Below are 72,089 nucleotides of genomic sequence, written 5' to 3' on the forward strand. Positions count from 1 at the left end.
CCCTGAGACACATTAAGTTACTGTATCGATTGTTTGAAATGTCACACAAAGTGTTGTATGAGAACACAAGAGGGTCAGCACGCACATTTAACTGCTGAACTTAGCTGAAATTGTATTAGGCTGGAGGAAAAGGTCAAAATTTATGGCCAGTAAATTTTATTTTACAAAAATTAAATGCAGACTTCTGAAAATCTCAAAGCGTAGCCCCAGTGCAATAAACTAAAACAGAATCACTTATTTCATATATTGTAGGGACCCAGTATCATCAAGGAATATATAATATGCAGAATACTCTCAGTGGCAGGATTTAAGCAGATAATTGCTCTCTATGGACAAACACTTTATAAGAAATGACACAATTTATGCACAGAAGCACAGATGTTCTCATATTGTGACTTGTGTTTTTAGACATTTAATATGCAATTGTGTCATTGATGTAACACTCTAAAACTGGTTGTCATGACACAATCTACTAATTGTATCCAGTCAGTAACCCAGATTATTTAGCTGTGTTTGGATTCCTACACACAATCCAGAATCATTTAAGCAGAAATGCAGTGAAGGTCTGATTAAAGTCAAAATGTGTGATTTTTTTTAAAGAAAATAACTGAACTTTACATTTCTTCAAAAGTGTTCAGCATCCATGTTTTATGTGTGTGTAGTGTAAGAGTCTGTACTTTAAGGGACTGTAAAGGTGCTATATCTGACACTGGTGAGTCCTTACAAATTTCTCAAGAGCTGCTGATTAGGAGAAGGTTTATATTTCACACAAGCATATGCACCAATCTTACATGCATATTGTGTATTTCATAGACCAGCAATTCTAGAAAGTAGCACTAAATACTGGTATTAATGCATTTGACAACAACAGAGGGAAGTCTACCATAATCATGCTATCTTCAGCATATCCTCTGTATTACAGGTTGAATAACAGACAAACACCTCCGTTATTTGTGGATGACGACCTTTAATTTGACTTTTTGCCCTTTTTATTGTGTGCTCAGTGGAGCGCTGGGTACGCTCATTTTTGCCTGCTCACACCAGTGAACCGTGTGAACGACACACAGAAAGATTCAGCTGATGCTACAGTAACTGTTCAGCATCAAAAACCCCCCACTGAACCCTGGCGTCAGTAACAATTGCTCCTGGATAACCAGGAAGAGCCCCTGATGTCCGTGGGAAGTTCACATCATAAACTCAACAACTTCCTCTTCCACAAGAAACTCAAGTGAACTTGATGAGTTTGCGTCTAAACTTAGAGTTTGACATTAGCATCTGCCTGGATGATTCATCATGGGGAAAGAAAAGTACAGATGCTGTAAGGAGCTTTGATGCCTTGTGCAACATCTTTTCCTGTGGTAGTTGAAGGTCCTAATAATGTGGTTATAAAAAGCATGATTGCATTATTCTCTTATAGTGTAGTCAAGATGATTAGTGTCCACTTTGTTGAATAAATCTAGCTAAATCTAGCAACTGCTGATCCAAGGATAAACGTCCAGGCAAAGTGGTTTTGTAACAATCTGGACATGCATCTCTAAATCTCAGGTAAGAGTGTAGTTTAGAGCAGTGGTTTCCAATCTAGGGTTCAGGAGCTCTCACAGGATTTCAAGATAAATCTCTGATACTCAAAATTACAAAAAATTGGTTTTTGTAAATTACTGGTTAATTTTACCTTCTTGAGCTTCTAAATACAAATTAAGAAAAAGTGCTCTTAGAGCACAGTGAAATAATCACTGTTTGATTAAACTGCTCTCAGTTGTATACACAGTGCAGCTGTGGTGAAGAGTTGTAAGTGTACATAGTCCCATTTTAAAGTTGTCGCTTGCCAAAAACCGTGGGGTCAACAGAGGGCCATCGATATTCAGAGGTCTATAGTACATGTCTGGAATAAACATAGTCAATTTAGGCTAAAATTTGGATGAGGAAAAAATAAACAAAAAGATTCAGATATCGGACTCTTCAGCTGCTAAATGCTAAATTGTTCACTTTGTCTGTCTGCCGCTTGGTGCTGAGTAGGCAGTATACAGTGTGTTTTTAGAGCTGACAACAGATGCAGAGCAGTGAGAGTGAACCAAAACACTAAAGGCGCGGGGCCAGAAAACCAAAACAGTCAGCTGAAAGATGCTACTAAAGCTCCATAGAGCTCAGAGGAACTGTAGAGTCAGATGATCATTATCTGTGGGTTTAACACAAAGCTAAAGCTTTTATGTACACGTTGTCATGTTTTCTACTTGCTAATGTAAAAATGTTGGTTATAGCAGTTTTAAATGCTTGACAACTGACGGTCTGACCTGAATTTGGCTCTTTAACTGGGGAAGCTTGAGCAGAAGAACATATTCATGCTTATAGCAGTAAGTGCATTACCTTCCTGGAGGGCATCAGTAACTTTACACAGACCAAAATGCCATGGTCTATACTTATTGAATTTGGGGCTGCTTCAGTTTCCTCCTTTGTTTGTACGTCACCCAGAAAGAGCGAAATGGCTCCTGGCATTTCACCCAGTCCTGCTTTATGAGAACAGCTCTTGACATTCTCACACTGCAATATTACTTGACGGGAGGAAGGAAAAAAAAAATCATACTTTAATGCGAAAAGGAACGTTTATTTTTTACCTTTTCATAGACATATCTCAGACGACAGTGAAGCAAGCACTCATATCCTGTTTTCCATAAAAATGTCCACAGAGACAAAACGTATAACACCATGGTAAAGTTCAAATGGAGACATTAAATTAAGCACTATATATTTGTATCCGATACAATGAAACATACAGTTCAATTTATTGCCAAGGAAACACAGAATTAAAGAATAGATTGTTATTTGCTCTCCATATTTTAAGTGTGCTGGATATTGAAACAAAGCAACATTGAGAAATACAACCAATCATTGTATTTACACTGAGGAGATCCATTTTGTCACTTACATATAGAACAAAACATGATGTAGAATTGAAAATATGCTTCAGGCGGTTATGCTGTAATGGTTTTGACCTATGAGTATCAGTGGCTGTAGATCATTTAGGCCTTTTTGTCCATTTTAAATAATTCAGTTCAGCCAATAAGATTCAGCCAGTGACTGAAGACTAAAGATGACTAAGTGACATGATGAAAGAGTGAGGGAACCTTACTGATATAACCATTATGCAGTAAGTCCAATGACATCCCCATGTGTATTGCTGTGTTATCTTAATAAAAAAAAAGAAAGAGTAACTGAACTTTTATTTTTTCAAACAATCAGCTGCATCTGGATTTAATGAAATAAGACCTCAGTGTGAAAATTACATACAAAATTGAATATTTTTATGAGATAAAATGGGAAGACACTTTTTATGAGAAGCTAATTCATGGAGTATTGGCACACCAGAACAAATATCTCTCAGTAAATAGCTTGTTTCAGAGAAAAGTGACAAAAATTACACCCAATTCTGCATTTTACAGCCTAGCTCAAATAATAACCTGTGGCTACAACTGTAGCACAACTCACATATTGTGTAACGCATAAAATCATAATGGCAGGACTTGTCTGGCTGCCAAATCAAGAAAATTAACACAATAAGTCAAACAAAACACAACACTGCCAATATGAATGCATGTTAATTGCACCAAAATGAATGAGACTTTGAAGCTACAAAACCATGAATAAAGTATGAACAATGTGCAAAAACAAGGTCTACATTTAAAGGAATCCTTTGCTTTTAATATTAGCATAATGCTATTTCCTCTCTATGTCACTTTTTAAAAATAATTCAGCATTTATTAAGAGTAAAATTTTATGCAAAGACAAGTGAACAGACAGCAATGGCTACTTTGGTTCCTTTTTAATGAACGAGGGAAAGATAAGGGGGGATGACTATGAATTTACAAAATATACACCTGCTCTTTCAGCAACTGTGATCGATTAAAGTAGGGGTTGCCTGTGTGTATGCACTCATGTTTTTGTGTGTGTGTGTGTGTATGCAGTGTGTGTATGCAATGTGTAAGGGATTTTCAAAGTGCCATATCTGATAAAATGGTGTTAAACAAATGAAACAAAAAAACTGATTTGTGGCTTGTTTCCTAGTTGCCGTGGTACAAATATGCCCATCGTAGCCCAAAGTGCCTTAGAGAAGGAATTTCTGGTCCAACAAGGTCCATTTGTCCTGGTTTCCTCTGAACTGACTCCAGCTTATTGCCCTCCATCTAGAATAGGTTTTCACTAAGTCTTTTTGAGTCAAGTACAACATGAACCAGCATCATATTTGCTTTTATAAATCATAATAACCAATTGGAAATCACTTATGAGAAGACCTCAGGAATTTCTCCTTTTTGTCTTAATTAAAGCTGCACTAGGCAACTTTGCACTAATAGTAGCAAGTGTGAATTATTTTGATTGAGAAAGTTATGCTATTAGCTTACTCAAATGCTCATTTTTACCAAAAAATAGCTGGTCTATAGTGGTATGTACCAAAGAAAACCAAATGGGAAATGAAGAAATAATCAAGCAATTGTGAATTCAGCTTTTTGGACAAAGTGCTTGTTAGCTTCTGGTTAGGAGGCAGTTTATATTTCACTCACTGTTTTGTAACTGCATCTGTGTGTGTAAATGTTCACATTAGCAGAATTTAATCACTATAATCTTAGTGAATTTAAGAGGATGGAACACTTTTCTGTTCTCTATGCAAGCATGAGTATTATCACAAATTTTGCCCAGTGCAGCTTTAAGATAATGAGGCCAGTTTATGCTGATTTATTCATGTCTGTCTGTAGCTTTCAGGTTACGGGTTCCAGTCCCTCTAGATGGTCTGGGATGGGTAGACCAGTGAGAACCGTCAAACACTTATTCCACACGTTAAACACAGGACACACGGGCTGGATAAAGGAGACGTGAAATGTGTGCAGGTGCTGGGAGCCCACAGCATCGTAGAAGGTCAGGTATCCGGCGTCGTAGTCCAACAGGATCCCAACGCGTCGCAGGTGGGGTGAGGGCTCAATAGCCAGCTCCTTGCTGTTGTGGCGAACTACCCAAGAGTTGTTGCAGCGGCAAAGCACCCAGGAGGCCGAGTTCTTGCCAATCCACTCATGCTTGGGGGCTGATTTGTAGGCTATACCCACAGCGTACCTGAGGTGGATTGGAAGTTTCTGTTATCCACAAGTAAAAACCTCAAACTTTGAACTTTAAGCAGATTCCCGAAATTATGATACTCACCATGTGCTACCTCCAATCAGAGCCTCCCAATAGTGACGCCCACTGTCAATATAGACATTTCCCACCACGCCATAGCTGCTCTGGCTGGAGAACCGATCCTGGCTATGGCCTTTCTTGGATGTGGTTTCATCCCGCTCCACTGTTAGGTTATCATGAGACACTTTCAGCTTCTTGTGAGCTGATTTTGGGTCCAGCTTGAATGGCTGGCCTGAGAGAGGAGAGGGAAGAAAATGAAAAATTGATTTTGAAGTGGCAGTACAAAGAGACTCATACTCTGCAACATTCCTTACAGAACAGCTAATTTATTTTCAGTTAATTAAATTTGATATGTCCCGACAGAAGTCTTTCAAGCTCAGCAAGTGGAGCAAGTGACATAAGAAACCCAATAAGCTACCTCTGCGTGAATGTTTACTCATGAATTTTCCTGTAAAGGTCAATTCTATGTGGAGTGCTCAGTTTCAGTCATCAGTCGCTTACTGTTGGTCTTCAAAGTTCCTGGTTCACTGCTCCTGCTTCCCGCTTGGTTAATGGCCTTGACAACAAAGATATACTTGGTGCCGCTCTGCAGGCCGTGCACCGTGTAGTGGTTCTGCTTGATGTTGGGAACAATCATCCAGCTCTCCAATGAGTTACAGAGACCTGGGAGGAGAGGGAGAGGAGGGTGAGATAAGGAGAAAGAAGCACAGCAGAGAGAGAAGGGAGATACAGTGTGAAGTCAAATAATTCAAGGAGATGACATTCAAATTTTAGTTGTTTAAGGGTCCTAAAAAGGATGCATTTTAGCAGTTTATAAAGCAGATACTGTGCTGTTTTCAAGGGAGAAGAAAAATTTAATTTTGACATCAGACACTTTCACCAAGCAAGAGAAAAACTATTTACTTAAAAGTCTCAGAGAGAGGAGTGATGTACAGCTGTGTGAAAGGATAGTGTACTAAATGGCTGGTTGTGTGCAAGCCTGTGGCAGTGGGAACAGGTGAGAGGGTGTGAAAAGGCACATGAGGAAAGCATTCACACCTAGTTGGCTTCATAGCTGCACCGTGCTCTCTCTGCTGTGTGTGCGTGTGTCTTTGGTGTGTGTTTTATTCAGTGGCACTTAAGCACTGCTGCACCACCTCCTAAGTTGGGTATGTGTGGGTACATTTTCCTCCTATGTCATGTCTTTGTTCGCCTGAGGAATTTACGCAGGAAGTTACTGCTATAGTGCTGCTCTTGTTGGCCACCCAGAAGTGAAAACCAGTAAAACAATATTCTACAATGAGCATCTTAAATTCTCAGCAAAATATTATAATGTCACATAACGATATTGTGTTAACACCATATAACCTTCTCCTGAAGTCCTGCCTTTTGACCAAAAAATATGCATGTGAATAAACTGAAATACCTGATTCAACATTTTAATGTTAAAGTTACTAAGGTAAATACAAAACAGAACTAAAAGCACTTTTTTGCATCAGATAAACATCAAACTGCGCAGCTAAAACAAGAGTGCTATATCAAGTAAAAGTTAACTAGTGAGTTAGCTAACATTAGCTAAAGCTAAAACTAAATATACCTATTGATTTTTCCTTAGCTGTTATCTGTATTTGAAAACATATAATCAATTGATGAACTGACATCTTGGTAATTAGTTTAGTTTGTTATTACACATAAGCTAAATCCACTCATTATGGAGGAAAGAAAAAACAGATAAACTCCTGCTAAAGGTAGCTAGCTTTACAGAGCAGCAGTAGGCTATCAACATTTAACTCTGGTGGAATTGATGCCATTATAGTTTCCATTCAGAGATCTTTAAATAATATTTTTAAATGTATTCAAACTTAATTTATTATATAAATGAATATCAAGAGTAGACACCTAGCAAAACGGAGATACATTTAATTTATCTTATTTGAACTGTAAATAATTTTCAACAAGTTAGATTCAACAAGATAAGCTAAAACAATGAATTTTGTTGATAGATGCAGCTTTTATTTTCAACTTAACTGCAATTACCACTCTCTGCCTGTCTGTCAAGGACACATTCAAATACATTAAATATCTAGCCTATTTTTGGTCCACCCAACCCCAACAATGACCAAATTTAGGATTGACACAAATCCCATTGAGGACATTATGATTAGAACAATGTTAATTGTTAAAACGTAGCCTTCGAAGTGCTACTATTCCTGTCAGTACACTCTCAGACTTAAAGTAAATACATTTGTTAAAATTAAACACATTGCAACTTTATTTGATCAAGCTTGTAGTTCCAGACATATCAGACTGAAATGGCAGATAAGAATGTGAGTCACTATCATCTTGACACACATTTCCCCCAGGAAATCCAATCCAGAAGGCTGCACAGAACAATTACGCACAGGAGTTAAGTATGTTATTTTTGTGCTGTTATTACATTAACATTATGGGACTGTTTCCCTTCTTGCAGTGATTCGTCTGAATTGGGCCTGGGGGAATTTTCTGGCATGTGATTTGGACGTCAACAGCAACACCTCTGACATTATTGGATGTGAAAACAGGAGGAGAGAAAAATCACACCATCCTTAGTGCACAGAGGGAGGCAGGGATGTGAAAACAAGAGGGGGACATAAAGAGGGAAATAAACTGTCAAATTAGTTTAATGGGCCAAGCTGTCAATTCTAAACATGCTTTAAACTGTAAAGTAATAGAGGCAAAGACAAAGGTGTAACCATGGGAAGTAGGAAATAGAAGAGGGAAAGGAATCCCTTCCCAGATTGAGTTGAAAAAGGAGGAAGAACATGAAGTAGAAAAGGAAGGAGAAAAGAAAGAAAAGGAAGGCAGGAGACTTTTGTTGTGAGGTAGATCTATTTGAATCTATAAAAAAGAATAATTGAAAGACAGAGAACATGCAGTTTGATTGAAAGGAAGCAGGGGAGCTTGTCTTTAGATGCCCTGACCCCATTTTCTTCCTTGTAGTTTTTGCTCACTTGAGTGCGCTCATGATTTTCTGGGTCTTGTGTGTATGCGATTTAAGTGTGTGTGGATGTCAGCCTGTACAGTATGTCTGTTGCTGTTAAACAAGACATTGTGTCACTAAGTGTGTGTCTGGGATGCTGATTCATCCTCAGCTGTCATTTCTCCTGATAGAACATCTCCCTCCTTCAGTGCCACTTAAACCTAAACGTGTTGCTTGTGTAGACACTGAAATATCTCTGTACATCCACTGAAGTCTCATCTGCTGAGTGCTCTGCACACAGTGTGGATTTTTTGCTGAACTATTGTTAAATCTTACTCACATCTTTCATTCTTCACAAGCTACAGTCATTTAATGTGCGACAACATCTGATAGTGATAGTAGCATAAAGGCTAGAGGGTTCTCTTCAGGAGATTCCACTTCCACTTCACCACCATATAAGCTTTTAGAAAAGCACTTCAACTCCCTGCTGCCTTAGGCGAGCCAGAGGCCACCAGTGAAGCAGCGTGATTGTATAGAGCAGCTCTGAGGTCTGTAAATAGTCTGTAAAGATTAAACAAAATGTGCATCTGCACAACAAATGCAATGGAAATGTTTACATGCGGGATGTGAGACAAAAGCCCAAGTCCACAACAGTGGTTATAAGCTCCCCCTAAATTCACAAATATTATACTGTATGTGTATAGTGTTATATTAACAGATCTGACCACTTGATGTACTAATTAGATGACTGTGAATTCAATGTGTCATGCTGTGGGCTGCAACTTGAGTCCAATTCTTTTAGCCTATGTTTACATTTTGACAAATAGGCACAGTTCAAAGTATGCTGAATAGCTACTAGGAGTTCCTCCTTGCAGTACACCCTTGGATGACTGATTACTTTGATACTAAAGAAAACTCAAAAAGGTGATGATTCTCTGGTACGTTCTGGATTCTTAAGGAGCGTTTCTTTTTTTTCTTCTACGACTTTTAAGGAGGTTTATTCATGTTTATTCACAATGGACGTCAGAGATAATGCTGTCCTCTAAAAGTTAAAGTCCACTGAATGTAAAAATATCAGTATCATGTCTTTGTGTTCAGATTTGACATATTCAGTCAACTCTACTACACCCTCCACCATAGGGAGGTGCACTTCATTGTCTGGAAAACCCCTGGCTTATAAAATACGCACTGTTTGTAAGTATACTGTAATTGTAAATTACCCCCAGGATGATAAAACCCATGAGTCCCATGAGTAGATTGGACTTGTGATGGACTATGTTCTGTAGTTTGTATTTACTGTCAGTCCAATATACTGTACTTACTGGCAATGTTGGACTGTCCAGTGAAGATGGCATACTGGAGCTCATAGGACACCACTGTGAATTCATCATCAGATGTCCAGTGGACTGTGATAGTGTCGTAGGAAGCAGTGCACAACTCTTCCCTTATGGACGGAGCACTTGGAGCTGTGTGTAAGAAAAAAAAGAAACATCATCCAACAACATCTTAGGCTCCAATGTTTTCTTCTGTTTGAGTATTATTGCAAATTACATTAGTAATATTCTTAACTGATAACACTCTCAAAGGTTGTCAGTTTTTATAAAAAACAGTTGCCCAAAGTAATATTGTATGCATTCATTGGGTTGAATTTATGTGTAAAGGCTTCATTACACAGAGGAGTGAAGATGTTCTTTCCACTAGAGTGGTAGGTTGAGCATTTAAAGTAATGCAGTAGAGAACTTCTAAAATAATCAGATAAAAAGCAGCTCAGATTAAAACATTGAATATCCTTTAGTAGTAACAAATGTGACTTGTTACATAACCAGAGATCCTGAATTGGCTCTCTTACACGCATGTACTGATTCATGGGTAAACTTTATTATGTTATACCTGCTTTTGTTCTTTGGAAAAGTAAATTAAATAAAACCCCTTTGTAATCAAGCCATGAAGCCTCTAGTAGAAATATGGACTGAGGTAAAGAAACAAAGATACAAAGGCACAGCTTGAATTGATTTTAAGGCCACTTCCTCTCTCTTTCTGTGTCACTCTCTCCTTCTCCTAAGCCTTCTGTCATGAGTGGATGCACATAGTGGAGTGATTCAGACTGATTCACTTAGTGAAAAGGCCCTCAAGCGAAGCCCTCATGCATCGCGGAGAATAAATTTGAGCCAGCCATTTTCACAGACCTTCAAATCCACTACACATGATGCCTTGTTTTTTGTCCCCAGTGTACTCATAATTCATAGGGTGACATTTTGATGGGTCCTCACAAATGGGACATCAGAAATTAATGTTGAAAACTAATTTTGGAGTTAAAACGCAAGGGGGCCTGTTCCTTAAAATGCAGTGCCTGAAGACAGAGACTTCAAAAGAAGTAAAAAAAATTTCAAAATCACAATTTGAAAGTGGAGTAAAACTGTAATTACAGGAGATTTTAGGGGTTGTATGGTCAGCGAGGAAGTGAATTAAAGGGCTAGATTCTAGATCCACCAAAAAGAGACATTTGATTTGCAATTGCAACCTTGAAGAAAGTAAACATCAAGTGATTATGGTGCACATGAATTGAAATTCCTGTTGATTTTAATTATATACTTGTCCTAAAGATTTAAAAAATGAGCCTGGGACACTTCAATGAATGTATAGCTTTTAGTTGAATCAATAAAGTCCTTCAGAATGCAAAGACCTTGATGAAAACACAAATGTTTACCAGTGAGGTAATCCAGAGTCTCCAGCAGCTTCTTCTCTCTGGTGAAGTCCAGGGCGAAGGTGTCGAAGGTGTCCGTTAGGTGTATCTCAGGGATCAGCACTTGGGTTGATGCGGTTGCCATGGACACCCTAGATAATTACCAATCAAAATTGAGCAGGTTTTTCATCCTCCATTTCTGCACTACCAGCGATTTTGATTAAAAGAACAACTAATAAAAATGGATTTGCCAGTTCAAAGGGACAAACAATTCCATGTGTGGGTTGTATTGTACTTTTTGAGGGATGAATCATTTCAAATAGGCTGCAAATGTACTTTAAAAGTACAAGTATGAGTTATGTGCATATCAGCAGCATAAGGCTTTGTTATTATCTCTAAAGAACTGAGGAGCATAAATGAGTGTTTAGAAGTTTCACTTCAAGATGTAGAAACATCAGCATTTTCATCAGATGAGATTAGCTGAAGGGGTACCACAGATATAAATTATTAACAAACTTGCTCAACAACTGCTAAATTAAAAAATATTGAGTTTCAAATCTGAATAGAATCAGCCCCCTAATTAGAGAAGCTCTAAAGATTAGATTCTGATTGAAACACTTGTTTTGTTTGAAGGACTAAAGGATAATGGTTCTCTTTTATATCACTCTTTGTTTCTCCTGAGGATGCACATATTGGACATCGGGTTTTGTTCTCAATTGCCATATCAATTAGTCAGACAGCTTAAGCAGGGAGTAGAATAAGACTGGGCTGAATAAAAGTTCCCTTTCTACTTTTTTTCATCTTTGCTGTTGGGGAAGTCAAGGACATAAAGTTATCACATTGTTTCCCAACATCTATGTGTGCAGTCTTTAACCTCTCCCTTGACTTAGACATTATATGGCCAAGCATGTGTGGTCAGTGTGTGGGCTGTCTGACCTCTCGTTGATGCTCTTGGCGGTCTGCAGGAAGCGAGCATGATCGGTTTCTTTGAGCGTCTGATCGGCCTGTGTGATGAGGGCCGAGGACCTCTCGATGCACTGCTTGCAGTTGGAGATCTGTTGGGCGAGCTTCCGAAGCCTTTGTGTCTGAGAAAAACAGCAAATGCAGAGGTCTGAGAACAGTATTGTTAGGATGGATAAACTAATCAAATCAAGAGCATGTTAAATGTCCTCATCCAGGTTAAGGTGTTGCAGATCATTAGAGATAAGAACATAATCAGAGCTGACGACAGGAAATGACCCAAAAACACAGTTTTGTGTGTACAAGGAGATAGATGTTAACTTTTCGAAGTCACTCATACACGAAAAGGTCAAATCCAAAGTTGATTGATGTAGGCAGTCATCAATTTGTTCATGTTTTCTTAATTGGTATGAACATCACAGAAGATAAATTTTAACAAAGGGCATGAACACATCCATCATGCTCAGCTAAAGTTACAGGGACTCAAAGCTGATTTGTTTTGGCCTCCTTACTTGTTTTTTGTTCTATGAGGTTTTGTTTGAAAGTAAATGAACTGGAAACTTCAAGGTTAACTTTTTCTCCATGTTGTAGACCAAATAAAACAGTATTGGGTGTGTATGGAAGGGATTTTACGACTAAGCCTCAAAAGAAAGTGATTTCTAAATAACAGGAGAGAGCTACCAAGAAACATACAAAGATGTTCGGACTACATGAGTTAAGCTTTGCGCATATCCCTACTAACACTGGATTTGTTCCAGGCCAGTGTTAATGTTTTTTATTGCACACAAATCTGGGATTTCATTTCCCCTTGTTTGCCCCTCAGTTTCATTCCCTCTCCCTATGAGCAGAGATTTTAAGAGACAGATTGAGGTCAGTAGCTGGATTGAGGTCAAAGGACATTTCATCAGCAGTTTGGCTTATAAAGAACCCAAAACAGTGTAATCTCAGCCTAAATATACTGACATATGCAAAATCATCATCATGTTAAAAAATAAAGACATAAGGTAGACTAAGAGGAGAAACTTTTTAGCGGTACTGATCATGAATTAGCACTCCACTAAAAGGCAATTTGTGGAAATGTGTTGGCCTAAAGATAAATATCTGCGCATGCATCTCTGTATCTTCTCTGATGCAATCCTAAAAGCTAAAAGCCTACATTACATGGTAAGAAAAAATCCCTCATGTGTTCAAAGTCTCATTAGACACAGCTTTAAAAAAAATCATCTGGGTTTAGTAAACAAGTAAATACGCCCTCCCATATGCTCTGGGATCTACTTTTGGCCAGTCGGACTGTTTTCACCGTCTGTTTAGAATGTGTTGAAGGGTTTGTGTTTCAGGCAGCTGAACAGTTTGCCGTCTGTTCATGATGTAAGGATCAGGTGAAGTGGCTGTGATCTAGTATTGCATTTGACACAAAATGAGGTCTGGTGGTAGCTTAAAGTGTTTTCATTGTGTTTAAATAGTGATGAATATAGGTGATGGCGTTAGCAGTCGATCAACTGTAGCAACCCAGCCCTTTGGATTGTGAATGCCTGTCAACCAGATATTAATTATTACCACATTTGCAAATTTCATTTCATATACTGAAGGAATAGTGTAGTTAACCCACTTTTATTTTTATGCATATAACTGTGGAATATTAGATCTGCAGGCCATATTTGCCCCTTGATGATCATTATACCCGCTGGAATGGCTCACTGATGGAAGAAAACATCATTCTCAATGATTAAGAATTGTTGTGAATCAGTAGCTACAAAAGCATTAGTAAATTGGCAAATTAGGAATCAATAAGAATAAAAAAAGTACATTATGCTGTTTGCAGTGGAATAACAAAATGACAAGTGGCTCCATGGATAGCTTTAAAATGAGCAACAAATTAGAGGTTATTCACTGTTTGCCACGCTATAAATCAGCTAAGAAAAGTGAGCGGATATGAAGTGAAAGATGGATATAAAAAAGAATAAATCCTATCTGCTATCACACTCCATGGCCCTCTGAGTGTTCACCTCACCTTCCCCTCCTTGATCTTGCTGCCAATGATCTGCCTCCTCTGCTGAATAATGTCAATCAGGAGATCGCACTCCTCCATGAGCTTGCCCTCCTGGCGGGACGCGTTCACCTGTGAACCAATTCAAACACAGTATTAGATAAACAAAGAGAGTGATGGAGGTGGGGGCGGGCTGTTGATATAGAGGGATACATTGTGAGTGACTCCACATCATGTCGACCAAGGGACAGGATGTCATTTTCATCCATCAGCCGGTGCTGTTGTGTGGAAGCAAACACTTCAGGGAGATGAGGCCTATTCGGCCATTTTGCCTTCTTCTGGCATGAGAGCTGAGTGACAAGTAAAATAAGCAGGAAGCCATGTGGTTATTAGAGGTAGACATGACACTCCAGACCAAAGGACTGTGTCCATAATCAGTCCCTATTTACTATGTAGTGTACAATATTTTCCTCTGCCATTATATTCTCCAGATTCTGAGAGTGTCGTCTGTGCAGAATATTACATAGAGAATGGCGAATGAGTTAACAAGGGAGTGATTTCAGATACAGCCGAGGAGTAGCCCTCGTTCCCTGAATGACAGACATTTTAAAGTTGGACAAGATGGGAATCAGACATTTGATATTGTTTTACATTTTTAAGGTTATATATCACACATTAGCAGATAGAAACAATCTTATGAGCAGACAGATACCAGATTATGTGTACAGTAAGTAAGTAACTTCATTTGAGTGACAGTAGGACACTAGGAATGTCAGTGACCCTGGCATCATGTTGTCAAACTTGCCAAGGGAAGGCAAACATGCCAGTTTTTTTTTTTAGTTTTTTTTATCAGGGCCTCATAAGGTTTCCTATAGAGGCAGAATAAGCCATGTTACACCAACACTACATGGAATAAAATGACAAGTTGTCGTGTCCAATGGTCATTTTCTTTTCTGTCACCTCTGTCAAATCGGGCCGGATGTCATGTAACCGGATCCCTGCTTGAGATGCTCTAGACGTCAAAGTTAAAACCAGGCGAGATTTGGTTTGAAAAGCTTGGATTTAGACATCCAGTTATACATATAAAACATATAACTGTTGCTTCGTCAGTGTTTCAATGACTATGTTTCAAGTTGAAGCAGGTTCAGACACTGACATGCATTTTGACATCTGAATCTACATGTCTTAATGTCATTTGACTTGCAAATGAAAACCGATTCTTCATAGTGTTTATAGAAAAAAGAAAGAACATTGAAGCAAGGTCCGTGTCATTTTATGTGGGTACCTGCCGTCAGCATCATTAGTATGTGTTATATTGTAGAGTTGAACTCTTGAGAGCATATTGTCCATATTGTGGAGTTCCAGACTCCAAGAACATAAAGGCAAGTGTCGTCCTGGCTTTATATAAAAGTATATTTATGTGGCTGTGGGTTCAAGGATCTGCTTGGCTCAAAACCCACTGATGGCAATTAAACTGAAGAAAAATGATTTAATTTAGTTGGAAGGTGTTTGGGAAACTGCAGTTGATGCTGTTGATTACATTAAGGTTGTTCTGCCATTAGGGTCTTTAAAAGAAAAATGGCATCCAGCTACATTCTCTGAGGAATGTGATTCACTTTGCTTTTGGAACTGTTGCAGTCTCAGCAAGCTGTAAAAGTTGTCCAATTCTAAGACTGTAGGTTTAACATTATGTGTAATTTCTCATTGTGGTGATTTCCTCACGGTCCTTTCAGCACCTTGTAAAGTGTTTTGTTGCTGCAGCAAAGCGATAGCATGGGGAGCAATGAAAGGGAAGTCTGTGAGTCTGTGTTGCCAAGCCAACAAGAGATTGCAGAGTTATTCATACACACATACACTCCCTCTAACACACACACACCCACACATGCTGACAGGTGTTTTAGTAATGACATCATGGGGAGTCATTTGCCTTTCCTCCACAGAGCCAAACAAAGCTGGACAGGACTTCCTCAATATCCTCAATGTCCCTTCCTAAAAAGCATTTATGTGATTTCTGGGATCACGTTGCCAAAAGAAACAATTTGCCACCTGGATTACATCTCGGAGCTTATGTGAGACACACTGAGCTGAACACCTTAGCTGTGCTGTATAGGGTAGCTGCAGCAATGCTGGCATATCTGTCTTTTCAACACTGCTAATTGGTTTCTTTGACATCGCTGTAACAGCTGTGGGGAAGCTTAAGGTCTAAAACTGTTTACTCAGTGAAAAGCATGTATACTGTATGTTATCTCTTTGTGGCATTCTGTATACCAATTAGTATAGTTATGCACATCTAAAACAGTGGGCTTTTTGGGTAGAGGCCTCTTTGAATCTCCCCCAAAAAAGAGACACACAAGTTTATCTGCTCTTTAGGTCTCCTGCAGATTTTGCTTACTTTGCTGTTTAATGTGCCAGTGGGTCAGGAATGGTTTCCAACTACTGATAAACAACAATTAAACTTAAATGGATCTGTTATGAAGGTTTGGGTTTTATGAGAGATTTATGTTAAATTTCCACTGAAGCTCTGATTCACTTTCTCTAACATATCACGACTCTTCATCTCAAGAATTCATTGTGAATAAAGATGACATGCTCATCTGTCTGGAACAGCCACCCACAATCCTGCACATGTTATCATATGTACACACACTGTGGTCAATCACTCTCCAAAGTCCAAAGCATTGCAGTAAGAAAAATACATTGAAAATTAGGGAAGGAAGACTTTTATAATAGTAACAGTAGTGTGTATGTAGTAAATGGCCGACATGATAAAATTGTAATAGACTAGACAGTTTACTGGCCACACTATCGCACACACACACACACACAAACACAGAGAGAGAGAGAGAGGTCCAGAGGATGTGGAGCATCTAATGACTGTGGGCAGAGCCCTATGGAGCATGTGATCAGTATGACAGACTGAACTCTTACTCACATTAAGTGAGTCACTTAACCACATACGCACACACACACACACACACACACACACACACACAGACAAAAACGAATCAAACCCAGAGGATGTCGAAACTTTTAGAAGCCACATCAACCAAACATTCTGCAGGGGAGGTGTATTTAAACTTTACAGGCCGAATATATTCACTGACCCTCCAACACTACATTTGTGCAGCATGATGCCAAAGACATCAGAGGTATTTATTCTGCTGTGGCTTTTGCTAATAAGACTGAAATTAGATTTTCCAGGCAAAAGCTGTTAGCCTAGTACTTTGTTTTTTCGAGTGGTTTGGAATCCAAAGTTGTCGTTTTTTTTTAATTTAATGACACTTGGATTTAGACAAAAATATTTGAGTTCCCTATTCTTGAAGTCCAAATATTGTGTAGCATATGACATATTGTGGTGCAGGATCGTTAAATTACACAGAGAGTGATTCATTGGAACTGGGGGTGACAGATCAGTGAAGGAAGGTTGCCATGCATAATATTTTAAATTTGTTAAAAAAAACAAAACCTAATAACTTATTGAACTTCCCTCTGCAGAAATACGTTTAAGTTTTATCATCTAAGTATGCATGTACACGTACATGCAGTTTCTATACAACATCTAGATGTCAGGGAATCTCAGCAGAACATCTCCACAGAAGCTTTGGAATAGATGAATCTGATGTGAAATATTCAGAAAGCTGCCTTCACAGTGCTTTTCCTGTGTGACCCTCTTTTTTTTTTTTAACCCTGTCAAACTCATCCCTCTCATGTGCAGCTTCATTTAGTGAGTTTCTATGAGTTTTTATGCATTTATTTCTGGCTCATGATCTCCAGTTAATTTTAATTTTATTTCAATGTGTATTTCCATCTTCCTCTTGTGCAATATGACAATAAGACAACGTGCAATCAAGCTATTTTAGGGCTTTACAGTGTGTTGTGAAACACTGCTATATGTGTAGTTGTCACCCTAACATACTGGGGGGAAAAAATAGGTCAAGCATTTTTTTTGCCCTCCATATGTGCATCATTTATTCATTTCTGATTTTTAAAGTGGAGTGTTTGCTTTTTTTGGTCTTCGTGATGATCGAAAGGATCAAACAGGGGCATTTTTAAAATTCCTGCATCAGCAAAATTTGCCCTCCCGCTTAGCTCACCGACAATATCTTGCGTGATGGTGACATAAAAACATACTCACAAAATACGCACTCAGCACTTCAAAAAAAAATCTTAAATCTCCTTAATAAATCACAATCCTCTTTCCTTGCAGTTTGTATAGGTCTTGCCAGGCAGAGAGGGTGCTCTCCATTATTGCTAAACTAAGATGTCACTGCCTTTTAACCCTGTGGCATTGCTCTATTTAAAGCTTCATGGGCCAGCGTAACATGAACAGGCAGGCTTAGCACAGATTTGCCTTCTGTGGAGGTGAACACACAGACATTCACATACTTTGTTTTTATAATATAATAAGCATATTAGACAACCAGATGTTGAGTAATTGCAAAAATACCACAATGGCTGCACTGCTCATGCCATTTTCCTACTATTAAAACTGCTAGTGAAAATGTGAAAACAGGAGTTAAATGTTATGCCTGCACATTGTTTTAAAGATAGAATATACAGCATGATGCTAAATCTGGGTTAACTGTTGCTTAAATCTGTTTCGGTACTGCAGATATAATTAAAACACATCACAGTGACTTGCATCTAATCTTTTCTTTCCTCATAACAATTTTTAACATCTGAAGTTTGACAAAAAAACAAACAATAGGGTGGGAAGTAACTATTCTCACTACCAACAGTCCAAACCCCAAAGATATTCAATTTACAATGAAATAAAACAAACAAAAAAATAAATGAATAATCAAATACCAAATCCTCACATTTGAGAGGCCCAAATCAAGGATTGTTTTGCAACTTTTGCTTGACAAATCACTTAAATGATTATTCAGTTGTCAAAATTGTCACTTATTCCGACTGATTAATCAACAAATCCGTTCAGGTCTAAAATGCAATATGTTTTTAAAAAGTACACTCATGTTATTCAGCCCTTTACAGTGAGCTACTAACCTTAGCTACATGCTAAGCTACAGAACACTGGTCTCTATCCTGAGTCATGATCTGGGTATGTGGAACAGTGACTGGAGAGTGTAAAACTACTGTGTTTTTGTAAATAAATGCATGAATCAAACTCAACAAATTCATAAAATATTAGAATGGGTTTTTACAGACAAAAAAATTACCAGTGCATAATTGTGCAAATGAAGCAATTAAACATGTAAAAAGTGCTAATCCAGTAGCATTACACACTTTCCAAAGCAGATCAATTGTGTAAAATCCACAATAAAATCTAAATGTATTAAACAATATAATAACCAGTCAAACAATGTGGGCCAGTTGTGACCTCAGAGGACCACAGGAACTCACCTCTACATGTTGACAAGTCTGGATCAGTTTCCCCATAAGCGACTCCAGCTCATTGTTCCTCTTGATCAAATTACTCAGGTTGGAGTCCAGGGCTTGCTGTAGCAAACACAACAAAGACAAAACAAAATGAACAAATGAAAAGAATAAATGTCTGGGACATAAAGGCAAAGAAACAGAAATGCAGGGCAGAGCTGTAAATCAAAGTCAAATTAAAAAAAAAAAAAATACAACAAAAAGTCCCCCTTAGGTTTGTCTGTTTACAGGAGCCAAAGACTTTTTAAGACAACCTCAGGTGCTGCATCAGAAAACAAAAAAGTTGTAAAGCAAGTGGAAAACAATTGCATTTTAGAAAATGCAAGACAAAGTGAGCAAAAATTCCTTGGTGCCGATTCACCAAAGAACAACAAAGAGTAGCAAATTTTCCCTTCATCTGCACAAATATCCCCAAGAATTACACGGTCTTCTCTCTTTTTTATTGTCCACGTACCTCTGAGCGCGGGTGATACCCCTCATCCCTGTACTGCCTCCTCATCCTGCCCTGTCTGAGCCTCCGACAGAGGAGCCTACACTAGGAGAGGATGTTACTGGAACAGCCACTCCACTGAGCACCAAGCCATGCGCAAACCCGGCCAAGCGGCAAATTAGGCATCAAAAGCTTTCCCTATGAGAGGACGCAGCAGCGCTCTTGGCTAACGAACCGGCAAACAGGTGACAGCACGTCAGCGCTGTCCCTTAACGCTCCTCCCTGTTTTTTATCTTATTCCCTCCCCCTTTTCCATTTTTTCCCGTTTGCTGTTTTTTATCCGCTCGGGCACAAGCTGTCTCTTTTCCCACTAAGACCGTCATGTTATTGCCAAACCGAGCGTGCTTAAGCCGCTCTGATGCCACGTCTCCACTGTCCCGTTCAAAACTGTTTTCCAGATGACTTTAGGCTGAGACGTGGTGAATTTTGCGATTACCTGCAGGTCTCAAAAATGGTTGCGTAGGTGCATTGGAGCAGCAAGGCCGGGACAGCAAAATGTCAAAATATAGCTTCACTGGGACACAGGTATCTGAATACATTTTGCATTTGGATAAATCCTTTTTTGCTTCTTTTTAAAATGCAAATTCAAACTGTTGGGCTTTAAATTAAGAAATCCAACTAGCTAGATATGCTACATTATTATCTAAATGCGCTTAACCTTTAACCACTTTTGAGCGGCAGTGTAAACAAAGCCAGGTTCTGATGCTGTGTTGAGGATTAAAAAGGAGTTACCCCAGAGGGAATATTGAATAAGCAACAACAGTAAACACAGATAGAGATGGTGGGATTTGTGTGTTTGTGTGTGCACTGTAGTGACACTACAGTGCACACACTGTAGGGTGGGGTGGGGGCTAAATGGATGGCCTTAATACGCCGATGACACACAAAAGCAAAAGCAGTATAAAGGTCTACTCAGTGAGAGGAATGTGATGCTGTCGGCATATTATCGTCCATAGAGATAAAAATAAACTAAACCTCTTAAGGAGGACAAGAATCCCAACAGCATCTGCATCACGTGCAGGTCATGTATGGTGCAAAATGTGTACATATATGGGTAATTATGTCTCCATACCAACTTTACATCTCTGCATGCAAAGGTACAATCTTCAGTACATGAAATACACTGTGACATATACACAAGGGAACAACATACAGCATGAAACAACATTTAAAAAATGAAGCCTGTTGTCAATTTCCATGCCTCTGTGTGTGGTTGTGAATCTATCCTTTGAAATGTGTGTGTGTGTGTGTGTGTGTGTGTGTGTGTGTGTGTTTTAGGGTAAGATTTGGACATGAAGGGGTTAACCCACATCTACTGCCCTGCTGTCAGGTTGATCACCTGTCAATCCTGCTTGTTTATCCACCCTATCTCTCGCTCCCTCTCTCTGTCTGCCTCGCTTTTCTGTTGTCAGTCTGGGCCGGATTTTCCGCAAAAAAAAACTGCCTGTGGAAAGTTAATCTCTGCTTCGAACCAACTGAGCTTAGCCATGTTGATTTGATGAGTTTTTCGATATACAGTAAGCCAATGGGTTCAGATTATGATGGTTTTGAGCTGCATGGATGCAAAATCAATTTAACAGGAAACTATGTAACCTAAAATATGTTTTCACTTGCAAGTTGAAGCTCTTTGTTCAGTGTTAGTATTGTAATTTACCCTTGAGATGGTGGCGTTTCTTGTTGGTGTTTATAAACTTGTTTTATCTTGGTCCAGAGAGAACTCTGGCTTCCCTGAGGAAATAATTTCCCCAATAAATAACAGGGTAATAGGATGAAGTTTGGTCTCCACAGTAAGTGTGTACAGTTTCGAATATGTTCCACCTGAACCCAACTTTACTGTCATTACATTTTGCCATTCCAAGATAGTGCAACCTCATGCAAGTAAGTAACAAGTAATAATAAGTAAGTTATGTTCAACGTGAACACTGTTGTATACATAAACATAATGTACAAGCAGACATGGTCATAGTTATTTTGACCCTTGATGTTCAGACTTGTTGATGTCTGTACTGAAAGCCTCCATTAAGGCAGAGTGGTGAACTGTTTGTATCCTGGTTGGGAGGGTCTCTGCTAATGTTGGCAGGTGTCATGAATGGAAGATAAGTGGGCACTGATGCCATGCTGTGCTACATGATATCCACAGTGCAGAGCTAATAGCAAGTCTGTTTTAAACTAAGAGCAGCTTCTGCATATGTTTCTAATATATGATGGACTGTTATATCTATCTATCTATCTAGGTAAAATTACTCTCTGTTTCGCGCTTATCAAACCAATATTACAACATGTATTATACAGAACACGCAATAAATATCAATGATACAGGAACAAAAACAACAAAGCAGAACCAATAAAAACAGTCATAAAATAAGTTAATAAGTTGTACAGCGTATAAAAAATGAAGTCGTAAACCTAAACACAGGAACAGCCAGCATGCTCTTATCTGAAAAACTGTTAAGGGGACAGCCATTTTAAAGTGGAATCTGGAGCCAGACTATAAACAGCCTTTAGAAGTAATCGATAAAACCTTAAAATCTGTTGTAAATTCAATGGATGGAAACTTGTAGTGGAGCTGAAAGTGGAATAATATAATCTCTTTTCCTGCGTTTAGTTTGAAGTCTGACAGCTGCCTTCTGCAAAAGTGTCAAAAATGAAAAAAGCCAATTTTTTTCATAGATGGGGTATCCCACATGCCCCACCTTTTCAAAAAATCTAAATAATGACAAGGTGTTCAGTCTGTAATCCACAGTGACTTACATGGCTGCTTGGCAATTGAGATGAGCAGTGTAGTCAGATCACTTGAAATGTAAATACACTTCTAAAAATAAGATTTATTTTTCTAAGTGTGGTCAGCTGAGGTTTTTTTTCTCAAAGGAAAGCTGGTTCCTTACACAGCATCTGCTCTTAATCAGTGGGAAGCTGCAGCACACTCAGATCCTCCACAGCTTCTTCTTATATCACCCAACAAGAATCCGCTCTTTGAAAGCGCACTTTGCAAACGTTTCCTAAGTAAACGTCTTCCTCTCGGCTTAAGTAAAAGTTGTATGGCTCCATCTTCCACACTGTATCACTATGATTTATTTTTTTTCCTTCTTGATATTTTCCAGCATTGGACTAAATCACACCCAAGAAGTGATGATAAGAAGGTATGCAAAGGGATCACACACACACTCACACACTTAACCATAGATGGAGACAGGTAGGCAGCTGAACTTCAGAGGAGCTACATCTTTTTAAGATTTGCTGTGACACTGAGCAGGATTGTGCTCTGAGGAATCCTCACTGCACTGACAGAATTTCACTCCATTCTTTTCCTTGTTGCTCATATGTATATGAGTCTGTGAGTCAGAGATCAGAGAAACCTTAGTCACACAGATGAAGATGAAGAAGAAATTTGAGGCAAGTACAGAGGACAAAGGTGGGCATTTAAACAGCAAGATAGAAATTAAAGCAGCAGTTGTGAGACAGGGACTGAGAGGATTCATCATTGCTGTGACTTATAGTGTCTTTACACACATCTACACTGTACTTTATTTACTGTATGTCTTAGTGCTAAATCATCGTATTGGGTGTTCTGTATTTGATGGAGGGCACTGGTGTCTTTGCTCGACACCCACTTTACTACTAGTAAGCCCCTCTGTAAATTGAAAACCGTGTTTGTATGTGTGTGTTAGTATCAGTCCGGGAGACAATCAGATGACTTCTGCAGAGAAAAAGCAGCACTGATTCAAAAGCAAAACACTGCAGAGAATAAAAGAAAAGACAGCAAGGGAAGGAACATTGTACTGGGGGAAATTGGGAAAGGATGGAGTGTGTGTGATCGTGTTTGACTGAGAGACAAGAAGGCCCCAAGCAAAGGGAACATTCAGTACAAAATGTGAAAAAAAAGTTGATGGCACAATGCACTGTAAATCTTCAGATAATGGCTTTCATTTACTTCAGCTGAACAGAGAACCAGGTCTTTTTTGAGACAGGCTTCTGTTACAGACAGGAGGATGAAACTGGCAGGTCTTTTAGGAGGCCTACAGGAGGTGGTTTAGCCTCAGAGAAACTGTAACTGATGGTGTGATGTAGTGGTAGTAGTAGTGGTGCTCCACCTCAATGTGTGCAGGAGACTTAATGGTATATATAACAACACAACTTGTAATGCTAAGTCTTTCTCTAAGCTTTATCTAAAAGCAAACTTCTAAGTCTTTGTATTGTTACTTAAGTTAGCATGCTAAACAGCCAGCACCAGCCCACCCTGTCTCATAATACCACTCTGTACCTCCAGAGGCACTGAGTCACTCTAGTGGCCAGTCTGCCCTCAGTCCAACGTGAGAGGATGAAGACGTAGTAACTGAAAGGAGTGATGCACTCATCCTCTCTCGACCACATTCCTCTTGTCTTTCCTTGAGCTCAGCTTATTGATGCTGCTGCTGTAGCTGCTCTCACTCTCCCTCATGCTCCCTGACTTCTCGTGGCTCATCTTCTCCTGCCACCCACTACATCTTCCCTCTCTATCTCTGACCGGGCAGACTGGGTGTGAAATTATCATCAGTGTAACAATAACCGAAGAAAACAGTGTACCAATCAGATTGCAAGGTAAAGCTATGAGGAAAACATTATTCCCCGATCCATGAAGGTTTTGGAAACAACAACTGCCCTATGATGAGGTTAGATTTATTCAGGCTAATGTTAGCTCAACGTGATGGTGAGGATAGAAACTTGTTTGTGATTGGCCATCTGCTGGCCCAACTGAATGGCCAGTCATCAGGGGGAAAGGGACAGGGTGCAAATCCTTGTTTCTTACATGTGTAGTCACCCCAACTTTCTGGTAATATGCTGCCCCCTATTTGTTTGGAGAAATCTTACACATTAATGCCATGTCTGGGTGAAAGTCTCAAGTGATTACACCCATTAGAACTGATGGATATGATGTCACAGTGCACTGACACACCCTAAAGTACACTTTTACATCAATTCTGGAGGTCATAAAAGCTGACATTGCACTTTAATGATTCACTTTAAGAGTACTTTGATGAAGCCAAGGTTGAAATGTTTAATAACAATATTAAGGGAGGAAGTCAGGGAATAAGTGTATTCACAGTATAAAAGATGAATGAGACAGCTGGAGGACATAAAGGTAAATATTGTGTTTATCAGAGAGGCTGTGAATTAAATGTAATGTTTTGTGTCTGCTCATGTTTTATTGTGCATGTTGGCACTTGAAAACCTAAAGTATGTTGTCTCAACACTGAAGGACAGCTGATTAAAGCAAATGGATTACTGCATAAACACAACAAACCTGTGATTTGAAACCAGAGCTGGCACAGAAAGAACCACACACACACACACAGAACAGCAGCACCCATCTTTTATCCTCAAGGTTCTTTCTCCTCAGACCCAGAGCCAAGGACTTTAAAAGCTATTTCCAGCTGCCTTCTTCGTCAATTTCCTGTGACAGGGGTAATTTTATCTCTGAAAAAGGATGGGTGTTCCCACAATAACCTCCACAGCTCTTATCATACACACCACCACTGAAAAAGGAAAGTATTCCAATCATCTGATATTCTTATTTTTTTCCTGTGCTGAGTGGAGATATCTCAAAATCCAGCAGATCAGAGCAAAAAGTGATATGCATGAAATGGTATGGAAAATATGACAGTTTCAACTTGTCAGACTCCAAAGTGAAAGAAAAACATCATCTCTGAGTGAAAGCGGGAAAAGGGACTGCCTGTAACATCTTAAGTATTTCAAGTTTAACCACTGGGCTACCTGCCACTGAGGCATCAGTGCCTTTGCTGTGCTTCCTCTTTTAAGTTTGTTTTCTGTCCTTATGAATTAGAAATCGAATGTGTTGTTCTACATAAATATTACATGACTGTTGGGCTGTTTCCTGTGGTATTAGCTGAGATCAAGACCTCAATTTATCTCCTTGGTCACAATGTTTTGCCTCTCAAAAGCTTCAACTCAATACAGAATCGCTCACAAAAAAAATCATATACAATTAATCAAGCTGAAGAATTACTTGAATTAAAACTGACCCATTTGTCTTGGTCTAAAGGTTATAAAAGTTTACATTAATTATTAACATTACTTGTGCTATATAATCATAATTGAAGATGACTGTTGTCAAGATTTGTTTGCATACGCAGTGTGTGGGTTCACTGCATGCTTCTGTTTAATGCCTGCCACAAAATGCTGCCACACACATATTTAAAGAAAATTTGTTTACTGGAATAAATTAAAGTTAAGTGAACTGACATGTACAGAACTCTGCTTTCTACTTGGAAACAGAATTTAGCCCGAGGCTGAGATACATTTGAAGCTTTGCTGTAATTGAAGATGCAGCAAAACAAGTCAGTCTTTTGAAAAAAAGTAGTAATGTTGTTAGGTATAATGTGCCTTTAACAAAATTGTAGATGTATAATGTATCTTTCAAAATAAACCTTTAGTCCTGAACTTGAGATCATTTTTGTAAAATCCACAGCTTATTTGTGGCTTTAACCAGATAAATACAATCATTTATTTTGATAATTGATTAACTATTTTTAAGGTAAGAATGCCATATAATCTTTGGTTCCAGTATCTGACTTGTGAGGATTTGCTGCTTTTCTTAGTCTTATGAGAAAATAAATATAATATCTTTAGTCTTGAAGTGTTGGTCAGACAAAAAAAGCTATCTGATAGAATCATCTCGAGCATTTTTCACTATTTTCTTACATTTTATGGACCAATTGATTATTCAATTAATCCACAAGAAAAGTGATTCTTACAAATTTTATGTGTCATTTATGTTTTATTCACAACTCAGACTCAGAATCATTTGCAGTCTCGGTTTGCAAATATCAGAGAAAATGTAAGTTCATGGATTTAGTGAGGAGTGTAAAAAAGTGCCAGTGATGACATCATTAATGCATCATGGTGCCCTAGTTTCCATCTAAGAGAAAAAAAAGCATCATACTTTGTTAATAATGACATACTGTGCAAAATCTGTCAAGTAACACAAAGTCTGTATTATAGGTTTAATATTAAAAGGTGCCATATTGTTCCCTTCCCCTTTAATGCTGTGCCTTGAGTCTGTGGAGGTCATCAGGGCTAACGGGGTGTAAACTCGTGGTTTGTATCAAACTCACGTCATGTGCCAGCTGGCTGGTTAGAGGGTTTTGAGGGCTAAACAGGTGGTCAAATCCCCTCCAACTTTTGGCAGAAAAGCCACATTTGTTTTCTGTGTGGGAGACAGGAGGTCCTGCCTGTGTTTTTTCAGATTAGTGTGGGGCTACAGGGCAGATGGGGGGGTCTCTTGTGTATGTGTGTGCAGACATGCAAGCCTCATGTGCGTGGCTGTGTCTCCGTGAGTGTGTGTGTGTGAGGGGAACAGAGTACAAAAGTCAACGAAGCAGTCATACATGCTTTGTTTACCCATCTGTTCTAAATGTCCTCACAAAATATTGTGACTTGTGTCAAATGGCAGCACATGATTTATTTATTTTGCGGATTACATATAAAGCAGAGTGGTGTACCAATAATTTCACACTGATAAATCCATCAAGGCCTGTGATACAATACATTTTTTGTCACTGTCTCTCTGAAAAACTCATGTTTTCTGACTTTGACATTGTTAGTCAGAGCCTTAGAGCGTGCATATTTATAACCATTACAGAAATCATTCCTTTTGCTGTTATAGTCAGTCAAGGTTAAAATAAACCAAAGTTGACTGTTGGAAGGAAAGGAAATATAATATTTAGCTGTCTCTGAGGCTTGTAAGTGCAACAGTAAATCATCTTTTTCAATATTGCTGAATGATAAACATATTCTTTTGGACATTCTCCGAAAAGCTGTTAACTCCTGGCTTCTTTATGTCTAAGTCCTGCTCTATGTTCAGCAGCTCAGCCTATAAGGCAGGAAGCACCAGAGATGAGCAGTGCTTGCATAAAGTCCTCAGGCAATTCATTTAAATTCAAACGTATGGAGTTACACAAAATGTAAATGACATGCTACTTGCACCTGTACTTCACATATGAATCCTCTCATGCAACCGTTAAGTATTTCTTCTGGGGTGGGAATACACATGTATTTCGTGTGGGATTCCCAGTGTGACATGTCACGCTTGTTATAATGCAGTTGGACTTGATGACTTACAGTTGTTCATTTTCTTTGCAACCCAGGTAACACAGGTAACACAGGTAACATTTGGCAGTCTGTGAGCATGTTAGACTGAGGAGAAGTCTGCCATTGCTTTGTTTCTTTTTTCTTTTTTGTGTTACATCACATAATTAGCCTATATGATATCTGCTGGGTGCACTGACCTGTGCTGTGCTACGCTATCTCTCTGGATGAATGGAGGGAGAGAGCGGGGGGCATAATAATTAGAAACAGAGGCATGATAATTCAATGATGCACTGACCTGTAGCTTTACTGCTTATTATTCTCCTCTGCTCAGATTTGCTGAAACACGCAAGATGAAACGGTGTAAACACATGCAGCAAATCTGATGGCAAAGGACGTCAAGCACATTATCTGAGGCAGAATGGCTTGAACAATAAATAGTGCCAACCAGCAGAGGGCCCATAATAAAAGATGAGATGGTGCATTAGCGGCTACATGCAGATTTAAGATGACCCCAGGGAAATAAGCGGGATGTGTTTTTTTTTTGTTTTGTTTTTTGTTTTTTGTTTTTTGTTTTTTATTTCTTGAGAAAGAAAGAGAACAGTGAAAATACATGGTTATAGTCACTCATTTTGGTTTGGTTAAATGTTAAAAAAGCATTTTACTACTCAGTATTACACTATTGCAGTAACAACAGTACCAGCACCTTTTCTTCTCTTGAAATCTGTTTGTGTGATTCAGTTTCTTCCATTATATCACTGAAGTCATGCCCCTCTCTGCGGACAAATTACAAACTACTTCACACTTGAACATGTGTTTCAAACCTCTGTTAAAGGGAAAAACCTGTTTCTCATAGGAGTCACACGATGACATTTCATTTAGCAAGGCAAAACCACTCTCCGAGTGAGCATGCAGTACGGTTATTGCTGGAAATGTTCCCAGGGTAAATGACGCTTTGGAAAAGTTAGATGTATTTCTTCACTTATTGTTCTGTGAGAAAATCTGTGTAACTAATGTGTGAGATAATCAGTTTGGTTAAAAAATGTTTTTGTTGGATGGATTAATCAACAGGCAAGATTTTGTTCTGACCCAAAAGGTCAAGTCGTACCTATTTTGTGTAACCAACTGAACTCCAAAACCTGAATTCAATTTACAGTGATACAGTGTGAAACGGAGAAAGTCTTTTTTTTTTTTTTTTTTTTGCCAATCAAAAGCGCTGCACACCATTTTTCTGTCTGTCTGTCATTCAAAACTTTGGAAACTCCACCACTTTTATACATTAAGGTCAATTTACTTGTCACGGGCAGCTTTGAAAACAGTTGTATGTCAGGTTTGAGAAAATAACTCTGATGATGTCATCAATGTCATCTCAGCTTGGACATGGAGATCATAATAAGTCTGCGTAACAAACTGGAGGTATCCGTCTCACAAGTTCATCCAACTTTATCAAAGGACAAAGCTAAATCAGTGGAGTAGCCCTTTAAGAAGAGTTTTATATTATTAGAGGACAGACTAGGAGATTATTAGCAGCATCTGGTGGACATTTTCCTCCTTGTGTGTGCTCTGGTGTAACACACACATATATACTGCCTCTATGGCCATTACCAGCGTACTCTAATAGCCATGCTCAATTAAGCACACCTACACCCAGCAGGCAATTGTCGCTTGTTAACCTGCAACCTCATTGAAGACACCATGCCTCGTCACTAATGACACTCCCCATATTCAGTGTGTGTGCCTGAATCTGAATACCCTCCTGGCACACTGGCATGGTGCAGTGATTATGCTAATTGCTTAATTATTCAGGAGAGATAATAAGTCAGTGTGAGGTGATAACATCTCATTTGATAATCGAGTTAGATACCTGGGTAAGGATAATAGGAAATTTCATACTGCAGAGCAGAATAAAATTAAAGTTTAAAATTCATTATGAGTTAGATAAGGAATGGGACTAATCTACAACCTTATCTGTCATTAAAATGAATCTGTTAAAATGGCATCGGGTTTTAATGAGAGCACCATGAAAAGAAACTGGGCATATTTGCAAAATTTATGTGAAATCACCCAACCAAAAACAAACAGTAGATCAGCTTGTGTGCTTACCCTGAGTTTTTCATAGCGGTCACTCAGTGCTGCCACCTGGTGGTCCCTGTGCCTTCCAACCAGTTTGCACAGCGAGCAGATCAGCTGATCATCAGTGACACAGTACATGTTCACCTTCTCCTCCTCATGCTCCAGACACTGGAGCCCTCTAAGGTGGGAGTCTGGCATGGGCTCAATGAGCCGGTGGCCGGTGAACGGCTTCTTGTTAGGGTGTGTCGCTCTAAGGCATTCCTCGCAGTAAGACACCTCGCATGTCACGCATGTCTTGACAGCATCCTGTGGGGGGTCCTGCTCACAGAACTGGCACTGGACCGGTTCAGGAGGTGTGCCTGGGCTAGACATGGCGGCGCTAACAGGGACCAGCGCCAACCGGTTGCTCCCTTCCTCGCTGGGAGAGTTGGGCCCACTGTGGGGCGCAGGCAGTGGCAGTGGTAGAGGGAGCCCAGCTGAAGATGAGGCTCGCTGAACTCTATCGATAATGTTCTGCAAGGTCACGTTTCTCTTAAGTCCTTCTAATCCACGCTCTGGACTCAGAGAAATGACATATCTACAGGTTGGGCACTGAAAGGCGCTGATGCTCTGAATAGATTCGTTGGTGGTGCAGTGGGAGACAAGGATGCGGTGGGCGCAGCCGAAGCACAGGCTGTGGGCACAGGGGAGCAGAAGTGGGTCTTCAAAGAGCTCCAGGCAGATTGGGCAGGTCAGCTCTGACTCCAGAGTGTCCATCCTGCTCAGAAAAGGCCAGGCGGGACCAGGCGCAGTGTCAGCGAAATCCAGAAGAGCCGCTCAGCTGTCTGTTGGCCAGAGACAGAGAGATAGATGGAGGAAAGCAGAGAAAGGGAGACAGAAAAGGGGAAAAGAAAGCACAGGGATTTGTGATTAAATGGTGTGAAACGGCTTACTCCTCACTGCTTTCTTGGGAGGGCTTATATCTCAGTGGAGCAGACCACTGAGTGGACTTAAAGAATGCCAGTGTTAAGTGCTGGATTTTTTCGGTGTGTGTCGAAACAGAGAATGGAGGAAAACTGATATCTTTATAGAGTACACAAACAGAAGCAGTTCAGTATGCTTCATCAGCAGACATTTAGATCTGACAATGGTCTGGCTGTGAAACTTCCACTTGTGTCCACAGATGCATGTGGAATTTAAATTCTCCTCAGACAAAGCTGCTGATAGAAGAGAATATTAAATAATAAAGGGAGGGTGTGACTTTGCTGCAGCAGACAGGAGATGCAGACCCTCTTCTTATTGGCCTTGTCAGAATAACAGTCGAACCAGGATGACAATTCGATAACTGGTGACATGATGGAATAATTATGTGTAGAACAGAAAGAAACACACCAGAAAAGAACCACCCACAACTCACTCACAATGAACAGTGCCAAACTTGATATGAAGATTCAAGAGAGTCATAGTGTGTTTGGTTTATTGTCTATAGAAAAACCAAACACACACCCAGTTACACACACACCATCACTACTCTCTGTGTCTATTCGTTCGGCAATTAGTGCATCAACAGAGGAAGGTAATACATTTCATTTTCCAACTGATGCTGACTCATGATGTATAAAATCACTGGAGGTCCATGCCTACAGTTGTATAACAAATTCCATTTAAGTAACTCTGCACTAACACTCTCTGTAATGGATTTGCAGTGTCACTGAAAATGAATGAAAATAAAACCAGTGGTAGTGAGGAACTTATTTTGGGGGTTTGAGTAGAATCTTTTTAATGACAGTTTTTAACACTCGGCATAATGTAACAATGTGGGTGTGGTTTTGATGGCTGGTGCAGCAGTGGCAGCTGCAGCCACAGCTGTAGTCAGGTGGTAATTAGTGCACACGTCCCCCTGCGCAGTAACTGATTTACATCCAACCCTGAATGCTGTCTGTGTCTCTAGGTTAAAAGAGGACAGTCACCTGTGTCTATTATCATGTTTGAATACTTTGTGTGTGCAGTAGAAACACATCTAAGCGCTTTTGAGAAAAGTGTCTCTACACTTTGACACAGGTGACTTCAGTCTACCTGTAACCTGTAAGATGAAACAGTTTCCAGGTGAACACAGCCATGGATGTTAACTGGAAGCTGAAGGGGAGTTTTTTGTTAATATTTCTGGATAATATTCATTTTAAGATTTCGACTGATAAGCATATTAGTAAGGTATTAGTAATGGTGTGCAAAACCTGACTGATAAAACACATTGGAAATAAAGTAAAAAGTTAAAATTGAGCCTCTAACTTAAAGTTAAAAATTGAATGCTGCGTGCAAGTTGTGTTTTATTTTGCTCCTTCTTCATTTATGAATTTAGCCAACGGGCTGTAAATAAAGCAACTGTCAGTTTGTGGCAGCTAATGAGGATTTTGTAACTGCTGAAAAAACCTTGAAGATTAGATGAAACCTAAACAAACCCCATAGAGAAATGGAATCATTGCATAAGCAAATGTATTTAAGACCGGCACAAATGGAATCTACTGAAGATAATACAACACAGAATAAGAATGAAATATCACAGTTTTTTTCAGTGAATGTATTGAAGGGAAAGCAACAAAGAAAATGAAGACTATCTGATGCAGGAGAGACGTCCACTCTTCTTCCCACAGTGTGGTATTTTCAGCAGATGTCACTGTTTACTGAGCTTGAGGCTTGTGTGCGTCTGAGTGGACTAGAATATCCCTCCTATTCATTCTCTAACCATCTTAACGCATGGTTTCCTTTCATCCTCTGAAAGAAAAAAAAAACAAAAAACAAGTGCTACAGATAAACTATCCTCACTTGAGCTCTCTGCAGTCCAAGCACTTTAGTTGTCCGTAATTTTTGAGGCCTGCTAACATTCATTAGCAGTGCAGCGGATGGGAGAAAAAATACTGCGCACAAAGAACATTTTTTGTGATATGGGTCTACTTTGATCTGTTATTTCCAAATAAGAGAAGGACAGCCTACCATTGAAACTGTGGGAGGACCTACTGTAGAGGACAGATACTGAGTGGGGAAGATGGAGGTGATTCAGCAATCCCACACTTCAAATGAAATTAAATGTGTTTGGAGGGGCTGTAAACACAACAAATCCTTAGAGAGAGACACACACACTCACATTTACACTTCCAAGTCCCTACATGTCCATACACATCGATACACACTCACATTCCCACAGACACTGCAGCACCAGAGAGCCTCCCTCAGGTGTTTATATTTCCAGAGATATTTTGTCGGTGAAGACTGAAGCTTGTTGACAGTCCAGTAAAACTTGGAGAGGTGTTAGGAATGCAGTACATCGTGTTATTTTTGGCCTGTTGGTCAGTTTGCCTTGTATCCCCAGACTAGCATGTCTAGCATGAAGTGGAAGTGGAGAAAAACTAGCAGCTCAGCAGCTAAATAATCAGTTTTGTTGTGAAATGAGGAACTAAAGTTTGTGTAGGAGGGTGAACACTGAAAGTTTTCATTTTCATGTGTGTTATCATTTTACCTCATTTAACCCACAAGCATTTGACAGTATTGCACTAATGGGACTTTTCCACTGGTCAACATTTTGCTAAAGCTGTTTTTAGCAAAACTAAACATTTTTGTTACACAGCCTGCTCAGCCCCAAACAGCACAGCAACACAGTTATCACTTAGCTGGGGAACACAGTGGAGAAATTAGCATCTTTTTTGTTAAAGAAGCTGGTAAATATGCTAATGATACTTTGTGTGTAAAAAGGGATTTGATTGCAAACAGAATCACCAGACGTTAAAGAAGCTGTGGTTCGAAGTTTGATGCTGCGTAATACAGATTATAGTTGTAAAATCAACAATGAAGTTATTATTAATATGTTGGAGGCAATAGCACTTTATGTCACTTCATGGGCAGCCTTGTTTTTGCATTCCTGCACACAGCTGTCCCACCAAGTAACATAAACAGAAGACAGCATTTTACAGACGCAGAGAAAGTAGAGAAAAAAAAGTCCCTGACAAAGCTGGAAAAGTTGGACATTGATGGAGCTCTGACAGGTAACCGCTTTACAGGAGGGAAACCTGGAGGCACTAAAGGATAAAGAAAATAAATCCACTACAATCTGACAAAGACAAACACACACTAACTGAAATCTGTGCTAGACATACATAGTCACACAAACCCAGACAGGCAGGTGAGACAGGGTGAAATGCCTCTCAGCATACCATAGGTGACACTGTTGAACCATGCACAGAGGTGACAGAGCACAGAGCAGAACACAGTGTGTGTCATCTGAGGTAGAGGAGGAGAGAGGAGCATAGAAATGGGGGAAAGGTAGAGGGGAAGAAGGGGGGGGGGGTTGGTGGAGGAAATTGATAAAATCCAGGCAAAGTTGTTTATTTTTCCACCATCACTCTGTGATCCTCATGACTGTCAGAGCTGCCACTGTGTGTGAAAGGCTTATCTCCCGTGCTGACACCACTGAAATGTCAGTACCAATACTTTTCAGTGGGGGGCAATACAAAGCTGAATGAGTAGTGAAAAAGTCCTGCACTGTGCAGCCTCTACATGTGAGCAATAAATGATGTTTCTTACCAATAGTCATATACTGCCACATATGGTTTATATACAGCCTTTATAATATGAAGTCTGTATGAAAAGTTCTAGTATTTCTTCTTCCCTCCTCATTTCCTTTTAAATAGTTGACACTTTGCTCTTTGCAAAGAAGAAAAAATAGATAGAAAAACATGAGAAACTTTCATGGCCACAGTTTCTTTTATTCCACTTTCACTCTCTGCTCAAAATCAAAAACACAAGAGCAAAACTGTGAGGAATGTATTAAACGGTGCATCTGTCTGCTCTAACGTAAGCTGCTTGTAACATTAAAAATGAAAAGAAGACAGAAAATCCGAGCAATGCAAATAAAGTAAACAGTCTCACATTTTTTGTACTTACAATATTCAGACTAAATAGCAGCACACACAGTCATAGAGTGGTGAGGATGCCTCACCTATCTCTACTTGTCTACAGACAACAATATAGGCTAATATAAGAGAGATACTGTATATTTAAGTGTGTGTTGGTGCTCATCCCATCAAAATAAGAATCAGATTGACATTCCTATATCTTCCTGTGTTTCTATTGCTGACAGTTTCCATTTCTGTACCTCAGATGCTACTGTCAAATGCTACATTTCTTATTTCCAGGGTTACAAATGCCATTGCCCCAATGCCCTCAAATTTCTGGTGTTTTTATTTTGAAAGAAAACTTCTATAAGGTCTCTGATCCATAAATGTCAGCGAATAACCTTTTGCAACTGAACATAATTTAGTGTTACGTCAGCATAAAATCCAACCTCAGTTTAATATTTTAAAGGATGCTCACTGGCTCCTTGGAAAACAAATAAGCATGTCGATGAGAAACACTAATAAAGCCCATTAAATCCTTCAACTTTTGATCTCTCTTTCTGTTTATATTTGGGCAGACTCCCCCATTTGTCTGCGCCTTACATCTAAATCTTTCATTAACTTTGGGTCCAGGGAGGTTGCTGCTTTCTTTTCCACTCATAGTTTAAGCTGTTAAAATTTTCATAGGAGCTCTTTCTATCCATTTTCTAAAAACCGATTTGACCAGACCACAAAGCGGACAAAAAAAAAAAAAGATATAAGAGCATCTTAGATAGTTTTTGAAATGGGAAAAGAATGTGAATGTTTCCTGGCGTTCAACATAATACATAGAGCTGAACATTATACTGATGTTCTGTTCATAATTGCTAATAATTGTGGTTCTACTCAGTTTCTTGTCCCAATGTTTTAACACAAAAGCTTTTGACTTTGTTCTCTTTAAACCCTCCTTCAGGGAATTTTATTTCACTTCTGTTTTAGCAAAATTAATATTTCAATTACAGCATCGCTCAACAAATTGAACCAAAAAAGTCTTAGTTTCTCTATGGCAATTCTAGCTCACTCCCAGAAAATGACACAAAATCACTCAGAAATAATCACAGTGAGCAGCCGAAAGCTTTTTAACCACCCCCCGAAACAACATTTGGCTGGGTGTAGGGGCGAATTTGGTGAGTTGACGTGAGCGGCTGTGGCAGTCCGCGGAGTAGAAGCGAGAAGTAGGTCATCCCCATTGACCTGGCTCACATAATCACCATACACTGTGTGTGTGTGTGTGTGTGTGTGTGTGTGTGTGTGTGTGTGTGTTACTGTATGATTGTGCTGTTTCAGTTCTTTAACTCACAGGCAGAAAATAGCAAACTGTGAAATGCTGGAAACAGGCGAAAGAAGGCAAAGCATCTGAAGCTGAGCATAAACATGATGACGTCTGACTATCAGCCGTGGCGATGGCACATTTTTGGAACAACAATCAGTGTCTGGTCGAATTTAAATATGAGCCACAACAGATTTAACAAGGGTGATCGTGAGTTCTGTCTTTAGTCATGTTTTGCTAAATAATATTTGTACATTTACCACTAAAATGTACAGCTAATTGAAAGTACAACAACATGTTTAGTGTCACATTTTCAGATCTGTATCATCTACATCACCTACTTTCACAGTAGGTAGAAAGAACCAGTGCTCCATTTTTCAAATTTTTATTAAAAACTAAATAAATTATGGACATTTTTGTTAATTATGCAACAAGATTTCTAATTTGTTCTTGTGTAGTTAAACTCCCCTTTCTGTTTCTCCAACATCTAAACCTTTTGACGCTGTGTTTACCCCGAGTCTGTCGCAGAATTTTTTAAAGAACCCTCAACTGCTTATGAGATTTGCGATTCACAAAAACCGTAATCTGCTTACACAGCAGCAGCGGATAGCGCACTATGACAGATTAACCCTCGACCTCGCAGAATCGTTGAGAACAAGTTGTCTTTTCAGGGTCATGCTTTCCATGCCAAGGTCGTCGTAAATTTCCTCTGCAAATTGTTTTTTTTTTCCTTTCGTTCTTTCTTTCACAAAAAGGGATTTTATTTATCTTTCATACAGTATATACAAGCAGCCATGCAGAAACAGTGCTGATATGCTCCCCTGCCATGTGAAGCAGAGGTAAAATATTATACTACAGCATTACAGCATTTCCTAGTAAAATATTTGTCTTGGCCACTGCTTGTAGGAAGTAAGTGATAAATCTTGCAATGCTTGTTCTGGAAGAAATTCATTCATTTCATCTCGTCCACACCACACTGGCTAGCAGGTGTAGGGTCCAATTAGGACAGAAAAAGAAAAAGTATACTTGATCGTGCCCAGAGCTCAAGCTAAAGAAGTCCAAACTCCACTTTTATGCTAGTGATAAAAGGCTGGGAGCTTTAGATGTCAAATTCAAAAGAGAATAAGATTTCCAAATCTCTCTCATCTCTTCACATCTCTCCTTTTCCTCTTGTCTCCTCTCCTCCACCACCTCCTCAGCTTCCCTACCTCTCCCTGTACAGTATGAATCTGCATTCTCTGGATCATCAACACACACGCATAATGTCATTATCTGATTCCAGACGCCATGTCATGTTGATCTCTAATCCGCTTCCTACCACACCAGCCGTGACCAATCGCAGCCTTTCATGTTCTAAAGCGGTCAGTCACACCTAACAGGATTGGCTGGTTGTAGTCTGGGATGCCGAGGCTATTAGTGATTATGATAAAGGGTGACATTTGTGATTGTGGGTTGTTTGTGTGTGTGTGTGTGTGTGTGTGTGTGTGTGTGTGTGTGTGTGTGTGTGTGTGTGTGTGTGTGTGTGTGTGTGTGTGTGGCGCGGGGGTCCGTCTGGGACCTTGCTTGTGTGACCCAGATTGGGAACAGTGCTGCATGTGAAATTAGATGTGATGTTTTGGGGGCTGGAGATTATAGGGGACAAAAACAAGTCTGGTGTTGTCAAGGACATATTTCATCAGGGTGAATGATCTTCACACCCATAACAGACATGCCCACACACAAATGCACACAGTGGCAAGGATGTTAGGTGAAAATATTTTCTAGGGACTGAACAAAAATTATTGTGGTGATGATGGAGGAGGAGGATGACGAAACTGAAGAAGGGAAAAAACAACCTGGCCCTCCTTGAAGTTTTTAATATTTTCTTCAAACCCTTTTCCCCTCTTCAATGAGAATTAAAAGCAACATCATCCCAAAAACATGTCAAAATAATGTGTTAAATTATTACAACTTCTTTAATTGTCTACCTCAATTTGAACCTTAATATCAAAGTGGAACTTCTAATGTGTGCCCCTTTAGTGAAACCGAATACAGTGACAGAACTGTCATCTGCATTTTTAAGAATCATGGAATAATATAACTATATTGCAAATGAAGGCTGAAATTAAAACTTTTTCTTTTCTTTCTTTCCCAAAAGACTCAGACTACCCTAACTTTATCAACAAGGAATATCACAATCCCCCCCCCCCCTTTTTTTCCAACCTCCTCTACCTCCCTAATAATTTGTGTACAGTCCCTTAATGCTCACTGTAGCTTTAATAATGCACCACACTGTTGGAATTCAGTTGTTGTCAGTTTTTGTATCAGAAAGGGAAAGCTGATGCATGATGCACTTTTAGACTTCACTTTTACCTCACTTCTCTGCCTTTTCCTTCGTGGAATCCCACTCATGGCATCCAATTTAGCACTTAATCTTGTGTGTTCCTTTAATCTTATTGGTGTGGTAAGAAAATAGAAACCTTGGAAATGTCATGGGATGATGGAACATTCACAGATGAACCCATGTGTGCTCTATTTCCTTCAAGGGCTCGACACATTTAGTTAATGCTTCCTTCCATTATCAGTTACTCCATAATGCATTGATGTTGCCTCAAAATATGTGCTTAGGATCCCCTAGTGGAGATGAAAGTGATTAAATAGTGGTTATTCCCCAAAGTGTTGAATTATCATTGCAACTTTGATTGGATAATGAAATGTTTTCAATATGAAGGCAGCCCCAGAGAGCTGATGTTAGCTTGTGTATGCATGTATGAACATAGCACTAGAGTGATAAAACCAAAGCATGCAGCATCTGCATGGCTTATGCAGGGCAGCTGCAGGGGAGTCATGTGACAGAGCCAGATTGTCTCTTTTGAAGTGAACTTTCCTGGGCATTCATGTGTAACTGGAAACATATCCTCCTCATCAAGTGATTTTCTCACTGATATTTGAATCTTTAAAACAAGTGAAATATGCCGCTGCAGCAAGAATATTTAAACGTGTGTCCAGAATTCATGACTTCATGTTACATTTGTAGCAAATTATTGAGACAGTATTATTTTTATTTGAAACAGGTTGGCAGGTGGCAGGTGGAGATTTTTTTTTTACACAGTTAGCTTGGAGTTATGTGTCTGCACCTTCTCAAGAAACCTGCTTCTTTGCACATGTGACCACAGTTTAACCTGAGCATGCCTTAGATGACCCTGCTGACCTACATCACAGAGGACATAGCATATAATAATACGTAACATATGGACATCTTGGGAATGTGTTTACAATTACACATGATTTTGAGCCCTCTGCATATTTTGAGAATGAACGATGACATTACAAGGCAAAGTGAGGCTTTAGGTGATGTGTTTACATTGAATGGGGGGGGGGGCGGTAAAAAAACATGATATTGGATTTGGATTTTCAAGAGCTGTCTCTCATGGCAAGTACTCCAAAATGAGGTGACCTGACTTTTAACATCTGTCGGTCTGCAGCAGATTATCCAAAATCCCTCGATGCATATCAAATGGCCAGGACATATCTTCAGACTCGCAATCTGAGGTGGAAAAATAACTGACACCAGGCAGTGGCTGAGCTGACACCTGTGAAGGTTGTTTATCAGGCAGCACTCTAACTGCTTATTTTGCTTTTGTATGGAAAAACTGTAAAAGATTTCAAAGGGAGTGAGGTTTACTTTAGAGAGCAAAATCTGGTGTTTTACTGTGTTTATGTCTGAAATTCCATTATAAGAAGTGTAGCAAGCTATGATGATATATTTATAGTTCAAATGCTAAAACTTTTGGGTAATACCACACTTAGGATTTGTAAAGTATCCCACTGCAGAGGGTCCTGACAACTGTAAAAAAAAAAAAAAAAAAAAGTTTGAGGAACCACTTATCCTCTCCACAGGACTGCACAAGCTGCCAAGTCTCACTGAACCGATTCTGCTCATTGTCACAATTTCTGAAGTTTCCATGGCAACGTTGCACTCTCATCTTATTCGGTTGGTGATTAAAGAACGCACTGGGGTGAATAAAATGAACTGAACTGGAGTGGAAATAAGGGGAGGATGTGAGCAGGAAAAAGTATTCCAGTCTGTCTTTGTCCTTTATTGAAGGATGTTTAGATAGCAATTAGTAGTTTGGCCCTCAAGCGTCTGAAGTGGGCGACTGCTGACGCTTTGAAGATCAAATTAACCAATTATGGAAAGATAAGACTCTCACGAGTTATACCTCCCCATTTATTATCTACGTCACACACTGCTGAGATAACAGGATGTTTTGGGGGCAATGTAGGTGGCTAATGCTATCAGCAACAGGCAACAAAGTTTTCCTGAAAACATTTTGTGATTAAATACAACAACACTGAAAGTAACTGCTTAAATTTTTAACAAGATCAAGAGAACACCTTTACCTCCTACCAAGTTTTAACTAACTGACAGATGTGTCCCAGGAAGAGACATAGCAACACTGCCATTGCTATATTTGTCAGCACAGTTCCCACAGTCAATCTTCAGGTTGTGGCTGGGAGGAGTGCAGAAGGATCTGAGAGCTAACATGCTTTTCTCAAACTCGCCTCGGCTGACAATACCACTGAAATGTGTCAAGGGAAACAGGAAAAGAAACAGCAACAATACTATTGTTGCTATATTGGTCGGCATCGTGACAACTACAAACCAACCTTCAGACAAAGCGTTTTTGTACTTCCTAGTCTCCATTTGTCAAAGCAAATGGGGGATATGGCAAGCTACAAGCTTATATGCATCAAAAGTATTAAAATGTTAATGCTTTTTTTAGAACAGATCTCTATGTATGATTCTCACCATCACTATAACTCAAATCTGACACTTTTTTACAAACATTTAAAGTCTTTTAAAAAAATTTCACTTCCTAAATGTAGAATTTCAGCATTAAAATCTGGGGAAGCTGCCACAAAAGTCACACATGTTTCTATTTAATTCAAAGTTACAATCATTCCTTTAACTAGCACTATAATCTGCAGTTACAGTAGCCTCCCTTCCTTGAGCTCCCATTGTCTTGTAGATCAAACACTGACCCTGGATTTTCTTGATCCCTGTGACCCATGGCAGGTGAGAAGGATCAGTAGTAGCGCTGAGCCTGTGGCTGCCAGCTGTCACCCACATGCTCCAGCACACAGGCGACACATGCACACTTGCGCACACATGTACAGATACATGCCTCAGCACACAGGAGATTCTGTGAAATTGAATAACCTGACCTCTGGGAGGCTCATAAAAACAGACGATGACAGAGTTGTACCGACGTGAACAGAAGAAAAACATGTAGAGCGTACACTGCCTTGACCTGCATGTGGCTGTATCGTAGTTGAATGTGTTACATTTACAAATACACACCAAAATTTGGGAAAAAATGTCATCTAGCTAGACATGTCCTCTCCCCTGTAGCGCTTAAATTAACACTGTCAAACTTGCTCCCTCCTAAGTGCAAAAAGGACCAAACATTCTGGACCTTTTAAAGCGACTCACCCTCACTCACATACTCAAACGCACTTCCAGCACTCAAGTACACATACATTTTAAGCATCCCTCAAGGCACTGTCTCCTGTCTTTATGTGTCTTGGGCTTGAAGCAACCACCAAAACACACAGTGGCTCTTTGAAATTGGGTCACACAAAACAGACTCTCACACGCAGCATAACCCCACCCACGCATACACTTGCGCACGCACACACACACACACACACACACACACAATTTAATGTGTTTTTTGGTCAATACTCAAAAATGTCAGTGTCAATACCTGTGAACCTGTTAAATATAAGACCCAAAAAAAAGAAGAAAAAAAAGACATGCCATCAAATTCACCACTGACTCTACTCTTGAAGCAATTCTGCATTTCTCAAAGTTGACCGCGCATTTTATGAGACTAGAACATATAATTAAACTTTTTGTAAAGCAGAATTTGCTCAGAGCTCAAAGAATGACACATTTAAACCAATCATGAATAAACAACTCATTCATAATTATATAGACCATATAATAAAAACAGACTCCTTGTTGTAAACATAAAGTTTCTCCTTGACCATCATACAGATGGCTCCACAACTCTCATTGGCTGAGTCCCGAAGCCACTGCTCTATCATTATCATTCCAGTAATGCTGGCACTCAACTCTTCCACTCCTCATTTCCACTGAGAATAGTGTCTGAGCTGAGATAGAGGGTGAAAGCATGCGGGAATCCCCTAGAGACTCTCACAGATGTAAGTAAACTAAGAGGAACACAAAGTGAGACAGACCCATTTTACAATATGCATAAGAAAACAAAACAAGCTCCCCTCTCCTCCTCCTCTTCTCCTCTTACCTTCCACATGATTAAAATCCCATCATCCACAAACAAAGTGAAAAAGAGAGGAAGAGAGAGAGGTGGGGAGAGAGAATGGAGGCTATCTTTGGCTCCCTCTCTCCTCTGTGGGATGCAGCAACAGCAGCAGCAGCGGTAGAAGCAGCAGCGGGCAGCGAAGTTGGGAGTCAGTGAGGATGTGGATACGTCTCTGTGGCTGTGTCATCACCTCTCATGACATGTTTCCTCCCCTGCCTGTGTAAGCCTTTCCATCCTGACCCGGCACACAGAGAGAGAGAGAGAGAGAGAGAGAGAGAGCAGGGACAAACTAGTGCACCGCCCCCCTCTCTATCTCCCCGCCCCTCCTCCTCCTCCTCTTTGTCCATCCCTCCCCCTCTGTTTCCCTGTATTCAAATCTGCCAGTGGGCTGCCCTGCCTCTAAGTAGGCCAATCACTGAACCGGTGGGGGTGGAGTCTGGGCTGTCTGTGTGCAAGTGTGAGTTTGCAGTCAAATCTGTCATACATACATATGTGTGTGTGTGTGTGTGTGTGTGTGTGTGTTTGTTTGTGTGTGTGTGTGTGTGTGTGTGTGTGTGTGTGTGTGTGTGTGTGTGTGTGTGTGTGTGTGTGTGTGTGTGTCTTTGCTCATATGCTTGCTTACATGCAAACTTGAATGTGTATGTGTGTCCAAAGCCAGGTTCCATTTTGCTTTGAGTAAGAAGACCTTAATGTGATCTGGTTGCCTTTTCACTATCCATTAAGTGTAATAATATAATTATTAATTTTGTTCACTCTTGTACAGTCATGGCTACAGACTCTCCACATCCCTACACGCATTTGAGTCTAATTAATTTGTCAAAAATGTTTTATAGATACCGCAATAATATCGTTTCTGTGAATTCTTTTGGCCACAATAATCATGTTGTGAAAATCAGACATATAAAGGCTAGCGCTCAAAGATATGCTAAGATTATACTCCTGTCTTATGAATATTTACTCATCCTCCCAGCTGAAGCAGCGTAACTGACAAATTCAAGCATACATTTCTTGTTTCAGTGCTAAATCTTAACCATCATGGCTGGCCTCACAGTTCAGAGTTCACTTTCAGTAATGTGCTATGTCAGGAAATGGAAGTCAATATTCCAGGTACAGAATATGCCAACACTTTGTTTTTACACACCTTCGAACTCAAAACCTGTGGATTTTTTTAACCTTCAGTACTTAGTATTATTGGGATCAGCAACAGTAATTGCCGAGTTTCAGCATCACTGCACACTGTTTACAGTTTGTCAGCGCTTTGCTCCCTATCTATTCATTATCAGTATCAGACCATAAGTTACTGAGCAAAATCCTTTTTCGGGGCTGAATTTAGGACAGTTTAGCTGAGTGGAAGACTAATGTTGAAGACTAAAAACAAATGGGTGAAAGCCATTCAAGCCAGTGACATTACCCTTGCTGTAATAACTCACATCAATAGAACAACAAAGAAATGTTTTACTCACCTCTTTGTTCCTCTCAGTTTCTCTTTTTAAAGTTTCTACCACTAATTAATCCAAATCGTTTCTACTTTGTTGTTCTTTTGATCTCAATGTAGACATTTGACATTAAAAGCCTTTAAAGACAGGGATTATGCCCTTTTAGCTGCCGGAAGGCTTTTAATTTGAAACATCTGTGCCAGAAATGTTCAGATCATTGACAGTAGCTGAAGCCACATTGATGTCATATTGTAGTGAGAATAATTACAATTTTCCGACTTGTAAATAGATGTCAACATCAACAGGAGAAAGAGTTGGGTTTGTGTGAACAGCACACACAATCAAGAGCAATTAGGAAGTATGATAAAAATATATACTTCTAATAAAGCAGAAAAGTCTCTGTCATAAGGCTCTTTGTGAATTTACTGTATATTAACATTTTATCTGTCTCCACATTTGCATCTATGACACATCCTCAGCAGCAACTCACCCCTTGTAGTTTTTTTTAATTTGTATGTCTCCCTGCTGTCTCCCTGTCTCTTTCTCCACCTTGAAACTTCAGCTGTTTTGGCCGCTACTCATAAAAACAACCCCCTTTTTTTATGTGGCCCACAAGGAAAGCAGCTTAAATTAATCTCCAAGATGCAAGTCAGTCATTTACCCTCCCACACAAGGCACGCCGTCCTGCCATAACTGCAATCTTTGATCAACAATCCTCAGCATTCATCAGCTGTCTCATTGGAAACTGTACCTCCTGTCACGTCTGATACGCTGTCAACAGTGCTCTCCGTCTTGGCTATTGCAAATAACAAAAAGCAGAATAAAGCCAAAAAATGGAAAGCTATCAGCCCAAACCATTAGTTAGATCTTTTCGGTCTATGCAATGTGAAAGCTTTGAGAGATTGCTGCTCGTTGGTAGCTATACACACCAAATAATCCCTAACATTTTGCCTTAGGGCAATGAATCCTTTAGTGTAGAACATGGTTCTTACTCTGAAAAGGGTTGTGGGTTTAATTCCATCCTGTTTGAGATGCCAGAAATAGTATTTTGGCCAAAAAATTAGGTTTTATGCATCAAATGAAACTGTTTGTTTGGGTCTGATAGGTTCCAGAAAGCGAGTCCAAAACTGAATGCACCACTGAAACGCCAAGCACTGACAGAGATTACAATTAGATAAAGTGTTTTGGAATTTCTCTTAGGTCCCTTAAAATGTGCTTTTTACAGCTTTGGCTCAACGATCTCAAATGGAGGTTGTTTGGTGCATTCAGTGAAGAATTTCCACACCAAAACTTTTCCTGAAATTTAACACATTTACGAATTCCAGTGATCATGGAGATAAGTTGTGTTATAGCTAAAGTATACGAGAAAAATATAGAATGTGTTGCATTGCTATTAGCATAGGTGTTATTGGTGATGGCCTTTTCCATTAAACAGCTTTTTCATATGATAGGCCTTCAGTATATTAATGTAAAATGGTTGGATTTGGATATCTGTCGGTGTGTGTGTGTGTGCACTTTGGTGGGGATTTTGGCTGTGTGTTTCGAGTGGTTGGAGTGGGATCAGTCGAGGTGAGGCGGCTGCTAAAGAATGTTCTTCTGGAAAAGGACGAGGAAAGAGTTTCCATCTTGGGTCAGTTCTCAGCCACAGCAGGACCACAAACTTTTCGAATACTCTACTAGTCTATGAGAATATGAAATGTTCCCAAAGCACAGCAAGACGGAAAACACAGGCACATACACAGTTAGAATTATGATTCGAAAGAGGAAAATATATACCTCTACAGTGAGGTTGTATACTTTCCAGCTCCCTTATTTTATAGAATCACACATCACAGAAAATAGTTGCTACACAGTGACTCAGCTTCTAAGTCATGAGCTTAACTATTAAGTTCTAGGTAGCTTCAAACCTTGCTTACTGATCTCTACATAGATTTCATCAATCTATGTGTGAGTGTCGGATTGTTGCCCTATTCTAATGTGTTACAAACCTACCTGTCTGCCATATAATTGAAAGCATGACAACCATAAATAGAGTTACAAACTCACTTGAGTACTGTGTGACAAAGTTAACCAGTTTTAACCAGTGCAAGTAGTGACTACCTGAAACATGTTTTGAGACCATTTGACACTATAAACCAGTACAAACCTGTATACTTGACTCAGCCCGACTCGGCTGCTGCCAATACCAGCTCTACACGTTCACTTCCCTCGACACCTCCTGTACATACTTAACTGCAGCCCATACACTGAATAATGCCGAAGGGGCTCTCCAGATTTGTTCATATACCACAATCAGGCTGTATACTCAGTGCTTGTTAGCCTGTTAGCCTGTGGATATTACTCCTGATTCCTGCTGCCTGCTGAGTTTGAAGAGACTCACTGCTGCAGTTTGCTTAAGTTACACAATTTTTAGTACCAGTTAATAATTGTTTTGCATTTTTATCTTAAATACTTGCTAATACTCTGCTGTTGTCATAAGACAGCATATATATAAGTTGGTAAAGTTTTGTTTGTGTACTTATCATAAATCAATTTTCAGCACTGCAGTGAACATTAGTGCATTTCTGTATTTGGTTGTGTTGTTTGTTTACAAGACATTTTGTGCAGCATTGTATCCCTAAGTACTGCACATCCATTTGGAGATGGTTTCTTCATTTGAATGATTTTTACCTAATTACATGTTTTCTCAAGTTGCAGTGTGTCGATCTCTCAGGACCACCTTAAAAAAATTCCAGTTTGGTTCGTTTTTAATTACCTGCAGGAACACTGAATTTCTATTATTGCACTGATGCAAAGTGTTGACAGAGATGCTGTACAGTCATTGCATCACATACAGTGATTTAGCCATGGGGGGTTATGCAACAGCATTTTTAATAAAAATTAAATCAAGCACACCCACAAGGACTCTTCTTACATCCAAGTCTCCCAGCAGACACAGTAACTAAGGCTTTGTGAAGTGTCCTCTGCCACAATGCTGCAAAGTCGAGTGGTAGTTTTTCACCTTGAACTATATGTTCCTATCTTGCCCCTGGTGGTATTCCACAGCTTCTAATGATAATGTGCAAATAGAAATGGAGGGTATTGAGTTCAGAATCATAATGACTTAATTTGCCAGGCGCAATGGACATGTAAGATCTGCAAGAGACAGTGACTCACATTCTGTACCAGAGACAAAATAGAATGAAACAGCATACAAAACTGTTGGGAAACTTGAACAAAGCAAAGTCAAAAGAAATCTCAATTATAAAGAATAGAAAGAAACCCCTCAGTTCTGCATGTACTGCTGTTAAGCCAAACAGTCATATTGAGAAATTGTTGAGCTGTTTTGTGTCAGTTTTTTAGTATTCTACAAGGAATTGGTTTTGTGCTCTTAAAAAACTATCCTGGAGCATTTTGTGTATCTAATGTAGTCATTTGGCATGATTTGTCAGGATATTATTCCTGTCACTTGTTAGAAATCAAGCAAACAAGAAATGAAAGAGGTTGTGACAATTAAAGCTCTGCTATGGAAAACAAAATCAATATATTTAAACTAGTGTTTTTATTGTTTGCTTTATGTTAGCTGCTGCCATTTCTGTGAAATGTAAGGGGAAAAAACAAACCTTTGACTCTATTGTTGCCCTCCATTTCCAGCCCTCTCATGACAACTCTCCTACTTTAGGAAAGCTGGCCTCTACTTTGAGTTTAGAGAGGTTTTATTTTTAACAACCAAGAATGAGTGGAATGCGGCGGAGTCCGTCTCTGCTCTCAGGGTGAGACCATTATGGGGGATAAAGTCTGACAGGGTTATGACCAAGACCTTTTGTAGAGGGCACCGTCGCTGTGGGTAGCCTGGGGTTTGTAGGATTTACACCACACATATGTGCACATAGACACGTGACCACAACACTTTGATATTTTAAATGGCTCTTAGTCAACCTCCCAGGTAAAATCAATGCAAAAAGACACTTTTTGCAGGCTATCCGACAATGCAAGTCAGCATCCTTTCATGCAAGCACCCACATATACATTTAAATATCCATACACACATGAGCTTCATCAGCATATTATCTTCCAGAGGCATCTTTACAACTCAGATATACAGTGTCTTAAAACCTCCCCAGTCACTGATCATACGTTAGATATGCATTCATATTGCATGACTCATGGGAGGATCTTTTGTAGAGCTGTTCGTACATACGTTTACTTATTTAAGTGCAACCATGTCTCACATGTGCCCCCCAAAAAAATGTGTTTGTGACCTTTTGAGCACCTTCATAGTCACAGCTAAGGCACTTCGGGAAAATGTCAAACACATTTCTCCTCAAACTGACCTCTGGCTTTCAAAAGCAAGTTCACATGCGGGTAGTAAAGGACTGGTTTCAATTAGTGAGGAGAGGATGTACAGCTGGTATCAGCCGAGCAGAGACACAGCAGCTGCTTTGAAGCTCAGTTTGGGATTAGAAGAGAAAGGAAGTAGGAACTCTGTGGCTGTATTCAGTATTTCAGAGTGTTTTGTTATGGAGATTGTGCTGTAGTGTCTGCGAGCTATCTGTCTCTGTCAAGTGACCTCAGTTGATAAACTGATTGAATCAGGGAGAAACTAATACACAGAAAAATGCTCTGAAAACAGATTTTAAGAGAGAAGGGGGGGGGGGCAAAACAGACAGATTAAGAGATGTGGAGGGAGAGGGGTGGGGAGCGGAAGAGATAAAGAAGTCGAGGTGATAAACGTTAAAATGTAGCTGCAGTATTTTTGGTATGCAGAGTAGTCGGAAATTAAGAGGGGAAAGGGAGATGAAAAATGAAGCAGTCTGGATGGATACAGATGCAGCTAGGGGTAACTTTTTTCACTTTAGTCTGGGGGAAGTGACCCTTTCAATATGCCCACTAAGAATAGTTGCAACTATTGTGAGTCATTATCACTGGAAATCATACATTTACCACATGAATCAGCAAGTTAAAACACAGATGATGGATGGTGTGTGCGTGTGCGTGTGCGTGTGCGTGTGCGTGTGTGTGCAGTCAGGTCTGTCTGTGTATGTGATCTGACATAAACATTCCCTCAGGTGCTTCAGGGGAGTACAGGCCATGAGATTCTCTAAGAAAACAGGACAGGGAACACGGCTCACGATGCTTTCAGTCGTTGTGAGTCAGAGAATCAAAGACAGGTCAGTTGATAAACAGAAATATTTTGATTCACTGCTGTTTGGGAATATCTAATAGGAAGCACAAGGCAACTGAGGTCAGAGTGAGTAATAATAAACTCTGAATCAACAGTAGTTGTGAACATCTTTACCCTGCTGGCTCCTGTCAAGCATGACATCAGATTGGATGCAATAAAAACAACATCATCCAGGACAATGAAGAAAGAATATGTATTCCTTGTCAGATTTCAGGCTTTAGATGAAGATAAGAGCATCCGGTAGTGGCTTTGTACATTATGCATGCACACCACACACATGCACATCTAGATCTATTGCTGGAATCTGACACATTCACCAGCAGCTACAGCTCAAGGTCATTCTCTGTCACAGTAAAGGAATTCACTGCAACATCATCCAGGCTAATGCAAATGTGCCCATACACACACAAACACATACATGCCCAAAAGCATGCACACAAGTCCACGAGGATGGACACACACACAGATGCTGATAAACCTAAACACATACACACAGATGTACTCGCACACACACATTAACACACGTACATATATGGGTGTCAGGCGGCATCATCATTAGCTGTCAGCGGGCCCAGTGTGTCCTCAAACTGTCACAAAGGGAGTTGCATCCCCGGCTGGTCGCCCTCAACCCAAACCAACACCAGCTGGTTCACTGCGACAACAACACATTATCCCACTGAAAACTGACTCAATCAGTCAGAGAAGAAACATTAGCATTAGCATAAAAGTCAGAGTTTGTGAAGAAATTATATCTTTTTTTCTTATTCAGTTTCAAGTCTGTTAACTTCTAAGATAAATAATCTTTTTAACAAATGCCTATAAATCAGTTTTAATTGGCAGCCCTTTAACATCTTTGCAAAGCAAAGTCTTTGAGATAGTTCTAAAAAGCCATAGAAAAAAACTCTAAGTCACTAATCCAGGAATCTCAGTGCTGAATCTTCGAAGTTCTTCAGTGTCTGCTTCTTGCCAGAGAGCTTGTAAATATCCTTTTAACACAGCCTCTCATCTGTGCTGTTTCTAGGCACAGCAGGAAACTGTTGTTAGTGAAAAAGCCCTGGTGTGTGACAGTGAAAGACAGACAATACTATCAACTAGTGGCCAAGAAATGGATAAATACAGTTTCAAGTGAATGGAAGTGGCTCCGATGTTATGTAAGGTTTTGTATCGTTAATCATTTTGGTGAACGTGCCAAAAGTAAAGTATTGTATTCAAATAAGAGTTTAGTTTACGGTTTAAAGAGACTCAAACCAATGTCAAAGCTCACTATCAAGGCCAACAAAGCCAGAAGATTTTCTGCCAGATCATCCTATTGTCAAGAGAGAAATGCTCATCGATTATAGGTCAATGAATATCATGGACACTTGGTGAGCATCAGCTGCCTCTCAGGCGTTCACTGTCTCACACAGCTGTATGTTTCTTTAAGCTAATGTGCTATTTCAGGCGTCACTACATTATATATTAAAGTTCTCCTACAGAGGAGATTATAGTATATCTGCCATTTAGTGTTGAGTAAAATAAGGGTTTGATGAGGCATAAAAAATTCTCTTCACTTCTCTTCCTTTGAGCCTAGAGTAAAAGCACATCTAATTCAAACTATAAATTTGGAGTCCATGGCAGGAAGGAAGATCATTATGTTGTCCTCTTTATTCTCCTGTGAACTACAGTCCTATATCACACAGCTTTTCAAAGTGTTCCATACTAATCATCTCAAATATATGACCCTGCAGTTAGTGCATTAACGTGTGGTACCGCTCCACAATGCCTAACCTGTATTTTGCATCACACTCCTAATAAATTCAATCTGAAGTGCTCTAATCTCAACTGCAATAAAAACTAGTCATATGTGCAGGGAGATGAAATACCTTAATAGACAGCCCAACCTGAACCCTAACCCTTGTGACCTTTTAGGATGAATCTCACCAACCCAGCCCAAAATGGCTCCAGCAGGGACACTGATTCATACTGTGGACCCAGAAATGCAGTGACAATACCATACAACAGCTTGGCTACAGAATAAAGTCCAACTCTGTCATTTGAAAACTTGAAGAAGGAGGTAATAGGAAATTCTATGTGAAGGCATTTGAGGAGCAAGTTGTTATTTTAAAGTCATATACTGCTGCTTTATATGAGCCTTCCCACTGTGAGAGAAATCGACTTTTTCCCAGGTGTGCCAAATGACGGCGTGAAGCATGAATAAGTTATAAGTGAAAGTCAGGCTCTCCAACCTCCCCTGCTCTTGTCCCTGCAGCGTAGTTCACCCCGGTGTGTGTATATGTATAGTGCTGGTTAATGCAATGCAATGGTTTATGCAGTGAGAAAAATATTCTGTTTTATGGGCCTGCCATCACCTGAGACAGTGAGTGCACACACATGCTGTACACATACACACTAAGCAGGAAGTGGGAACATCTCACTTTGTTCCTGGTGAATATAGAAGCTTATGTATCTCCTATGGCAATAAAAAGATGCTAGCTGGGGATGCAGATGACGACTGAGAGGAGTGCAGTCAGTGAAAGCTGGAGCATTAATCAAAGAACATGCATTTTGTATGAAGGTGGGGAGGGGTCTTCACACAGTGTGATGGCAGTGTGACTACAGTATAGGACAGCGATGAATTATAAATGGAATAAATGGTGGTCTCAGTTGGATCATTAATGTTTTCAATTATTAATAAACTCTATTGGGCTGAGGTTTGATTTTTAATAATCGTAAATCATCATGTTTAGGGCTTCTTAAAGGCACAACTTGTTATTCATAGGAACATACAAAATGTTTCCCTCTGTGACTTTAACTCCTCAGTTATGTATGTTTGTTCAAGTTGTTCAAAGGGAGTACATATTGTGTATAGTCAAGCGTTTTTAAGATGAGTTTAATGACCTTTATTTTTATCATATCCTGTCATCTGAACTTCTGAATGACAGAAATAGGGAGAGTAGCAACAATTGCACCTTTTGATGAATGATGATTGATGCAATTGAAAGGCAGTGAAAGCTGCAGCTGGATCTAAATCAAAATGACCATAGGAATATGTGCATATGCAATTGGATTATGTCTTCTGGTAACATTTCTTTTGCATTGTAGGATGATATTTGGACACACCAGAGACATCCTAAGCACAGCAGGTGGTTAGGTTTAGGCAGCAAAAAACGCTGAAGTTAAGGTTGGCAAAAGATCACGTTTCAATTAAATTTTATTAAAGTAAACATGTTCCTTCTTGTGCATCCTGTTACTTTAGACAGTTTCAGTATTAAACCAACCACTAAGCTCAGTCAACACTTTTCTAATATGTTCAGTATTGATGTTTTGTGACTTTGTGGATACATTCATTTAAAGTTCCTTCATTATGTTTATAGAAAATTCAATCAAACATATTTGCTGTTGCAAAGTAGTAGTATATAAATGTAATTTCTAGGAGACGGGGTTGGCATATGTCCAGACTACAACCACTCTTGTTCTAAATGGCAAAAAACATGTTTTTAATTAGACATGTGTCTTTCTTTTTAAATTAACATGTACTACTTTTCATCCATCGATCCATGATCTATTCCTGCTTAGCCTGTGCAGGTCATTGGAGGCTGGACCCTATACCAGCTCACATGTGAGGCATGGTACACCCAGTCTATCTCAAAGCTAACACATAGACATAGGCAGCTGTTCACAGTCAACACTTATGTACAAATCTGAGTCTTTGAACAGTGGGAAGAAACCAGAGCTCTCAAAAGAAATGATGAAGATACAAGTAGAATATAGATTTGAACCCAGTACCTTCTTGTTTTGAGCTGACAGTGCTAACTACTCAACCGCACTGGATTTTCAGTTGTTCAGAATTTATCTGTATAATAATTCAGTTCAGCTCACACTCCATGGCAAGTCTGGGTACTTGAGAAAGTTGCTCACTAATAAAAAATGAAGGAGGTTCTCAAGGCAGAACAAACATCTGAGTCACTTCTAATGCAGTATTTAGATAGACAGGCAGGCGGGTAGACAGACAGGTAGTTTTGCTGGCGCACAGAGGTGCATCCCAGGGGACAAAGCTTCTTAAAGCGAATGGCATTTGCTTCCAACATGGCTACTTGCCCTCTCTGCGTGTCTTGTTTCTCTATCAAGCTGGAGTTATGCCCTCAGGCCGAGCCAACACCTCGTCTCTATTCTTCAAACATCAGCACAGATAAATACTGCCAGCTTCAGACACACAGGGCCACTCTGCAACACACACACACACACACACACACACACACACACACACATAAACACTCTGACCTCAGAGGTTCAATCAATAAACCACCCACGGCACTTTTCCAAAGCTTAGAGAGAGACATTGTGGGACTGTCTGTCTTTGTGTGTGTGTGTGTGTGTGTGTGTGTGTGTGTGTGTGTGTGTGTGTGTGTGTGTGTGTGTGTGTGTCTGTGTGTCTGTGTGTCTGTGTGTCTGTGTGTGTGTCTGTTTTGGTACCGCTCTCCAAAACAAACAAAAAAATCTATAAGACCATTAGTGATATTGCATTACTCTGCCTCGGAATGCACAGCTTTATACATCTCAGCACACGTTATCTATTTGCTCAAAGGGATCCATTCTCAGAGAAAACTCTGGTCCTTCCTTGGAGCATGCATCACCTCCTATTTAAGACACATCCAGTTGCAGATGCAGAACCGTGTGCAGATACCAATAGTGGATGCATAAATCAAACAGAGCAGGTGGTGGGAGATAAGCATTGTTTGAACCACAAGTTGATTAGTTCATTACACCATTGGAGATTCTTTGGAGAAGATCATCTTTTGGAAAGGTTAAAGTTTCCTGGAATAAAAGATAAATAAAGAAAAGGTTGTATTCTCCTTCCCTTCTCTGGCCTCAAGTTTCACTGCAGTAAACCAGCAGAAATGGGGAAACACACTGCATTCATTCCAGTCTTAATATAAGAAATATCCCATTTGAAGCATCCTGACCCCTGACACTGATCAATATGGTATGTGTGAGCGACCTATACTTTATGTTAACTTTAGAATAATATAGACATAGAAAATATACATAGAATGATACTGAACATCTCTCCTTGGAATAGTTCTGTCTATCTTCACAGTAACTCAAAAGTCAAAATAATTATCTACACCCTTAAGGAAATACATATTGATCAAGTTGCACAAAGATTTGGGCGATGCAACATGATTTGTGATGCTCTTACAGGTCAAGTTCAAGTTAGAGATATGAACTTTCCCCTCAGCACTGCACTGAGAGTGGTTTTCCAGGACAGTCTGGTGACTGTGATCTAGTTTACTAGACACATTCCTTTTGTGGTTTTTCCGTCAAGGCTAATGTGAACCCAAAGTGATCAAATCCCCAGTAAGAATCTAGCAGACTGTCATGTTTTGTTTGGACATCACGCAAATCTAATTGTTTTTTAAGTGATATTAAAGGCCAACTTGTCCACTCTGTCATTCACAAGCTTGTACAATGGATTTGTGTTTAGACAATCTTTTATTGTCATTAGTCGTCGTAGTAACAGTGCATGTGAACATGATGACTAGGATTATGTTTTCTGACAAGAAAGGCTGAATGTGCCACAATGTTTGGATGTTTTTGGATTTATTGGGGGCAGCACCGTGAGACGTGGCATGAAACATCTTAACTCTGTCTCCATTTGTTTGCTGGCCAGCCTAGTTTGTTGTCCTGTGGTTGTTTTAGTTAAATCAGAGTCTTCTTTATTTTCTTTCTGAGCTGAACATGTTGGAGCATAGCTTGAATTTTTGTTGTCACCCTACAATGTATATTTTTAATGAATGAGAGTGCACTGGAATGCTTTGAGGTTTTGCTTAGAAATCACAACGCTGCACATAGAAAACCTGCTCCCATAATTAGTTGGCATCGTTTCCTGGAATCACATGGGGTGGGGTGTGGGGGGGGCATGATGTAATATCATGATACAGTGATAAAACTGAAGTAGATTCTACCAGCTTTGGGACCGGCTCTCCCTACACTGCTTTCCCATTTTATGAAGTCTCCACGAGGACACATCGATCCACTTCTGCTTGTAGGCCAGACACTGACTCTGAGCTGCAGCTAATCAAAGAGCCAATTAATGCAGGCAGCAGTATGCAGACCGAGCTGTAGTGTTAATCAATGGCATACTAAGCTGCACAGACACAAAGACTTTGTAAACGAGATGAGACAGTGTCAGCTATTATGTTTCGAGAAAGATCTTGTTTGAATTAGCTTCTGTCTGTATTCAGGAGGTTTTTTTCTGTTGCATCTTATTCTGACAGTCACACATCAGCTTCTGTTGATTCTAACTGCGAAAAATATCGGGAGTCTGATCAATCTTTGTCCTTCTATGGCAATACTCCACACATCACTGACCATTCATTCATGGTGACCTGGGGCTGCAACCTTGCATGACCAAGCAATGAGCAACTGTAAATTGGCAGTGTTTTTTTTAACACTGGTTCACAGAGTAATTATTTTTTGTCTAGTGTACTTAGTGAGTGTCCATAAGACACATTTTGCATCTTTTTAGCTGATAGGTCTACTTTGTTATCCTGTCATTAGGTTAAGCTTACACCATCCATCCATTAGCTTAACCTACTTATGCTTGAGCATTGCTATGTAGTATATTTCAAACCTTGAAAACATTTCTTTATTATTGGGAACATTTTTTAACCTAGATGCTGACCATTGCTGTTGTTACACCACCGGCTCATTACTATCAGCTGATCTTGGTAATACCCAAATTGAACTGGCAATTTAATTGGTAATTGCATTAATCTGGTTACAAAAAGTAAATATACCTGCAGCTTTATTTCAGTGCAACTCAGTTGTATGAAACTTTTCAATCACAAGGTAACATCATGTCCAGTCTTTACACATTAGCATTTGTAAGTTACTCTATTGTGTTCCATTGAAGATTATTGTCACCCTGAGTGTGAGTTCTCATATAGGTAGTGATGTCTGTACAAGGTTCCCAGCACATTTAACCATAGTAAGACCTCACTATTGTCCTGTAGAGGCTGGCACAAATACACAATGTATTGAAAGAAGTTGGATCTCCAACATGGCTAAATCTGCAGTCGGGCCAAAGCTGTGTGTGTTCAGTGGAGACTGAACAGAACAGGGCACTTGACTAGTTCACGGTCCATCTCATCACCAAGTGTCTTTGGCTCTCTCAAGCTTTGTCATTGTGCAGATAAACATTCAAGTGCCATGTTTGGTCACCCGTGGAACAAACCAGCCCATTCATACAGTCCAATACCCACAGGGTGGATGAAAGGGGGCCATTGCAAATAAAATGCCTCAACTTTCATTTAAACCTCCCACCACCCACCTTCTTCTCTCCAAACCCCCCCCCTAATTTTCTTGAGCTTTGGTACAAGACAAGGAGGTGGCAAAGAGCCAGATTTTGTCTGTTGGGGAGCTGAGACTTGAATGCCAAGCTCTTGAGTCCTCAGCAGAGAGATGGGATTTTATAGCTGGAAAGTAGTGGGGTTTTGGCTAGGCATGAGAAAGATTGGACACACTGGCAGTCGATGATGCCAAGGCCTCCAAGCTTGAGACCCTGCTGGGCTCCAAATATGGCAAAGAGGGTGTTAAAACTGAAAATAATTTGAGCATAGTACAAATAGTTGGGACATCAAAGGAGGACACGTTTCAATGTGTATTACCACATTATAATCTTATAGTTAAATCAACAAATGTTCTTTTTTCGTAGCAAAAATGTTTTATGTTTCTGGCAGAAGCAATGGCTGCTTGTGCGGAATAAAGAAGAGTGATACCTCCTACTCAAATTTCTCTACTTTTAATTCACTCTCTAGCCATTTTTTTGCTTTCTCCAACACCTTTACCCTGCACTGTGACTAGCCAGGAATTCACATGTATGCTCCAGGTAAGCATCAAGTATCCAAACCTTCCTCCACATACCATTTTCCCTTCATTTTAACTCAGCGCCAGTAGCTCCAGGTACACAACTGTCACATCCTAATGCATTCACTAGCACCTCCCTCTCCACATGTCAGCACTGATAAGGGAATCGAGTGTGTGGCATCCATAATGGGGAAGGGAATGGATTGGGAATGTTATGAATTGCATGACCACTGTAGTAATGGCAACCTCACCACGTTTGTTGGCTTGGGTAGAAGTGAATAATGAAACATTTCATCCATGTTGAAAAAAAAAAGGTCAACACACGACCAGCAATCCTAAAAACCTCATCTAGAAAAGATTAGCATCATTTAAAGTGCATCGGGCCTCATGAATAAAGTAGAAGAATGCCTTAAAAAGTCAGTATTGCTGCTGTTGTGGGGAAATCTCCTTAGAAAGTCAAACATTGTCACATTTTCGGAGATTTCCAACCATGTCAGAGCTGCACAAACTGAAACATGAATTGCCATCAGTCGACAAAACAAGGTTGTTTTTATGAGTCTTTTGAAAAAAATGTTTCATATATAGTTTTTAGTCAAAAGCAAATATAAGTTTAATTTATCTTGCACTTAGTAAGTTGTAGATTCCAGCTACTCAATCAGCCATGGAGAAATCCCTCTGACTGCACCAGCAGCTAAATGCATTTACATTGATATTCAATATTTAGAGCTATGTGTGTTTGTATGTGAGCCTTCAACAAACCAAACACTCTGCAGAAAGCATCCTCATTGTGTTAGCAGTTGAAAAACAAGTCCACACTGACATTTAACGAGGACAATCACAAATATAACCATGAAAGAGTAGTGTAGGTAAACGCACCTGTTCGTACATCTCTATATTCAGCATAGCAGCTTAGCAAAGTTGTCTATAATTGATAACAGCATATATACACTATTTGTATTATTCATTGGCCATGTCAGCTGCAATTCTTTTCAGACACATTGCTTTGCAGTGAACCATGGGAGGGAGTTTGATGCTGGAACCTCACAAAATTTCATATAGACCAGAAGGAATAAGTAAACTACTTATCATATGAAATTGAAGTGCATTGTTTAATCTGTGCAGAAGAGTGAGTGCACATTTGCATTAAAACCAAGTAGAGGTAGAATTGTAATGAAGAATGCTCGGTTTGGAGGCGAGAGCACAAACAAAGTTAAATCTGAATAATTCTGCAGAAATCATCATTATAGTAAAATATAATGAGAAAATACCTCTCTGTCAGTCAAAGTTGTTTTTTCTAGAAGTTAGGAATTTGCTTGTTCATTCAAATCATTGCATACATTATTTAGCATCAGCAAGTTTTTGACAGCTCATGGGAGAAGCTAGTAGACTCACTGGGCTTGTATTTAAGGTATCCTAATTAATTTTTCCAGATTTGAAGACTTAAATTAAAGTGTATGTACCATTTTCTTTTTTATCTTGCGTGATGTGTTCTCATAATTAAAATATTCTGAAGTCTCCATAGCGACTAACAGACCCAACAAACAAGGCCTATTATACTGACTAGCGGAAGATTGGGCTTTATGATATATTCAGTTTAAATGTGGAACATTGCCTTCCTTAATATGGACATGAGTCCAAACAAGCAATTTGTCCATTGGATCATGTACGTAGAGAACAAAGAATAAATTGGATGATATTTTAAATAAACAAAGGTCTTCTGGGTACTTGCAGTGTACCGCTAACAAGCCAGTGGTAAAACACAAACATAACATTCAGAACAGATAGTTCTAGTCCTCTGTTTCTTTGGTTAAACTATATTTTAGACAACTGTAAAATACACAAACATACACCTTGAATTAATTAGCTATGACCATCATCACTGAAATTGGTACAAATGTATTGCAGATTGTAGAGTTGATATACATTCATTGGACAAATTGCCTTTATATATAAAGGAATAAATGGTTGGAAATAATTTTCAATTTTGAAATTGAACTTTTTGTACTTTAAGATGTGTATAACCACCATTAAGTAATAGCAATAAGCCACTCAAGTCCTTAATATGTTGCTTTTTTGATATATTTAAATAACAGACTTGTGTTTCTATTGTTCATATATGAAAAATAGTTGTTTTTGTGTTCTGCTTCTGCTGCTCATTTCAGAAATCCAGTACACTGTCTACTTACAGTCAAACTAAGGATTGTGTAGACCTATAATCAAGCATTTTGAGTTCACCGAATACAAACAATACAGAGCCAAACAAAAGTCAATGAACAACACATGCAGAAAATCAAGTTAAAAACTAAAGACAAAGCAGCGCAAAAGCTACCCTGAGACAATGACAGTAGCATACACGTGCATTTAGCTCCCACGCTTGGACCACATGGAGTAGGCAAGCCCCCTAAACACCCCCACCTCATCCCGACCCACTCCACCCCTCTGATGTATGACATCCCATTGTGCATGTGCTACGAGGAAAAAAAAAAGACGACCCTAAACCTATTGCCTCTAAAGGACTGGTCCCAATGAAAGTGAATTAAGCAACAAAGGAGCCACTTACATTCAAGAGCCTCACATGGTCCTCCGACAGAAAAGAAGAGAAGCGTGCAATGATTCCAGTCTGGAAAAACAATAGTGAGTAACCTTGAAGAGTGAGAGAGAGACAGACAGAGAGAAAGTGAGGGAAAGAGAGAGAGAGAGAGAGAGTGAGTTAGAGAGATGGAAAAGAAAGGTGAGAGAGAGAGATCACAGATTCACGCATCCACACACCCAGCGTACAAGCAAATCAAAACACTTAGGATCTTTTCTTGCATCTCCCCTCCTCCCCCTCCTGTTCAGCCACCCCCCACCCCAATGCCTTCGGGTTTTACTTGTCATGTGTTCAGGCTCAGGCGAGCGTGAAGTGGGCTGAGGAAACCAGCACTCCAAGTGCTTTGTCCAGCGGTTGGGAAACTCATGCTTCCATTACGTGGAACATTGAGCTTCTTGGCTCCTTCTGTGTGTTTGATCCAGAGCAGATGGATCGAGAGGCAGGAGATGATATCCAGCACCTTGGCTCCTCTATCACACCTCACTGGGATCTCAACCTAAAAATAAAATAATAATAAATAATTTGTCCTGTGGAAAATGTAGAAAATGGAAAAGCCACTTATTCTGATTGTGGACACACACTCACATTACCTCAATTTAATTAAATGGATGGCTTCTGCTGTGCAACTAATTGCTGATTACACAAGATATTATGGTGCTTATATATGTTTTTTTTCTCACTGAAAAAGCTGATGCAAACTGTCTCAATTTTTTGTAATGATTGCAATTTTTCCCAGCTTTGAGTTGCTTGTAACTTTTGGTGGTTGTCACCCAAGGGAACAAGCACAGTGCAGCATATATATTTAGATTCAAACTCCAACTCCACAGTTTCAATTTGAATGCTCTATGCTGAAACTAGCTTTTTTGACTCATAGACTAAGTATTTGATTTGCCAATAGCTGGTACTTATCTGCATTCTCATGCTGGGAAAATACTAAACTATTATTTTATTACAATAAATTTGGTCTTGGTTGGAATAAAAAGTATTGGAATAAGCATGTAGGACACATATGGCAACATAGGTCTGTGCAAAATTTCATTTCGATTTATCCAACAGTTGTATACACATTTCATTCCAAACCATAAATATCGTCCACATGGTTGAGATATTTCAGTCAGGACCAGTACTGTTGGACCAACAGACTTATGAACGTTCCTTCCATTGAGTCATGTCTCTAGCATGAGAATGAAAGATGGGAAAAGAATAGCCTATTTTAGAAGAGGTTTGTGTATCTTAATTGTTGTATTTAAAGTACATTGCAAATTTTTACATCCTTGATACTGTGAGCATGGAACTTTATTCATTACTCTTGGGATCAGAATAGGTAACAAAATAATTTCAACTAAAAAGCATTTTTATGGGAGGGAGTTTGTGACGCCTGTCTCTCTTCTAAGATGGTCGGCTTTGGCATTGGATGTGAATTGCACCCATGATCTTTCTCTGGGCGTCCATGAACTCCTGGTCAATGACTTCGACCTCATCCCAGTCAATAATGATGCTGTGGTTTTGGTCTGGTGTTCACAGGTGTTGTCTGTTTGTGATGTTAATCACTGCTCCTGTCCATGGTCCATACCGTTTTACCAAAGTAGTGTCCTCTGCAGTTGTTGCACATGATATCATACACCAGCCCAGTCCAGTGTACCAGCGGGGGATTGATCTTAAGGTGGCAACCACCATGGCTGAATGTTGGAGCCACTGCAAATCACAATTCTAACCATAATGAAGTCACGACTTATATCTGAAAATATGATGTCTAATTATAAACAGATTAGTATTCAGTAACTAATGTCACTTCTTGTCACATAGCTAATAGAACAGTAATTTCTAAGAAGTGATGTGGGGGCATGTTTGCATGATTGACAGGTGTCTCAGACTATCACACTCAGCTGAGTTGTTTACCCCCAACCGCAGCTTCAGCCAGTATTTGGATTATTTTGGTAGCCCCAGCATCTGACAATGATAGTGAGAACAGACGAACACAAATCCAACCTTCAAAACATTTAAACCTCAAAAATGTCAAAACTTCAAAACATTTCTCTACTGTCTGTGGCAGAAACCTTTTTTTTTTTTTTTTGGCACTCTCTGCCCTCCGTCTGATGTCTCTGATGACAAGAGACCTAAGGCTGGAGATCAGGCGGCAGGTCAGTATACAGATTTATCCACACAAACCAAGCCCATGGCATGAAATGAAACTCAACACAAATGCTTGAATGAGAATCCTTTCCTTCTGGTCAGCATCATTTTACGGTCATTATACAGCCAGTACAACCGTGTCTGGAGAGGAATTCACTCGACTAAATCATACAGATTAACCCATTTGGCCATATTCTGCTTAAGGAAAGCAATTTGCACCCCCCCTTGCTGACAGTGGGTAGGAATTGAATGACCTAAGCTGTTCCATCAGCAGTAACAACATGATCAGCAGCTAAGTTGAGCTCCACCAGGGAGCATAAGACCTGCTGATGAGGCCATAGGGCCTAATCATCTGTTTCAGTGCAGGAGAAAACTGATTACAGTGAACATTGAATGTGCCATGCTTCTGAGTGAGGACTATTTCATAGTATATAAAGATTACAGAGGATGTAGAGTTGATTTTCATGTCTGTATCTTCTCTCCCTCATGCCCATGGACACGTAGGGAGATAATCTTGAGATGTGTTGGCTTGCCAGCAAAGTGGTAGGATAATCTTACAAGCCACCCAGGAGAAGGCCTTAGGTTTTTCATCGTGTATTATCCGAGTCAGATTACGCAAGCGCATCTATTTTTGTGTTTCTGCTGAAAGGGTAACTAACTGAAATGGTTCTCCTGCTGCACATTGCTTTAAAAGGGGCATGTGTTGTGTGCTCTAAACAATGCTACAGGAGCGTGAGTGATCATTGGGTAGACAATGTACAGTGTATCTCCCATGAGACATTTCAAAGCTGTATTGCTTTTGTGTTTGTGCAGGTTGCAGCTGTCTCAATACCTTCCTAGAGCTCAACCATCAGTCCTAATGTGTTCCACACAAACCTCTGGTACTTTTTTATTGCTTTCATCCTTTCTTAGCTGCAGTGGAACGTATTGTGAAAGACCTGTTGTGTTTTACATTACTTAAACACAGAGGCGAGTGGGACATTTTATTACCAGTGTACCAGCTGTGGCAAGCTTGTCATATGTCCAGTTCTGGGTAAAGATGGAAATGGATAACATTTAATCGCAATGTCATAGTGAGGTTAAGGTAAGGTTATTAGTGTGAAGTCCTCTCTGATTCCAGAGAACAGAGAAGGTGATAAAACCAGAGGATGTAAAATGCAAGGTGTAGAAATTGACTAAAAGCGCAGTGCATCTGCTTTGTCAGACATGAATGGGATGGATGACTGTTTACTGGTCTAGACGAGGCTTTATTGTGTTGGAAGGCAGCCAATCTCACAATTTAATTTGGAGGGTTACATATATTTGGATCAAATTTGTTTCAAATCACATGGGAAGGACCATAAATGTCTCCACCAAATTTCATGGCAGTCCTTCCAGAAGTCATTCAATACTTCAATACAAAACCAAACTGTCATCCTCATGCTGGAGCTGGAGGAAAAGTCATTAGAATTCATCATTAGAATAATGAAAGCGAAATTTATCATTTTTCAAATAAAAATGATTGGCTCCACTCAGAGATGAACCTTTACCACATTAACTGCCACTAGCAACTAATTAGAAATGTGGAAGGAGAATAAAAGGAAACTGCAGTTTAATTACTCGATAAGTTCAGTGACTTCTGGGTACTGAAGTTTCACAGTTCACTACCTTGCTCCCTAAAGGTACAAACCTGCCCTTAAATAGAGGGAGTTTGGTTTATAACCTCCAAAGTACATCAAAGAGGGTAATTAATGGGATCAATATGTGCCAAAGTGAGATGTTAGTTTATTTCAGTCCTGTGCACACAGATCCCAGCTGTGTACTGCATACAGTTTGAAAGTGAAACAAACAGGTCAGGGCTGCTTTCAAAGGAGCCTCAGCAGCTTTTTCTCTGCTGAATCTCCACAGGCAGGAGGTCAGCTCTGCACCAGGAGGGAATCACTGACATATATCCACCGTCTGTTGACCCATTTAGCCCATCTGTACAGCACAAAAAGGCAAAAAAAAGTACATCATACTACTGGTATTTGGAGGTGATATAACAGGTCAACAGGTCACAGTTATCAATATAACAGTATGTCCTAGTTACTGTTTCTACTCCTGAGTGGAATTGACTATTTGGACATCATTAAAAAAGTTGTTCACATATCATCACACTTCAGATCACACTGACACTAAAGAGAGATCATGGAAGTTTTGGATGGCAACACACCGTTTCGATAGTTGATATTTTTGCAGCCTGATAATGTTACTGTTATATAAATCTGGTTTTAAAGAGAAGATTTATGGAAACCAATAAATATTTACATTATTTATATGATATTTATATGAGACCATTTCTCACAACAAAAACAAAAAACATTCTGTGACTATTACAAAAACATCAAATACTGCATTAAAAACAAATGAGCAGGAAATATGTCGCTCTTTCTCTTTTCATGGAATGAAGACAATAGATATCAAATTGTTATTATCACATACATTTACAGTAAAATATGGCTTTGCCACTGAGTCATCACATAAATATTTCACATAGAGTATCAGCTGAACCAATAACAACAAATATTCTTTAATATTTGAAGAGCCAAGACATGAAGCTGACTGGACAGCCATTGAAGCATCATGGCCAGAGGGATGCTCAGTTTAACAACAAAGGGAGTGTAAGTGGAAATTAAATAGTTGCTAATACATAAGAATTGTGGGGACAAAGTGTTACATAATATGTTCTAACAAGCTAGATGGACCATGGTCAACAAGCAATCCCCCTGTATCCTCATGCTTCCCCACATGAGCTCTCCTCATATATGTCAAAGAAATCAGCATTAGTTAATAAAAGAGTATGGTAGCTCAGGGATGACGCAAAGCACAGATGTCCCTATGTCCTCCGGGACTAATCTTAGTAAGTATATTGTCATAGATAAATGAGTGGAATTTGAAGATATTTAAGTGACTGTATTGCCTTTAGCCCAGATAACAGCGCATGGGTGACCTACTTGCTCTTGGTAGTGCAATAAGTCTAAGTTTATTCGCTTTCACTGAAGGTTCTTTCATTCAAAGGAATTTTTTTTTTTACACTTTGACCTATAAATACCCAATCTGACTCCACTACTAAAACAAAAGGGCAGTATTGCTAAAAAGAAGTCAAATCATGCAAAAACGAATGAGCCAGTCAGAAGGTGAAAAAGGTTTTAAACAAATTTGACAACATTTGCACTAAGTTGAACCTTGTCATCTTCTCCAGGTTGCACTGTTGGGAAACTTTTCAGTTTGACTTGTCTAGCACAGGGCGGCAGCGGGCAACAGCCACTTGCAGCATGTTTGTGTGAATGGGTAAAAGTTACATTGATATGACGGCCAAAACTACAAAAGGTGAACCAAGTTGTCATGAACCAAAGCTATCCCTTACCCTCATAACACACAGTTTTGGCTCCATTTTTGAACATGACTGAACATTTCCCATTTCACTAAATGTAAATATCCTAGACATGATTGCATCATTATATACTGATGTCCCCAAAATTCACACTACTCGTGTAGTAGACCACACTTGATCTATGTTTGTCATCAGCACTGGGTGATTGAGGTCTTTTCTTTTTATTTCATCTTTTTGCAGTTGTTGTTCATGGATGATTAAATTGAACATTGAAATCCAGCTTGATATATTTGGTGTATTTGGAAATCTCATCAATTTAAGATCTGTTGGTTTTAACAATGTTGGCTGCACAGAATGAGATTATAATGGCTGGCCCTCTGGCAGATCAGTGAGATTTAAGTTAATACAGAGCTTCAGGATTTCAGGCTTCATAAATGCCGTCATAGAGCACGTTGTGTGCACTGCTTATTCAAACAGAGGTTGTGCTGTGTTGTGTGCTGACCTCTCCAAGTCCTAGATGTATTGGCAGTGTTGCTTTCTTCTCATATTCCTGTTTTTCCTGTTTTATTTTTCTTCCCTTCCACTGCATTGCAACACCACAACAGGAACTAGCATTTACACTTTGACTATTCGTGCCCAGTCGTCTTGGCTTTTCTACTTGCCATATTAGTCAGTATGCATCTGCCCCTCCACTAAGCCTTCATAACCTCAGGCAATGCCTCTGGGCTTTGGAACATGTGTAGGGGGAAGGGCAAGCATGTCATGACCGCTTACTCTTCATGCCAACTTCTCCTGCTCAACTCCCTCAACCCTTGGTCCGCCTTTAATTATCCTATATGTTCTGTGCTAACAGTAGGCAGTGAGACTCAGCTGTGAGAAGTAAACACATGAGCTGACCTGGAAAAAGAATGCCTTTACTCCAAGGGGCCTGGAGGGTTTTATGGGCACTATATAGGAGAGTGGCTGGCAGGGCTGAAAGCATTGGCAATATCGCACCCATCAGCCCCAGATGTGTTGTTCACCATGAACTGCTGTTTTGAAACCGTGTGCAGAAAATGGGATGCTAGCATTCACATATGAGACAGTAGCTGTGCTGTAGTTTTGCTGTTTGCCAAAGACTTTGCTTTTCTCTTTACTAAATCCAGATATTACAGTACTAAGTGAAGGACTCAGAGGACGCTTAAAGACCTTTGAGCATCCCCATGGTTCTCATTCTCATTAGAGAAGGGATTGAACATTCGCAAGGCTTTGCTTTACAGGGTTATTTCCTACTGCTTCCTCCTCCGAGCGTGCATGGTAATTTAATTAAGTCCACTGACTTTTCTAAAGGGCAACTGCTAGAACCAACACAATTAATAAAATGGGTGACTCCTCTGCTCTTTGTTGCTCTTTGTTCCCCTTTCCTCATTTGAGTGGCTCAGCACAATCCCCTCATAGTCCCTGACTTGATTTGCATTTAGAAAAGTCAAATCTGGCCTCTCTCTTGTAATTATTCATAAACATTTAATACAAAGTAAATAGCATATGAAGAATTCAGCAAATGGAGTTTTGACAAAACATCTCTTTTAGGAATTTATACATGTGCAAGTCTAATTTCCATTCACGAGGCAGAACATGGAAGATACACAATTTACGCTTCATAGTTGTTATATTTTTGACAATATATGCAATAAAAATCAGTCTTATGTGCTATTTCCTGTGATTGCTCAGCTCTACAGCACAACCTACATTTTTTGGCTCAATCACAACTAATGGTATAAATGATAGTGTGTCAGATTGTGGCTTCAGCACATCTGCAGTCCTCAGGGAGTCTACGTATCCTTCTCAAATGTCAGTGTTCAACTGATGATGTTGCTTCCAAAATGGTTGCTTCTCTTTGGGATTTCTCTCTGAACCAGAGTGTTATTAGCAGGCTGGCTGTGGCTCATAGATGGCTCAGGGGTCCCATAGGACAGTTCAAAGTGTAACGAGGTTAATTAGCAAGAATCACGACCTAGACTAAAGAAAAAATTTATACTTTATATCATGAGCAGTTGTGGGTAATTTATAACTTGTTAATTGAAGACTTTAGACAAAGAACTATATAAGTCAAGCAATATACTTTTACCAGTCTAAAGTGGGGTTGACTGAAATTGGTTTTTCAAAGCCAGTGTTGCTGTATCTTCCAATTTTACCATGTGAAATTTTCCAATCAAGCCCAGATCTGAACCAAATTACAAGCCATTCTTACTGACAAATGTGTATTTGCATTCATCATTTATACAATAAATATGCAGTTCATCTCTACGATATCCATCATATCCAACATCAGTTATTGCTGGCATTTTCTTTAAACTGGAACAATATGTGAAGGCACATTTGGGATCAACCCAAGGCACACAAGGAGAAACTCAAACTGTGATGTACGAGGCCACACTTCAAACTGGACATATGTATGACACTAAAGGCATGGTATAGCTCTTATATGACTCCCCGCCAACACTGAACAAGCATCCAACTTGCCTGTTACACCAAAAGACATCATTCATACCGTGTAAAGTTAAATTGAGAGCACAACCTGCAAAGGGGAAAAAAAGATGAAAATCATGGAAATTCCATGAAAATGGATTCAGTTTTTGGCCCAAGATCATTCTGAACGCCAATGTGTATGTGAATCTGTGGTAATAACGAAAAAAGATTTAAATAAGTCCTGCAGACAGTCAGACAGATAAATCAACAACCGCAAAAAATCTGGCCTGCTCATTTATTCAGCATAATCCAGCCAGAAATCCCTGCCCACATGCCACACACACACACGCACAAACACACATTTGGTTGAGTCCATAAGGGTGGTTTGAGGATACATTGGTCATGCGGCCACAAGCAGAAGGTCAGCGTGTAGAGGACAGTTCCCAACGGCGGTAAAGAGAAAGGTTTAAAGGTCAAACACAAAAACAAGCTCCCACACAGAGAGCGAGAAAGAAAATAAGTGGTGTGTGTGTGGGTGGCTGGATGCTTGTGATCAGTTATTAACACAAATTCAAATGATTTCATCTGTGGTCTTGTGGCTTTGTCAGCATACTTATCCCCTTGCTTTTTCTGCCTGCCTGAGTTTATGCACTGCACATGTGTGGCACTGTTGACACATGCGAGACATGTTGAGAGGATTATTGGTCTCTCAGCCTCACAGTATACCAACATCTGTTTTCCATTGCATGTCTTGAATTATGTATCTCCTTACCTGCTTTTAGCATACAGTCAAATGCACCGCTTTACAGACTTATAGTACATATGGTGCTTGTGTATATTTCTGTACATCATTGTTTTTTTAATGTTGTAGTGCATGGGGAGGTCACTTGAATTTTGAATTTCAATTCATTATTTAAAATTACAGCAGTCATCAGCCGGCTTGTATGAGGTTAATTTTAAATCTACAGGGTTAGTTGAGAAATTCCTGTTAATAAATGAGAATATTTAACCTAATGATTATTTTTATAATTATGTAATTGTGATTTATTGTACAACAGCCCTTCTTCATTTTCAAATGCACTAAACAGTCAACCATTTGTTTCTGTAGTAAGTCAAAGAACCCAAGGTGCTCTGTTATACCATGGCATAAAATAGCATTTCTATATTTGTTTTATCACTCTCCTCTAAATTCCCAATTGAGATCATGTTGAGAGCTTTTCAAATAAAAAGGAAACCACAGCATCCACTTCCCTACATGTATATTTCATGCTCTCTGATTCTTGTACTGTATTTCTACATCTGTATAAGTCTATATTTTTACTTTTACCAAGCAGGTCCTCAGAACAATGCAGCCTTTGGCTCTTAGGAAGCATTAAGGTCTGTCAGATGAATCGGAAAAATCACGCTTCGAGAGGGAATGAAAGGCTCTCAAAAGCCACATGAAATCTTAAACACTTCAGCACTTTTTTTTCTCTCTCTTTTTATTTGGCGAGCAGCACTAGCACTGTACAAACTTAAAGGTTTCTCTCAGTGGGTGTTTGACTTGTTTTCTGATCAGGCAAGAAGTGTTGACTGTCAACAAGGAGTAACCCAGATGTGTGAACAGAATTTATAAAGTGAGGGTTTGTCTTCTTTTTGTTGAGCTTGAATGGGGTTTGGTCTTGCTTTTATCACTGAGAAAGTGTGAACCCAGTAAGTCCTTGGTTTCATGAATAAAACAGATATCAAAGCACATTCAGTCACATTGATTCCTTAAAGAAATATAATTTGAAGTTTTTTTTTCTTTTAAAAGGTACTTTAAGTAGATTCAGGGATAAGTCTACTCATGTGCAAGCCTTGCACTTACAGAGATAAAAATCTAATTTCAGTGTCACACTATTCTCTAACCCAAATTTCTGCCGAACCTCACTCCTGTGCTTGAAAATATGAAGTTGGGTTGGTCAGTGTCTTACGTACTTTATTTCAAGATGGTTAATTTTCTTTGATTCTGACCTCATTGTTTAAGCTTAGTGCATTGCAATTTGGTTCATAAGAACATGTTGCTGAAAAGAGTTGCCCCAAGTGGATTTTGTAAAAAAGATTAGCAAAAGCAGAATTTGGTGTTGACACCTTTCAAATTACACAGTCATCTGATCCATCGTTGATATAAGAATACTCATTAGTGCACCTTTAAAGCTAGTTTGATGTTTTCTTTTCCAACACGGTTAACTGCTTTCACCTGCTTTGTTCTCAGCAAAATAAACTTACACCTTAAGAGGTGCACAGTGACACTGTTGCAAACATGTTTTTCTTAAACTCTGGATTTACAACATCAGCTTTAAACAGCTGAATTCTAAATCCTTTGAAATACCTAAAATATCTTTAAAATACGACCGACAGGTCGTTCAAAGGGCAATTTATGCAAACCTGTCCTAAAATTAGTTCCACTGCAAAGTTTTCTGAAAATTGTCTTGCAAGTGTTGATTTAATGAGCTTATATCTTGTACCGTTGCCCTTGATATGGAAAGTCCTGTCAGATTGTGCACCGTGAACATGTTACATTTTCTCCAGGCATGAGAGGTGTGTGCAGTAGTACGATATGCTGACACACACATACAAGGGCATGTTTGGATGTGTACATGCCACAGGACAGAGGCGGGCAGATGCGGCCTGTTTGAAGTAAAATGCACAACTGAAGTAAATGTGGATTTGATGTTGAGATCTGTTTGTAAAGAGGCAAAACATCTGTTTGTTACACTAACCAGCAAAATAGCATGAGCCTCTGCTTCTCTGAAGCATGTGGACCCACAGCACAAAGGATGTCTTGCAATGTTTTTTCTGAAACACTGGAAACCAGTATTTGAACAACTGAAAGGTCAAATCTTTCAGTGAAGTCTTCTCTCACATCAGATTTTTATCCTTGTGAAGTCTTAATCCTCTCTTTGGGAGTGATCCTAATATAGGATTGAGATTTTTGGTTCTTTGGGCAAGACCTGAACACACACACACCACCTTTAGTCACTTTTTCCACTGTATTTCCAGGAGCCTGTGGCTATCTTAGGCAATGTCGAAAGCCAAAAAATCTTCATGTGCTCCAACTTTCCAGTAGTCGTCTTCTTCTTCATATGAAGAGTCTTAACCTTCAGATGTCAGTTTTTGACATCAGATGTCAGTTATTACAGTATCTCTTACTCATAAAGCTCATGAATCCAGAGGACACATTGACTGGTACATTTTGAAGAGGTGGCATGAAAATTAACATTGTGGCATGGCCAGTGTACGAAGGAAATGGCTTTAAATTTGAAGACATGACGGTAGCATCATCATCAGGTCAGAAATGTAATTTGTCTAGTGCTTTGTTTTATGGCCAACTATCAAAAAAAGCTAATGACATTTGGACTTTGTCTTTAGTGTTAATTACTAAGTGTTAGCATGCTAACACACTAAATCTACATGGTTAAATAGGTGAACATTATTCCTGTTTAACATCAGCACATTAACTTTTTAGCTCTGTTGGCATGCAGATATGCCACCTTCTATTTGAAGAAGTAAGGGACAGGCACCCCCCTAACATGCTAGCATGGCTGTAGATGCTTTGTCTTGTTTGTTCAAGCCTGACAAAATGTTGATATTGCAAAATTGTTGTCATGCATACAGTACTGTCACTTAACTGTGTTCTGATATGTTGTATCAGAACTCAGCATAAGCAGCAAAATATGTTGTGTAGTCAGCTTCATGAAGCATGATTTAGAAAAGAGGAAAACTTTCACTGTAATTCTATCTGAGGTGTTTTTTTTTCAGCATGTATAATTTTGTTAAGTAAAAGCTTGAACTATCACAGAAATGTGCACAAAATTGTAGACTCTGTGGGAGTCCACAAATACAGTCTCTCATTTTTTGTTACTACTTTAATGCGATGCAGAATGACACAGCAAACTGAGGTCTTGGGAAAAAAAGCACATTGGACTGAAATTGATGGCAGATGTGATTTGAATTCGGTGGGTTTACCCTCTAGGACTCCAACCATAATGATCACTTCAGATTTCCATCAGCAATTGACAAACTGAATGTTTGACATATTCAAAGCTACAGCATCATATGATCGTGGTCACGGTGAAAACAATAAGACGGTTGCTCTCTGTCAGGGATATGGAAAGGACAGGATGCTGATGCAGTCGTTTCTGACTTGGTGAAAGACCACAGATGTGGACCGACACACCCTGCTCAAACCACACACTGGATATTTCCACTCACTGCAGACATGAAGAATTTTAACTGGACTACTTTTGGCAAAATAGAGAAACTAGGGGAGTATGATTTTTATTTAACATTGATCTTACAAATTTTGCTTTGATGTATACGGGGAATAAATAATGCAGCGGTGTTCGAGTAATGCTCTTCAAGTATTACAAGCTGGCTTTTTCTGAAACCAACTTGCTGTAGCAAACGTCAGTGCTACAGCAAGACAACATATTTCAATCAGCTCTGCTTTCCTGCCATCCATTCAAGGATGAAATGTTGTCTTAGGGAATGGCAAAGAACTGTTTAAAACTCCCGTGTGACTGTAAACACGTCGTTCTCCATCAGCCTTGAACACACCTTTTAACTCCTTTTTGGCTGCTTAATTCAGGTACAATTACAGTCAACAACCTTTTAGATCTTCTATCATAAGCCACACAGTTTTCTTCTTTTAAGCTGTGAAAAAGAAAATGAGGTGTAACGTTAGGTTTTTCTTGAAAATGAAGGTTAGATCAAACCACATGTTGTATTGGATCATGACTTTAAAGCCCTTTGACCCGAATTTACAGGATATACTGTATATTCTGCCTCTGTGCTGCTGAAATGCACAAGTCCTCTGGTCCC

At 39.5% G+C, this 72,089-nt stretch overlaps 1 protein-coding gene across 1 annotated transcript; it reads right to left on the reverse strand.

The window, feature by feature from the left end:
- Positions 1 to 2,614: 2,614 nt before the first annotated feature.
- Positions 2,615 to 42,428, reverse strand: LOC111222775 (E3 ubiquitin-protein ligase Midline-1-like). The gene is made up of 10 exons (XM_022746618.1): positions 42,259 to 42,428; positions 29,804 to 30,597; positions 19,093 to 19,188; positions 13,753 to 13,860; positions 11,718 to 11,866; positions 10,806 to 10,933; positions 9,421 to 9,564; positions 5,662 to 5,823; positions 5,185 to 5,392; positions 2,615 to 5,097 (listed from the first exon to the last, which is right to left on the reverse strand). Exons 2-10 carry the CDS (start codon positions 30,527 to 30,529, stop codon positions 4,749 to 4,751), a joined length of 2,070 nt encoding a protein of 689 aa, XP_022602339.1. The 5' UTR covers positions 30,530 to 30,597; positions 42,259 to 42,428; the 3' UTR covers positions 2,615 to 4,748.
- Between the last annotated feature and the right edge of the window lie 29,661 nt (positions 42,429 to 72,089).

Source organism: Seriola dumerili, unplaced genomic scaffold (genome assembly GCF_002260705.1).
Source record: "Seriola dumerili isolate Sdu_G_001 unplaced genomic scaffold, Sdu_1.0 BDQW01000105.1, whole genome shotgun sequence".
NCBI lineage: Eukaryota > Metazoa > Chordata > Actinopteri > Carangiformes > Carangidae > Seriola > Seriola dumerili.

Coding starts and splice junctions, on each gene's coding strand:
- LOC111222775 (XM_022746618.1), bottom strand. CDS start 30,529: ATGGACACTCTGGAGTCAGAGCTGACCTGCCCAATCTGCCTGGAGCTC. Junction 11,867..13,752: donor GCAAGATCAAGGAGGGGAAG/GTGAGGTGAACA, acceptor TGTTTTTCTCAG/ACACAAAGGCTTCGGAAGCT. Junction 5,393..5,661: donor AGGAACTTTGAAGACCAACA/GTAAGCGACTGA, acceptor CTCCTCTCTCAG/GCCAGCCATTCAAGCTGGAC.